The sequence below is a fragment of the Linepithema humile genome, chromosome 1 (genome assembly GCF_040581485.1).
Source record: "Linepithema humile isolate Giens D197 chromosome 1, Lhum_UNIL_v1.0, whole genome shotgun sequence".
Classification (NCBI taxonomy): Eukaryota; Metazoa; Arthropoda; class Insecta; order Hymenoptera; family Formicidae; genus Linepithema; species Linepithema humile.
The window spans coordinates 2867798-2936426 of NC_090128.1; the positions used below are offsets into that span (position 1 = coordinate 2867798).

General features: G+C 35.8%; 10 protein-coding genes and 1 pseudogene across 22 annotated transcripts in view; 4 read left to right on the plus strand and 7 right to left on the minus strand.

Annotated features, from left to right (window-relative positions):
• LOC105674481 (RCC1 and BTB domain-containing protein 1) overlaps positions 1-6485 on the minus strand; it is an 8184-nt gene extending 1699 nt beyond the window's left edge. For 2 of the 3 annotated variants that reach the window (XM_067347138.1, XM_067347139.1), the window contains exons 1-12: positions 6330-6485; positions 5056-5579; positions 4737-4903; positions 4464-4654; positions 3673-3828; positions 3339-3609; positions 2388-2518; positions 2019-2306; positions 1052-1167; positions 858-955; positions 649-779; positions 47-200 (exon numbers count right to left, since the gene is read on the minus strand). In XM_067347138.1, coding sequence (XP_067203239.1) covers positions 60-200; positions 649-779; positions 858-955; positions 1052-1167; positions 2019-2306; positions 2388-2518; positions 3339-3609; positions 3673-3828; positions 4464-4654; positions 4737-4903; positions 5056-5552 — 2187 coding nt within the window. In that variant the 5' untranslated portion in view covers positions 5553-5579; positions 6330-6485 and the 3' untranslated portion in view covers positions 47-59. Of the gene's footprint in view, positions 201-648; positions 780-857; positions 956-1051; positions 1168-2018; positions 2307-2387; positions 2519-3338; positions 3610-3672; positions 3829-4463; positions 4655-4736; positions 4904-5055; positions 5580-6329 lie in introns of all 3 variants that reach the window. The other variant, XM_012370814.2, reaches the window with a different exon arrangement.
• A 2987-nt stretch (positions 6486-9472) lies between these two features.
• LOC105674485 (probable G-protein coupled receptor Mth-like 3) lies at positions 9473-23790 on the minus strand. 3 transcript variants are annotated; one of them, XM_067347143.1, is made up of 6 exons: positions 21004-21018; positions 14192-15318; positions 13699-13777; positions 11265-11449; positions 10962-11127; positions 9473-10187 (listed from the first exon to the last, which is right to left on the minus strand). In XM_067347143.1, the coding sequence occupies exons 2-6, from the start codon at positions 15306-15308 to the stop codon at positions 9821-9823; spliced, it is 1914 nt and encodes a 637-aa protein (XP_067203244.1). In that variant the 5' UTR covers positions 15309-15318; positions 21004-21018; the 3' UTR covers positions 9473-9820. The 3 variants fall into 3 exon arrangements, with proteins under 3 accessions (XP_067203244.1, XP_067203243.1, XP_067203245.1); XM_067347142.1 differs by lacking the exon at positions 21004-21018 and adding an exon at positions 20127-20627; XM_067347144.1 differs by lacking the exons at positions 14192-15318; positions 21004-21018 and adding an exon at positions 22727-23790.
• On the minus strand, positions 15295-18647 carry LOC105674487 (G-protein coupled receptor Mth2-like). The gene is made up of 4 exons (XM_067347153.1): positions 18510-18647; positions 17237-17861; positions 15535-15595; positions 15295-15458 (listed from the first exon to the last, which is right to left on the minus strand). The coding sequence occupies exons 1-4, from the start codon at positions 18645-18647 to the stop codon at positions 15440-15442; spliced, it is 843 nt and encodes a 280-aa protein (XP_067203254.1). The 3' UTR covers positions 15295-15439.
• Positions 23791-25243: 1453 nt separating the features above from the next.
• LOC105674558 (inositol polyphosphate-4-phosphatase type I A) lies at positions 25244-35640 on the plus strand. 5 transcript variants are annotated; one of them, XM_012370963.2, is made up of 19 exons: positions 25244-25557; positions 25621-25680; positions 26000-26178; positions 27219-27311; positions 28255-28410; positions 28571-28771; positions 28875-29029; positions 29105-29277; positions 29387-29540; positions 29657-29772; positions 29849-29935; positions 30017-30177; positions 30263-30446; positions 30522-31606; positions 31695-31999; positions 32081-32298; positions 32396-32715; positions 32870-33137; positions 33420-35640. In XM_012370963.2, exons 3-19 carry the CDS (start codon positions 26061-26063, stop codon positions 33550-33552), a joined length of 3927 nt encoding a protein of 1308 aa, XP_012226386.1. In that variant the 5' UTR covers positions 25244-25557; positions 25621-25680; positions 26000-26060; the 3' UTR covers positions 33553-35640. The 5 variants fall into 5 exon arrangements, with proteins under 5 accessions (XP_012226386.1, XP_012226390.1, XP_012226389.1 ...); XM_012370967.2 differs by having other exon boundaries at positions 31734-31999; XM_012370966.2 differs by having other exon boundaries at positions 29387-29504.
• A 981-nt stretch (positions 35641-36621) lies between these two features.
• LOC105674559 (protein scabrous-like) lies at positions 36622-41963 on the plus strand. The gene is made up of 3 exons (XM_012370970.2): positions 36622-36848; positions 37392-37731; positions 39376-41963. The coding sequence occupies exons 1-3, from the start codon at positions 36622-36624 to the stop codon at positions 40675-40677; spliced, it is 1869 nt and encodes a 622-aa protein (XP_012226393.1). The 3' UTR covers positions 40678-41963.
• On the minus strand, positions 41373-42350 carry LOC105674560 (transcription factor Ouib-like). Its single transcript, XM_067347154.1, has 4 exons — positions 42192-42350; positions 41969-42106; positions 41610-41862; positions 41373-41512 (listed from the first exon to the last, which is right to left on the minus strand). Exons 1-4 carry the CDS (start codon positions 42348-42350, stop codon positions 41472-41474), a joined length of 591 nt encoding a protein of 196 aa, XP_067203255.1. The 3' UTR covers positions 41373-41471.
• An 803-nt stretch (positions 42351-43153) lies between these two features.
• LOC105674633 (uncharacterized) lies at positions 43154-45983 on the minus strand (annotated as a pseudogene).
• On the minus strand, positions 45864-47085 carry LOC136997027 (uncharacterized). Of its 3 annotated transcripts, none has more exons than XM_067347155.1 (5): positions 46868-47085; positions 46692-46788; positions 46533-46617; positions 46126-46276; positions 45864-46003 (listed from the first exon to the last, which is right to left on the minus strand). In XM_067347155.1, the coding sequence occupies exons 1-4, from the start codon at positions 47079-47081 to the stop codon at positions 46166-46168; spliced, it is 507 nt and encodes a 168-aa protein (XP_067203256.1). In that variant the 5' UTR covers positions 47082-47085; the 3' UTR covers positions 45864-46003; positions 46126-46165. The 3 variants fall into 3 exon arrangements, with proteins under 3 accessions (XP_067203256.1, XP_067203259.1, XP_067203257.1); XM_067347158.1 differs by having other exon boundaries at positions 45871-46003; positions 46122-46276; XM_067347156.1 differs by having other exon boundaries at positions 45923-46049.
• Positions 47086-47130: 45 nt separating this feature from the next.
• Positions 47131-48914, minus strand: LOC105674635 (uncharacterized). Of its 2 annotated transcripts, XM_012371111.2 has the most exons (4): positions 48773-48914; positions 48543-48600; positions 47987-48383; positions 47131-47749 (listed from the first exon to the last, which is right to left on the minus strand). In XM_012371111.2, the coding sequence occupies exons 3-4, from the start codon at positions 48214-48216 to the stop codon at positions 47482-47484; spliced, it is 498 nt and encodes a 165-aa protein (XP_012226534.1). In that variant the 5' UTR covers positions 48217-48383; positions 48543-48600; positions 48773-48914; the 3' UTR covers positions 47131-47481. The 2 variants fall into 2 exon arrangements, with proteins under 2 accessions (XP_012226534.1, XP_067203260.1); XM_067347159.1 differs by lacking the exons at positions 48543-48600; positions 48773-48914 and having other exon boundaries at positions 47987-48516.
• Positions 48854-50916, plus strand: LOC105674634 (protein crossbronx homolog). The gene is made up of 7 exons (XM_012371110.2): positions 48854-48995; positions 49143-49324; positions 49396-49460; positions 49831-49931; positions 49996-50183; positions 50277-50445; positions 50527-50916. Exons 1-7 carry the CDS (start codon positions 48981-48983, stop codon positions 50608-50610), a joined length of 804 nt encoding a protein of 267 aa, XP_012226533.1. The 5' UTR covers positions 48854-48980; the 3' UTR covers positions 50611-50916.
• A 153-nt stretch (positions 50917-51069) lies between these two features.
• On the plus strand, positions 51070-54092 carry LOC105674663 (cdc42 homolog). Of its 2 annotated transcripts, none has more exons than XM_012371165.2 (5): positions 51070-51366; positions 51875-52072; positions 52163-52272; positions 52345-52542; positions 52639-54092. In XM_012371165.2, exons 2-5 carry the CDS (start codon positions 51895-51897, stop codon positions 52726-52728), a joined length of 576 nt encoding a protein of 191 aa, XP_012226588.1. In that variant the 5' UTR covers positions 51070-51366; positions 51875-51894; the 3' UTR covers positions 52729-54092. The 2 variants fall into 2 exon arrangements, with proteins under 2 accessions (XP_012226588.1, XP_012226587.1); XM_012371164.2 differs by having other exon boundaries at positions 51080-51352.
• Positions 54093-68629: the final 14537 nt, after the last annotated feature.

Here is a 68629-nt window from a genome sequence, read left to right on the forward strand (position 1 = left end):
TTATTAGACTGCTATTAGTATACGTTAATAAATGACCAATAAATACCTAAGCAGACAAATTAATATTTAAAAGCGTTCTCATTGGCTGCTTCAATCATAAAATCATACCGCATCTTTTCTGATAAGTTAGCATAACCATTTGTCTTTACCACAGCCGTCAGATTATTTATGGCATACGCCAAGCAGAACTCCTCTATTTCCTGCAAATTTACGCGACATTTAACGAGCATATAAATAAACATGTATGAGTAAATTGCAATTAACAATAGCGTTAATCCTTATAAATCAACAGTGAAGCATGTACCCGACATTATATTTTATTCTAGCAGTTCAAATATCAAATTATACTTAAATAAATAATCAAACTAAAAATATAAAATGTTGCAACATCTAGAAATATGTGTTTTATACTTCATTAAATTGTAATGTTTTATATTTTATTAAATTGTGATCTTTTATACTTTATTAAATTGTAAAATATAAAAATGTTACTAAAACTTGAAGATATTTTTATGCATCATAATAAAAGACAATGTTTTCTTTATTTTTCAAAATCGAAAATTTTGTATTTAATTATCGAATCGATAAAGAGAATGTTGAATTAATCATAGAATGCGAAGGTTTAAAAGTAATATTGAAAAAAAGTACCTTTATTTGCAGTGATATCGCCTCGACATAATAATAAAGGACATTTAATACGTTGATCCTTTGCTTTAACATCCGAATGCAAGTTTTCAGAAAGATATTATCGCCGTAAGAAGAAGCTAATACGTAGATCTCTGTAACGAAATGTTACTTTAGTCATAATTTATAAGTAATTACGGTACAATCAGACAATACACTTTACTCGAGCTTACCTAATGAATTCTCGTGAGGTAGGACAATTACACCAGTGTATAAATATTTTAAGAAGGATTTATATGAAGCAGCAGAGAAATCATTTCGTATGATGACACTATTGAGAACACGGTGACATACAACGTGAAATAAGTTTAAATTCTTAATAAGAATTCTTAATAAGAACAATATTGTTTCTGTGGTGAATACTTACCTGTCTGAGTTATGCATAAAAAATTTTTTATACATTTCCGGACACTTAATCATAATGACATTTCTGTGAATATATATAGATTTGTTATACGCTATTAACTCAACATCGGCTGACATCTATATTAATAAAAAATGAGAATTATTACAGACAAAAAAACGAAATATATATCATGCAGACTAGAAACAATATTTCTTACAAGTTTTTTTTTAAATTCTTTAGCAAATTTTAAAGTAATAATTTTACTTAAATCAGATTTTATCGAAAAAATATAATAAATCTAACACACACACATATTAATTAATTATGTACATACAGTAGTTCCGAATTACAAAATTACCGTTCAAAATCAATCAATATGCTATAAAAAGGATGCGATTTTTTATCCTTTAGTAATTATCGCATGAATTTTATCAGCAGCAAGTTTCAGCAGAATTTGAATAAGCTAAATTTGATAAGACTAGCTTCTCTCTTGCCGAGTACGAGCACTAGAAATGAATTTTTATCTTTCAAATAAAAAAAAAAGTAATTTTATGTTCGACTACTGTATATACATATATTCATTTATACGGATACGAATAATTATGTTTATGTTTACTAATTATGTAATATAATTTTAACTACGGAAGAATATTATTAGGTCTATTTAGATTTTAGCTATATTTTCTGTCTCTTGTCTCTAACGCTTCTGCAATAGTAAAGAAAAGTATTTGCACACACTCTATCTCTCTCTCTCTTTTGTAATAGTTGGCAACAAAAAAAAGATATTACTGAGAGCTATTTCCATCCAAGTGTACATTGTTTTAATTAATGTATCACAAAGGATGCACTTTAAATATAATTTTTTTTTGTTCAAAATTGCTCTAGAAAAACGAGGTATGCAAATCTTTTTCATCACCGTCTCTCTATTTTACTTTATACTTTAAAATATAAAAAAAATAAAAAATACGAAATAAAGAAAACTACATACGCAATTGTCGAATACAGTTCCCAAATATGTTGCAGACAAAACATTTGATAATTTGTCGCGTTTGCTTAGGCTTCTACAGGGATTGTGTACTTTTTTGAAGCTTCTAAGATCTTGAAACGCATTATATATATTGTTAAGATTAATATCATGTGGACTCAAATAACATGTGGGTGCATGAACAGATGAACCCCATACGTAAATACGGTTGTCTTCATTAACTACTACACTTCTCGTGCAATCATATCGAGTGACGATATCCATTATCTTCCCGATTTTCCTTGTGCTTATCTGTCGATCATCAAACGCTTCAATTATTGTATACACCTCTCGTCTCTATTATTATTTACAACGATTATATAATGCGATTACCGTAACGGGAGTAACAATATAGTCCACGCAGCTCCCGATGCCCAATTGTCCATCGTTGTTTCTACCCCAGACATAGACCAACCCTTCCTGAGTAAGCGCCAACGTATGTTGAGATCCGCATTCCACTTTTGCTGAAAACGCCACGTTTGCTCAGTGAAATAACTTGCATCGGCAAGTCTTAGATAAATTAAATGTCACAGTAGCCGGACATTCAAATCATTATTAAAAATATTATTTTTTCTATCAAAGTAATATTTTCTCATCTGTTTTGTATGACAAAGATAAAAGTTTACGTAACAGAAATAAAATCACAATTAAGATTATTAATTAATAGTTAATTACGTATTAAAAATATCAGTATCCTGGCATAATGTAGAATACATGTGCGAGATACTTTTGAAATAAGAAATTCAGAATTTGGTTTTAATATTGATCGGAAATATATTTTTTTAGCTATTAAATATTATTACTTACTCTTAATAAAATCACTTAATAAGAATCAATCTAAATTGCTTTACATAACTTCATATCTCATAAATCATTGTACTACACGGAGAAAATTTTATATCAAAAATTACTATGTACGGTAGTAACCGTGGACCATGAAGGAATTATAAAAATTTTTATTATGTTTTTTACATATGAAACATAGTAATAATTTTCGGTCCGCGACTTCATGGTCCGCGGTTAATGCCGTACATAGTAATTTTTGATATAAAATTTTCGTCGTGTAATTATTATATAATTAAGTATTACAAAACAATTTCTAATTTATTTTATATGCAAAACTTAAATTGTTAAAGCTCTCTTTTAAATATCATTTTTAGATTTTTTCACATTTATAAGTATTGAATAGTAATTGTTTTGTTAATAAGTGGTCTAATATTAGGACATTGAGATATTTACTTCATCACTTGTTTGCAACAACTAGCTTTCAAGCAAATAAATTACCTATTGCGACATTTATCGGGATTTTTATCGGTTTCCGATATATCTTTTCGATATTATTTTCAAGTCCAAGTTGACCAAATGTATTTCCGCCCCAACCATAAAGTTGACCGTCGCAAGTAACAACCATGTTGAAATTAGAGCCGCAAGAAATGCCTTTAATGTCCTTTTTTTTACCGAATTTATCCATAATTATGACTTCCATAGGTTTTCGAACCACATCATCATTAGTATTACCAACTTGCCCGGAAAAGTTTTCTCCCCAACTGTACATCTAAATTAAAAAATTGTGTAACTCACAACGATCATAATTATCATTGTTATATCTCAACTTTACCTTTCTATCGTCGGTGAGCACGAGAACATGAGTATCACCACATCTAATGTCCGCTATTCGTTTGTCTACAAAATCTAACATTTCAAGAGGGAAGGGTATTACATAATCCACTCCATGTCCACACATGCTGAATGCATTGAGGCCCCAGGAATATATCTAAAATAGAGAATAGATTGTCAGAGATTTTGATTATTTCACTTCTTTTATACACGAGATATTACAAAAATCAAGTATAAAAATGGAAAAGTTTGGAGAGTTCGGCTTGCATTACTCAGCTGGCAGAATGCTATTTAATTTTGTAAGCTTGTAGAAATTGTAATTTTAAGCTTTTTACAAATTTTATAAAATAATTTATGGTGACTTTTCATATCGATAAATATAAAAAAAAAATGTAAAGATTTTTTTATGTATTTATCTTAGCAAAGTATTCGATATGCAAAAAAAAAAAATTAAAATTACATATGTAAATAGTATTGTGAAAATAAATATACAAAACATGCATATTAGTTATCTCGATCTTTATCAAATTATCAGAGTATGAAAAAGAATGTATCACAATACATATATCTTAACTTTGAAGCTTCGTGTTTAATTTCTACTCAACCAAAGAACAAAATCTGCAATCGTTTTACGATGTTGTGCTCTTAATTCCTTTTAATGCTTAAATTTTCTAATTTAAATGTCATAAGAAGAAACTATTTATCTTCAATAAATAAAATCAATATTTTTACAAAAACATTAATATATGTGCACGCTTTACTATATTATATATCGATAACTTTTCAATATACCTTTCCTTCCTCAGTCAGTACGAATGAACAGTCATTGGTATGTATCATGGTTATGATATCTTTTTGACACAGAGTTTCTACTTTTTGAATTTGTACAGTATTTATTACAGGGTTTTTTATTAATTCTTTATTGTCCAAACTGTAATAGTTCTTATCTTTTGTTACAATTAAAACCGTTTGCCAATTCACAACTGTTTTAAAAAATATGAAATTTAAGTAACATATATCGTCAAAATAAAAATAGCAAAGAGAAAAAAATAGAAATCAAATTACGTTCGTCTTTCTTTCCATACCACATGATGGTTTCAATCTCTAACAGAAACTCTTCACGTAAGATGCTTAGTAGCGGCCAGAACTTCAAATCTTGGCTTTGTAAATATTCCTGGGATTGCAAATATTCGTCATTCTTCAGATCTCTTTCTCTTTCGCGATTTGTTGTCCTGATAAATATTGTCAAATTTATTTTACATAATTTTTTATTCAGATTCTGTGCGTTAACTGACACCTGCGATTATTCTAATATCGCAGTTGCACTTGATGGCAACATATTTCTGCTGATTAAAAGATAAAAAGAAAAAAATAGGCAACTTACTGTTTGCTGCTTGATATTGTTAGTGCCTTTTTCAATGTAACATTTATTGGTGACAGTCCCGATGACTCTCTCAATGTTTCTCCCGATGACTCTCTCGATGTTCTTCTCGATGACTCTCTCGATGTTTCTCTCGGTGACTCTCTCGGTATTAATCTCGGTGTTACTCTTGGTGATTCTCTCGGTGTTACTCTTAGTGATTCTCTCGGTGTTACTCTTGGTGTTACTCTTGGTGATTCTCTCCATGTTCTTCTTAATGATTCTCTCGTTGTTTCTCTTGGTGACTTTATCAGTACTTCTCTCGGTGACTCTCTCGGTAACAGTCTCGGTGACTCACTCGGTAACTGTCTCTGGTACTCTCTCGGTGACTCTCTCGGTGACTCTCCCGGTAACTCTCTCGGTGACTCTCTCGGTGTTAATGGGAATAGTTTTTTTGGTGAAAACTTTTGCAGCAATGACTTTGTCGAAAAACTAATCGATGGCTTAAAATTTTCTGCCATGTTGTCTTCAATGTCGAATCTTAAACTCTTTAACAAGTTTTGAACGAGATCTTGTATAGTGCCAATAATATTTCACACATACAATGCTGTACACAACAGAACACTGACTATTTAAACCAAATAACGTTTTTATTTTCAATCTTTACTTTAGCCACTGTTTATAGCAGAGAAGCAATGATAAAAAACTTTATTTTACGGGAATTCAGACAATATTATTATTTTATGAATATTTTTACAATATGAGAATTTACAGTACGGAAAATCGATTGTGTTGCAGCAAAAAATTATATAACTCTTTCTCTTGTATGAAAGAATAAATTTATTCGAATTCTTTATTCGTGAAAGTAAGATAAATGCAAGATCTTAGATGAAATATCTTTTCAACCGCATTATACTTAGAACCGTTCGTCTTACTATTTGTATTTACGCGAATTCTAGCATAATCATAAGAATAAGATTTGCTGAGATAAGAGTAAATCTGCAAAAAATATTCGTAATAAGACATCATTATTTGCGTGCGTAAGTTATTACATTATGTATGTATACCGCATAAAAAAAAAGTGACTTTACGTACATTGTAATAAATAATTGCTCACGGTAAATTGTAATAAAATCAAATTTTCTAGTTATTCGACACAAAAGAAAAATTGTTGCATCACAATATAATAATACAATTATTAGAGCACTTGTACGAGCATGTATGTTGCATTATATTGAATTATTTTTATAATGAATTATTATAACGAAAGAATAAAAGTAGAAAATAGTGTAGCTTACCAACAGGTATACGGCCAAATACTGACTGATTTCTTAATCTTCTTTCACAGAAGGTACGTCGAACGCGCGGATCATCTTATTGAACGTAAACAAATAAAGAGAGAGAGAGAGAGAAAGAAAGAGAGAAAAATAAACTTATCTCTTCGAAATAAAGCATCATAATATCTGAGAAATTTGAATGTATCAATGTTCTTACGAAAAGTCTTAACGAATTTAATGACAATTAGAATTATTATTAATTTGATTAACAGTATTAATCTTTTAATCCTTCTAAAAATTGTGTGAATCTTATAATAATTATAAAACAAAATTTAAACTTGCAAAAATTTAGAAAAATATAAAAATTTATTTTTAAATATGCATTAAATTTGAAGATTTACAAAATGTCTTGATGGGCGACAGGCTGTTTTTGATAGGATTACTGACAATACATTATTGAACACTCATTGATATGTAATAATAAAAAGTGCGTATCTGCAACGCAAATATGTTTAATTACTGCAAAATTAATAATGATATCAAGCAATAGCATAGAATAATGCATCTAGAAACAACTGTAATAACAGCCAACTTTAATGAGAGACAACTGTGATAGAAGTCGCAAGAGGAAATTCGTTTCTCTCGAAAGTTTAATTTTAAAAACAAGTCGTCTAACTTTGAGTGATGCGAACAAGACTGTTGAAGGAATAAGAAAATAAGTAAATAAATAAGTTAAATCTTTTGCATGAATTTAACATGTAAAAATATTGTTAATTACGTATGTCACCGGTGCATTAGTAAAAGCGACCAAATAATAAAAATTGTTAAAATACAGTTAAAATAATCAAAAACTTCAAGATATGCATCTGTTTGAAATCTTCTGAAGAGAAAAATCACTTAAATAATATGTAATTTAACAATAACATTGCAATTACGTTGCAACGAGTGTGCTGTATGCGAAAGTCCTCTCTCTGCAAGGATAAATTTATATTTAAATGTTTCATTAGAATTAAATTATATAATATCATCAAGTGTTTGCATAACGTGTAATCGCGCGTTTCTGTTTCTGCGTTTTCGGAAAAGGCAAACGGAATTATCGAGTCGAGGCGAATAGACACTGTTAAGGCATACTGGTCGTGTCAAAGCGCGACGGATACACATTCTATTTATTTTCGTATCGGATTGAAGTCTTCGGCATGAAAGACGCATTCCGCGGCCGAGCCGCAATCGCAATTACTTCGTTTATTAGTTGTTCAAAGGACCAGAAGCTCCAATAAGTATCCTTCTTAAACGCACGCGTTTCATTTCTTAAACGAAAAGAGCATGTCGTAGCGTGTGAGATGCGATATTACAATTTACACCAAGCTGACATGTTCCCGAACAAATAATAATGATTAATACGTTTTCAGGGATCTCGCGTCCTGGGATCCGTGAGATGCGATATGATTTATATCTTCAAAAATTTAAATTAAAAAAAATTTTATTAAAACAACATGAATGATATCAAATATAAAAAGATGAATCGCAGCTATCATGCGTTACGATAACAAAATAATGTAAATAAATCTGTTTGTGCGTGATACAGATTGTCAAATTACAAATTTGCATTTGTTTCTCAATCTATTTTGCGATAATCACATATAATTCCATACTACATACATGTGCAATTTGCTGCACATACGCATTTTCACATCACCGAAAACTATTGTATATAATTTTGCTCGAATATTATGTTAGAGTAATCCTTGATTGGCATGCATATTAAATTTTGTAGAAATACATGAATCCGTTAAAATTAAAACTACTTTTAGTAAAATAATAATTCAGCGGTTTTAAAAATGCTCAATTTTGTGCGTCTAAGAAGTCTGTTTCCTATTTTTTGTGGAGTAGTATATGTATATTTGCATAAAACATAATTCCAAAAATCTTTATAGACAAATATATTTTGTAATAAACAAAATTTTAGTTAAATATAAATATTTCATAAAATACTTGATATAAAGTATTTGTTCCAGTATAAGGATTTTCGATATATGATAATAATATCGCATGTATAATAAAATAATACATTTGATTTGTGCCATATAGATCAATATTTGTGTCACATCGTTTAATAATAAATGTTGCAATCAAATATCATTTTATAAATTGTTTTATCCATCTATATAAATATATATTTAAAATTATATATATGTGTATTATATATTTATTATATATTTTTATATATATCTTTTTCATTATATATTTTTCGTATTCTTGAATTTAATATATAACACTAAACATGCGATAATAGCGTAGATCATACGATAAAAATAAATATAAAAAAAGACGAGAAGGTAAATAAGACAGATATACACGAACTGTGTGTTACCTAAAATTAAAGTTAAAATTAATAAAATTTTTATCAACATACATACAATGTTCTAAATATTAAAGTAAGATTTGTAGAAATTTATAGTTTATAGCCGTTCAAAAACCAAATTGACTATCTATATCAAACAAAACTACATCAATTTATTTTATTTATGGAAAGTTAAGCATTAATCATATATTTTGACACTAAAATTGGAAAAATTGCAAAAGTGGAGTTAATCAATTTGGTTTCTGAACGGCTTATGCAGCAGTTGATTTACGACATTTGTAAGATTATTTGGTCAAAGACAAATATAAATATAAAATAATTTTAAAATATTGTTGCATTTGAGTCAAATAAATCTATCGATAGTTTTTATCTATGAAAAAATTTCTATATAAAATATTAAGTTGCATGAGAATAGCGCGCTTGAATATGCGCTTTCAATGAATATAATGTTATATGATAATTGATGTCATTGTGCATACACATGGTAAATTCTTTATAAGAGTAAAATCCATCAATATCAAATACTATACATGAATCATTCAAAAATTTCGTGAACGTAAAAATAAAAAGAATAAAATTGAATAATATGATAGTCCTTCAGTAACAGATAATTGCATAAAAATTACAGATAAGGTGTTCCGCTTATGGAATTTCTATTACAATCTGTATTACAACAAGAGGTAATAGTTTATATTTATATAATATAACATAATGGTTTATGATAATTCCGTACAAATCTTGTGAAATCTTTAAAAGATGCCATTTAATAAATTTAATAAAAATTTATTACAATGCAAGGCAATGCTGATAAAATATTATATTATAAAAAAATAAAAAATTATATACATATATAATATTTTTTTAAAGTACATTAAAAATACTCCTAAGTATATTTAAAAAAATAATAATAAGAGAAAATAGAAAGAGAACAAGAGAGAGAGAGAGAGAGAGAGAGAGAAAAAAGGAAAAAAAAAGAGAGACAAGCTTTTTTTATGTGAAGATCTGAGGTACTATCATTTCGACATTCTAAATAAAGAGATCAACGCATAATAACGTAAAATTAAGTTTTGATTGGAGAATTATGGCATCACAATTAGTAGCAGATTAATTGTCGACCCTTGATTCACCGATAAAACTTTCCCTTTCAACGTTAGGGATCAGCCTCATCGGATGAACTCTTTGTGCGACAATTTGCCTGTACGTAGGGACTGATTTTCACTTGCAAGGGCATCACTCCTGTTGAGGTGGTGCCAGTACGCGAGACTGTGCTGTGAAGTCCACTGCGCGTCGAATTTCTGGAGAAGAATTCGCGATCCTGGCAGCCGAAGCGCTTTAGCAACAGCCGCTTGATCTTTTCTTTCCACACAAATATGATGAAAATGATGAGTCCCTGCAGAGTGTTTGTCAGATCGGTAAGATACCAGACGTATTGCGGCGCGCTCTTGATCAGCCACGACACTATCTCCATGGACCAGTTTATGCCCATTACAATAAACAGCTTCAAGTATAGACTGAACCTGCAATGAATATATATTAAATAAGTTATAAAATATTGAGCACGAAAATTTATCTTATTTGCAATGATAATTGAGTGAATTTTTTTTAACGCAAAAGAGATTTGTACAATGCACGAAAAAGAGTTTCGTATACAGAAACAACTACTGTTTTAGCCTGCTCGAACGCAGTGTGCATTTTGCTTTTGAGCGTTCCGCAGTCAAATGGTTCAAATAATAGTTCTCGGACTGCTAAAACGAATTCGAGCGGAAAACTTTGTCCTGCACAAGAATGTTTGACGTAGCCGATATTTTTGGGAAAGTAAATACTTTTAAAAAATTGCAATTATCATTTCTAATATTCCTAAATATGAGAAAAAGTGAAAAAGTGAAAAATGTTAAAGTTAAGCTTAAAAAATAATATGTTGAATTTTGAATATATAATTGTGCAAAATTTTCAAGGAATTTTTAAGAAATATTATTTTAGTCTTTATGAAATAAGAGCGTCCACTTTCATTTTATTCGATCGCACGATTGTTTATCGTTCTTTCGAGAGAATCGCAGACGTTCTCGAGGAATCTCGCGCGCGTGGTCGAAACGGTGGCAACGTGTTTGTTTCTTCAAAAGATTTCGTAATTATGAAAGCAAACCGCCGCATGGGAAAGTCGCCGTCTAAAAATAATCATTTTGTTGAGAACCGATCGATATTATGCAAAGCCGTTTGCAAGCGGATATATCGGCGTCTCATTAACAAGGTACATAGATTGTTGCATATCGATGCCAAAATATTCATATGACCATTGCTTATTGTCATCGTGACGCCTGCTCTCGGAGCCTCTCAGATGATGGGCTGTGTCCTTTTTGTGGCGGATGATCTTCAACGCCGTGGAGATGAATAAACAAATGTTGCAGACAATAGTGATACCCATCGGTCCGTAAAAATACAATGCCTTTGCCGCATCCGCTGAAAATCAATTTTTTACATCGTTTTTCCAAGCGCACGTATAAAAAATATTTTCTCAGATTTAAGAAAAACGTCTCGAAAATTCTCAATATATGATTTTAATAAAATATACCAGCTTTAATGGCGACGTCACTTACTAGTAAACCAGCAACTGTCAGTGCCGAATTCCGGTCGAATCAAATGCTCCGGCACGCTGGGAACGAAATCCATAATCGCACAGACGATAGTGAGGATGGAAGCGCTGCCCCACGCATAGATCGAATATATGATGAACTTTTTTCTCTCTCGTTGCTTCATGCTTCCTTGTAACGAGCGAAATCCTCTGCGAAATACATTTTACATTTAGTCAGCAATAAGTAGGACAAGTCGAAATGTAAATGCACATTAAAATAATTATCGCTTTTGGTCGAGGCTCTCTTTGGAACTACGACTTGCCGATGTAAAACTGTTAGATTTGCCGACGCCAAGCCAAAAGAATCATCTATTGATAATTTATCGAATGATAGGTTATCAAATGAATGATTTACGACGCCGGAAGAAATTGATGTTCAATTATGTTTCAATTAATTACGACATCTCTATTAATCGCAATTTATTGCATGATTCTCCGGACAATTAAATTTAAATGCTATTTTTCCTCTAATTTCTGATGTTAATGTTTTATCATATAAAATTGTACTGTGCATATCGCAACAGTTGCAATAAATAATACATTGTGCTAGGTTCAGATACAGAATTAAGAGGAAATACACTGAAGATAAGAAGTAGATGTAGGTGACACATAATAGAGATAAATCAATCTATCGCTGTTAATCAACTTCAAAGTAACGTTGTCTTATTGTATTTAAACTTTGCGCTTTTGTTACATTAATTTATGTTTCTTTTAATCTTTTTCTTTTCCAATGGCTCTTAAAAATAAAACACAAAGGACATAATTTTCTTAAGTATAAAGTTTTGCGTCTAATTATAGCCTCTGACATAATGTATGCTTCCCACTTCCGGGCCGCGCATTTTGTAACAAAAATTGATTTAAAATAATGTAAACACATGTGTTAAATCATGTTGACCGAGGGATGTGTGATTCATGCATTTACGAGGCCAGGCGTGTTTACACGGGTGCAGAAAGACGACACACATGATGTCACAATATGATGAGTGCACGTAATAAAGAAGGAAATTAATCTGATTCCGAGTACGACCCCTCGCTCGCGCGCGCAACACACTCTGTAATTGATTACCAGAGAACGCACAATGTGCGCAACGTAGACAATCGTCACACCCTCGTAACAGCGTGAAACGGGCTTGGCGACAGTAGGTCAGTCCATGCTCACACATGTGGGAACAACAAACACGCGGCATCGTCACGTCATGGAATTTCATTGACACGCGAGACATAAAAAAATTGCTTTTTAGGATTCCGCGAATGCGCGTGATCAAAAAGCGTAATCAAAAAGAGAGGAAATAAAAAATGCATGCGTTGCGTGCTTTACGCACGATTAAAAGCGCACGAATTATATGCTATTTTGTACATATAAATAGATATAAATAGCTCACACCAATGCGAATGGCATTGTGTATAACTTAATTTTATTTCAATAATATGTGTGTTCTTCGAGCAAACATTAGATTATGTAGAGTTAACAAGTGGGTGTATTCCTCAGCAGTGCTCACGTTCACTGCTCGTTTACGCGCTGGTATTTGGGAATACACTGACATTTTCCGCGCACCGAATATTGCCTGTCCGAATGGCTTCTTGGACCGACGTCCGACCGCGAAGGAGATCAAAATTAACTCGGCTGTGTTTGCGCCACATACGCTCGTCGGTCACGTACCGGATATTAATTCGCGTCCTGTCGCTATCAATTTCCCCCCGATGTTTGTCAATTATCAAATTTCTCTACCACAAACGTCGGATCGAGTGGCGCTTGTGAAAATATTTGGCGAATCAATTAACTCGCTTTGACCTAGAACTCGATCCGAAACGCTTTATTCTCGATGAATCGTAATTAATATTTTGATCATAATTAAGTAAATATATATATATAAATATATATATATATATATATATATATATATATATAAATATATATATATATATATATATATATAAATAATATATATATATATATATAAATATATATATATAAATAAAATATTTGTTATTTGAACACCAAATTTTGACAGTAATTTTATGAACAAAAAAATTAAACGTAAATTAATCTTTTTTTATTTACAAATACAAAACAGTTGATTGTACATAAATTAGAATATTTTAAAGATATTATTTTCATTATATAAACAATTATATATATATATATATATATATATATATATATATATATAATTGTTTATATAATGAAAATAATATCTTTAAAATATTCTAATTTATGTACAATCAACTGTTTTGTATTTGTAAATAAAAAAAGATTAATTTACGTTTAATTTTTTTGTTCATAAAATTACTGTCAAAATTTGGTGTTCAAATAACAAATATTTTATTTAAGAAATATTAAGAAAATTATTTTTAACTTCTTTGTTTATAAATAAAATGAGATATTTATAGCAACTTACCCGAATGTCCACCAAATGTCGAAACACATAACATTTAGCCAGAAGAAACTCGCCAAAAATGAAAAATGGATGACGAAAGCTGAAACAGTTGAATAAAACAATGTCAATAGTCACATTAAAATTCCGACGAAATCAGAATTATTGCTATAACTGTTCATGGAAAAAAAACAAGTTTATTTCAACTTTCTGCATTGGGAAATTTTAGCAAAAAGCGGGTAAATTTAATAAATATATGACAGTGTTAAATCAAATAATATCTTCCCGAGACTTAAAAGCGTAATCTTCACAAAGTTTCAAGAAAAACAGACATTTATCAAAATAGATCAAAATGCACCTAGAAATCGAATTGTATCAACTATTACTTTCGTTGTGCGACAACTTAAAGATTTCGATCATTTCTACGTTTAAATTGGCAGAAAGGAAATAATTGATATGCGCGAGTGTACAATCGTTGACGTTCACGCTGCATTTTTATAATTCGGGTGTGCTGTACCCATTGCGATGCAGAGGGATTCTGGTAATATCGCCTGGTTGATCAGCTGCACCACCGCAAGAACGGTGTACGCGACGAACAGCGAGCCGACGTATCCGCGCAGCGTATAACCGTGCATGTTTCGCAGCTCCGGCAGTATGGAATATACCACGAATGTCGCCAGTAGAAATGGCAGGGATATTATGAGACCCGCAACAGGTATATCGCTGTGCTGATCCGGCAAAGTCGCATTCTTGGTCTCGTTCGAGAAGCAAATAACCACCTCGTACTGGTTGCCATTCACAACGGCGAGGCAATAAGACGTCAATTCGATAAACTCGTCGTAACGCGGTTGGTACAGCGAACCGTTGGCGAGTACCGTGTATTCGTCCTCCGGATAATCGTCGGGATTGAGCACGTAACGTCCATATTCGCACGGATCGTTGATGATTAATTGAAATACCTCATCCAGCTTCCTTTCTTTGTTCTGCGATGAATCGCTCGTGTATACCGGGAAAGAATAATTACCCTTCTCACTCACGCACTTCTCATTAATCAAACGATCGCCGAGAGGACAACAGAGCTGGATGCAGGTGTTGTTGTTGCACACTTCATACGTAGAGATGTTGCTCTCATTGCCATCTTTACTGAAATTTCCGTGGAACTCGTGCAATGTAAAGTTGTTTACGTTTTGCGCGAAGTATTCGTGTGATTTGTGCGACGCGGAATTATTCTTGTCTTCTTGCAGTTTCATCAATTTTTTATGCGATTCGTGTGAGATGGAATCGTTTTTGATATTAGCCTTCGCGCGGAGCTCCGTCGGCATCTGATTGTCTCCCTGATGGGCCTTCGTAGAATACAGATGAAATTCGTATTCCGTCGTGTCGTAATTTTCGCGATTGTTTCCCACGGAATTAACGCGAAACTCGCGTCGCGTCTCGTTGTCCTTGGTGGAATTTTCACGCGAATAATACGTTATTAGTTTCGCTTCATCACTGCGGTCTTTCATCAAATTTGCGTCAGGTTCATGTTGCACCATCGAATTTTCCTCGTCATCGTTCGTGGAATTCTTCTGAGACTGAGAGGACGAAACGAGCAAAAACGCGAAGCACCAAAACGCGAGGTCTTGCCGGCACATTGTCAATCTACTAATGATTGAATTTACTCAACAGACTTGGTTTTTTCTTATGAAAGCTTTGTGAGATGTCCAGTAACCGCAGCGATATCGCAAAGTACGGAAACGAGGATACGCGTGATATCATCAGCCTATCACGATTTATCCGCAACACTTTTGTTTTAACAGAGAGCGGATTTTCGTGTGTATATTGCATATCAGGAAAAAAACGATGCCGATAAAAAGGTACCTCGATAAGGCAGGTTCTTGATCGGCGGGGATGATGACAAGGCGACAGGAGACGCTAATCCCTTTAAATTGAGATTCATAGTCTGGCTTTTGAAGCGTGTGGTTTAGAGAATACGTGACGTTCGCAGATGAATGTGAACATTTACGTCAATTTATTCGATTTTTAAGTGGCTTTAGTGCTTTTTCGTTCTACATGTGCGCGCATGTTTCTGACTTGTTTTATAGCAACGATAAGCAGGATGAATGATTCTGACACAGTTTGGAAAACTCAGAAGATTTAAGAAGAATTTAAAATAATTAAATAATCGAGTCAATTATCATCATATCGTATGCGTTTTTAATTTTGAATGCGTGAAAAATTTTAGTATATTAGTGCATGCTCAGCTTTCTATGTTAAAAAAAATTAATGAAAAAAAAGCGGACAGAGTTATGTTAAGTGTGAGTGCAAGTATATGAACCATGAATGAAAAGCAAAATTAAAGCAAGATAAAAAAACCTATTTACATACTGCTAAAAAATGCCTATTTACATACTACTAAAATGCCTATTTACATACTATTAAATATGCTTACATTCAATATATCATTCATTGAGTAATATGAGAATCGCGATTTACATACATATGTCACATTAAAGTAATTGTTGTATATTAAGAAACGCGTAAATTTTTCAAGATTTTATTACTTTAGCTTCAATCATTTTAATTTATTATTTACAAAATCTGTGAAAGAGAAAGTATAAATGTCAATTAATCACTTTAAAAAGTTGAACAATCTCTCGATAATCTGCAAGATTTCTAAAATCTGATGCGATTTTTTTCACTATTTTAATATGTATACGAAATAAATAAATTATATATATATACAGGGTGATTCAAAATAACCTGATGTCCTTGCAATGCCATATTCTTGAGCGAATTCTGAGACGATTTTTCCTTTTACAAAATTTTGTCCGAAGCTTAGTTTTCGAGTTATAATTGAAAATAGTTTGCTACTTACGAGTCCAATACAACGGACAGACAGGGACGGTGTAATGTGTCATGAGACGATAGTAAACACTTGACAGTCTCATTATACGTTGCGCGTCCCTGCCTGCCCGTTGTACCGAACTCGTAAGTTGCTATCTATTTTCAATTATAACTCGAAAACTAAGCTTCGGACAAAATTTTGTAAAAGGAAAAATCGTCTCAGAATTCGTTCAAGAATATGGCATTGCAAGGACATCAGGTTATTTTGAATCACCCTGTATATATATATATATATATATATATATATATATATGTGTGTATATATATGTGTATATATATATATATATATATATATATGTATATACATATATGAGCTGTTTTTTTTTTAAGTGGTATAAGTTGCCTCAAGTTGCGACTAAGAAAAGTAATATTTTACTTAGGAAAAACTTATAAAAACGTCACATAATAAAATTGCACATGTCTAGAAATCTTAAAAACAAAAAAGTAGCTTATTAAATAGCATAAAGCGCAAAACATTAAATATCTCGTAAGAAAAATAAAGTGAATTAATATCAATTTAAAAAAAAAGAACAATACTCATATAATTGCACACGGCGGCAATGATGTATCGTGTCAGTCAAAAATGAATATCGCCGCTGTGATTTTATTCCATACGCAGCGCAATCCGTTCATAATCGAGTTAAAAAGAGAAATGGCATCATTTTTATGGATATACCGAGTGCCAAGCAGATGTTGTTTGATATTTTTTCCTGCGGTGTTAGTTGCAGGACTCCCAATATGCTGTACGCTATCGCCAAGCAGCCGACGTATCCGCACAGCGTCAGACCGTGCAGGTTCCTCAGCTCGGGCAGCAGCCAGTAAACAGCGTACGTAGCGACCAGAAATGGAACAGATGCCAACATCCCGAAGGAGTACACGACTTCACTAACATCTTCGACTGCATCCTCGCAAAAGAACACCAGGTAATCCGTGTAGTAACTTTTTACTCGACCCAAACAGTATTGATCATAGTTCAGTATACGATCTTCCACTTCGTCAGTCAACGGTCGTATTATAGAACCGTTCGACAACAGGTACCATTTCTCGTCCTCGTAGACGTCCGGATGTAAAGGATATCGCTTCTTACCAGAGCATGGATTCCAGACCACAAAACGGAAATACTCGTTGCTCGCGGTAACATTTGTCGGTGTAAGATTGGTCTCGTAGATTGCCGGCAGCTGCACGGTTTCCGTTCCGTTCTCCGTGTTGTTGACGCAATTATTTTTGAAGAGGAGATTGCCGATATGACAGCATAGGGACACTTTGGGCCTTTCGGTGTTGTTATTGCTGTCGACGTCGATCTAAGAGCGGAGCCGGAGGGAGCGGGAAGAAATAACGTTAACTCGTAATTCTGATGCAGTTATGCAGAAAAGAATTAAATGCCAACTTATCGATTTAAAGATTTCAATTGCGAAATATTATCAAAAATATGCGGTATATTATATGCATAATAAAATCAATTGTTGGAAATCGACCATCATATTTAATTAAAAACAAATTGGTCTTAAAGCAACACTGCATTTTATTGTAAATATTGATTTCCTTTCCGCATAACTATTGATCCAATTACAGTTTTTGTAAAGAAAATAGATTCCAAGTTATATCGTAAATTGAATCGATCACAGACAAGCAAATTGAAATAAAAATTGAGTGAAGTTGAATGAAGAATCGAACTGCTTAAAAGTTTGTTAGAATATTAATATTACTTAATTTTTTATTTACAGAATTTAATCACAATTGACACGAACACCCTTAAGCTTTTTAGAGTGTAAGTTTTCCTCACAGAGATCACAAATAGTTAATCATTTCTAATATTATCACCACATTCACACAAATGTAACTAATTGGAAACTTGTGATTTATCGCGTAACCGCAGATATTAAAATTCATTACGTTGAACGCATATGTATTAAGCAAAGCGGCATGAATGAGCTTGAAATTATCTCTACCTCCGAGTGTATATGAAGGGTGATAAAACTTTCTTTTCCCAATCCCTCTGGCTCTTTGTCCTTTTGATCGAGAGGGACGGCCGCGATCAGGATCGCGAGAGACGCAAGGAACAACACCATTCCTGGACGCCGTTCCATTTTGTACTAATTAGTGAGGCTGGTTAGTCTGAATAATTATCGTCTCCGCCTCTCAATGTGATCGCCGCACGGAAGTTTACTCATGAAAGTGCCACAAAGAATGACGAAAGAGAGAAGGAGATAAAGAATGTTCGATGACTCTCTGGAGAATGTGGCAAGCCTCTTTCTATGCTCCATAAAATAATAATTATATTGTGCAGGCATGGCCGACCTTGGGGGGGTGGAAGGGAGAAAATGTTATAGCCCTCGCGCAGAGGGCGCATCATCGATGCCATAATAAACAAAAACAAAATAGAAAAAGGTAATCTCATTAACGAACACGTAAGAAAGAGGCGCCCACGTTAAAAGACACCTCCTTCTGATACACAAAGGTGCCAATCCCTCTTTTGCATACGAGTGAATAAAATAACTTTTCTTTTTTTTTTTAGTTCAACTATTGCATAGATAAGGAACGCTTATGTAAAGATTACACAAGAAACGCTATAAAACCTAGAACCGGCCCCACGTGCAACCTTATTGCGTCCCGTTGCTGTTAGTGCGTGAACCGTTGAACCGAACTCAACCGAGCCGAGCGATAAAAGATAAGGTAAATTTAATCAGTGAAAGATAGATATAATAGCATTTTTGGTGGATGGATATATGTAGTTATTTACAAAGCAAAGTATCCAGCTAATAAGAAAATTTATAGCACGTTGAATGAATGACAAATGGCGTATGTAGATACGTTTATAACGGTAAATGTTTTATTAAGCATTATTCTATGTAATCTATATAATAATATTTAACTTTTTTAATTACCACTTGATTTTAAGTAAAGAAAACTAATAAGTCTAGTATAAAAGCTTTTTACAAAGTTTAAAAATTGTGTTATTGAAGAAATTAAATTGATTACTAGCAATTTGGTTGCAACGCAGTTGTGACATGATTCATCAAATATAATCGGACGAAGTAAATAAATCCCTCTTCGCTTTCATCGCGCGTGCATCCAATCTCAAATTATCAAAGAATTACTGTTTGATACAGACCCATACGCGCGTCACAGCCGTTCTATAGCGTGACACAAGCAAAATGTAACAGAAAACTACAGTTAAATAATATATTTCTACAGTTTATATAATAGAAATTTTCTAGATAATATAAACTGACTGTGTATTTCCAGAAAACATGATTTTACAAAATTACAATGGTATGTCACTTAATAACTTTGCGTTATGCAGAAAACTCAACAGACATTTAAATTCAGCATGTAAAAGGATTACAATTACATTTACGTAACGCAATAATAGAAAATAAATTGCAAGTTTATGGGTGTGATCAGAAGTATCTACATACAAATATTTGTGTATGGCGAAATATTTTGTACTGTTAATTACTTGGCAACATTAAAGCTGATGTATATAATGTGAACACATTCCGATGTCACCTTAATCGTTTCCTTGAAAAAGCAAATTTATTTGTGCGTAAGAAAAGTATTGTTACCTGTTGTATAATGTTGCAATATTTACAAATATTTTATTATTTTATAATACTTATAGCAAGCGCTATTCTAATAATCTCCAATAAAAAAAAATAACTGAGTTGATTGTATAAGAAAGGGGCGTGTATCTTAAGATCAGAACATAGAACAACAGATTTACGTCAGTAGTGAACTTTTTGACGCACGCGATATAATTATCGGGGAAGAAACGGGATAAATGTGAGAGAAAGTAAAATGCGCGTTTCTTTTTCCCGACAAATTCTCGAAACACGACGTACGTTCATCCGGATAAAATATCAGCACTATCGCTAACGATTAGTTAACTTCTAGTTATCTATCACTGTACGATAAAGCCGGCATTGAATCCGATTTCGATGCGACTTCACTTCCGAGCACGAGGAGCGCGCGAGAAACGCGCGTAGGTACTCGCGTGAGCAACGAAGCAAGACTACCGGACAACGAGTTGTCGACTGTGTTGAATAACCGGCCTACCTGCTGCGATCTCATATATACAGGGCGCTCTGAAAAAAAAGCGAGAAACCTCTAGCAGTGATAACTTGACCAATCCAGCGGCAATGTAAATTTAGACTGTTTAGGTATTTAACGCTTTGCTAGAGAGCCATCATGTCTTTGAGAGAGCTACGAAAGCTGAAAATAGATTTATGAAGCGGCTAGATAAACGAGTGAACAATGAAAGTTTTAAGTTGCACGATACGTTATTTTGTGCATATGAAAAATTTATTTCAGAAAAGATATCAATCGACAGAGTGGGCGCAGGAAAATTTCTCACTCGATCTCGTGCGAAGCCAGTCGCGTGCGTGATGGAGAAACATATGTTTGCGATCGAAAATCGAAATTATATTGAATATATCATTTTACCGCTATTTGCGAACACTTTTGTCCCACTCTATAGGCGATGATGCCTCGCCATGGCGAGGCAGACAACGGAATACACACTACGAGGAAACCGGTTTGCACTCGCCGCCCGTATCTCACATCGCACTCATCAGGGGAATCATTGACATTTGTTTTGCGGGAAATCGAAGATAGTGATGGTTCAAGTGGCGCCGACGCGTTTTCCGTTCACGTCCGATCCCGACTTTCCTCATAGAAAGGAGCTCGCGTCGATCGTATTAGATTCCATGAAATAACGCGGAACGAATACGAAAAAATAAGCCGTAAGTCAGGAAACGTAGTTTTGCATCATTGCTAATCGCAGAGATATTGGAATGTGTGTAGAAAACCGTTTACAAATGATTCATGCAGCGTATCTATATATTGGTGTTCTACATTAGTGAGTGGAATAAATGCGATAACTCTTATTTTACATGATAACATGCGTACATGTGTGTGTGTGTGTTTTTTATGACATTTATGACATTTATTAAAATGGAAAATCAATCCGTGTGTTCTTACGAAGTAATTTGCTAAGATACTATCTGAATCTAATCTTATTTCTACGAATTTTTCAGAGAAATATTTAATATGGAAAAATTCCTCTTTTATCACAGATTGAAACAGTTTGTTTGGAATTTTTCTCTCTCTTTCGTGTCTTTTAATCCAAAGCACTTATAATTTTTATTTATTTAATAATGACGTATTTTTATAATGATGTATTTTTTTATGTTTTGACAGTTTTTAAAACAAACTATACCTGCGTTCATTAATTAAAGAGTAAAAATACAACAGTGCTAACGTCACGATACCTAGTAGTACGATACGTGACGTAGTATCGTAGTAATTATACTTATTACAATTAATTCCAGCGTTCTACATAAGATATTCTGTTAAGATAATATTCCCACGATTACATTTCAAATTAAAAAACAATCGGGAAAAATAAAATGTAAATTTGATTTTCAAAATGAAGCATTATAAATATTGTCTTCACACGAGACTTGTAAGATTACGATTATTTTCACACGATTATTTTCACACGAAAATACATGTTACATATTGTTAGCATCGCTCTCTTCTACATTGCATTTTGAAATATTTTTAAATTAATTGTTTTGCGATGTAAATTAGGGTATTGTTAAGAGCTTTAAATCTTTCAAAACTTAAACATTCTCTAATCAACGTCTAAGGGCCACTTTTTCCAACGTCGGTTAACGTTAACCGACGATTTCAATTTGTTAATAGAATTGACATGAATGAAATATGGTCATCAAAAAAGAAAAAAATTTGAAATTTTTGTCACCTTTAATGAAGATATTTTATTCTTTATGTTAGCAATTCTACACGGAGAAAATTTTATATCAAAAATTGCTATAGTAATTTTTCGTAATTTTACTAGTAATTTTACTATAGTACGGTAGTAGCCGCGGACCACAAAGGAATTATAAAAATTTTTACTATGTTTTTCACATGTGAAACATAGCAAAAATTTTCGGTCCGCGGCTTCATGGTTCGCGGTTGCTGCCGTACATAGTAATTTTTGATATAAAATTTTCTGCGTGTATTAACAAATTGAAATCGTCGATTAACGTTAACCGACGTTGGAAAAGGTGGCTCTAAATCTTGATCGAGCGAATATGCTGAATTTGCAGATTTTCGGCTCGAGCCGCAAAAGAATTGGACTAAACGCAAGGTGGCTGCTTACCCGTCATGACACATAACTCGCGTACCGACGACATGTAGATGTAGTTCGCCAAGATCAGGAAAACGTAGGCGATGATCAGGCAAATAACGTAGCACATGAGCGTCTTGCCGTAGAGGTTTCTCAACTCGGGGGTGATCGCGTACACCAGAAAGGTCGCGATCAGAAACGGAATGGATATTATGATGCCTACGTGATGAGCTGTTTCCTTCTCGGTTTCCGTGTCCGGTATCACGCAGACCACGATGCCGATTCGATCGTAAGTCACCTGCCAATCGAGGCAATAATTCCAGACCGGATAGACTTTCCCGTCGGGGTTCACCAGGCTGCCGTTCGCCCAAAGAACCACGTTATCTTCCGGAAATTCGTTGGGATTCAGGAGCATCAACACGTTGACGGAACAGACAAGCTCGTTCTCCATTAGAAGAAAGCGGTCCCGCAGTTCAGCAACGTGTCGAATTTCCTTGGCCATTCTTTCCGGCGGCAAATGCAGATCGGGCGTCCTGGCTGCCGCCGTTGCCGGCTCGGTATCGTTTTCAGGCATCTTCTGGCACATCGCTTTCTTCTGAGGATTCTCGCGGAGAACTTCATCGCTGCGACAGCACTTCCTAATGCAATTCCGCTCCCGGCAGATGCAAGCATAAGTGAAATTGCCATCGCTCCAGAGCAGATTAGCCGAATAAACGCTGCCGTCGTAGAAAAAGCTGCCGTTGGTCGTCGCGGCGCCGATTTCCACGTCGAGGATCGCGCTGAGCGACGAACAGTGCGGATCGTCCCTGAGCGGCGTCGACGGTGTCAAACTGCCAGCCGTCAACAGACCATACGCAGCAAGGAAAACCGCCGAATTGAAACTCGCGGAGCGGACGTACATCGCGACAAGGGCGCCGAAGAACGTAAACTATCAGCCGCAACCCGTGTGCCAGCGATTATCCGCGGATTGCTCCGCTCTGCGGCCGGCGCTTCTGCGTCGGCGGATGCGCGGCGCCGCGACGCTGCTCCACGCTCTCGCCTCGCCGCGAAGAACGCTCGTCACTCGCTGAAACCATACCGGAAGGAAGGAAAAACCACGCCGTCTTACCCAAATAGCAATGACTGATGATCAGATTTCATCACGTCATGATCTTCAGATATTTACCGCGGAATACTTCATTATTTTTATTTATTAATTTTATTTATTTTTAATTATTTTTATTTATCACGCGAGATAGCCGTTAGCATATATCTATCGGATCGTTACGGACGATAGCATTATACGGTTTCTTCCTCTTCCGACGATAAACGTTTATCAAGGAAGGGCATGCTTCTCGACGACAACGTTTTAAATTCAAAGTAATTACTTATTTTTTAATTATAAATATTAAAATATTTAATAAAATTAATAACATTAAATATTTTATAAAATATAAGATATAAATTATTTTTGCATATATTTTTCACATTCTGTAATTTATTTTATATTGCTGCTGTATCTAATAAAAGAAGTTGGATTATGTCTGCAAAAAGCACATTGCAATCATAAAAATTCATTTCAATGTAAAGTCTATGGACATCATAAACCCTATGGAGATGCTAAAACTCGTTTTAGGCAATATTAGCTTGAACCTCATGCATGTCCTCATATGTCATTCTTTTCTGCACTTTTATGGATATCATGACATGTCTGCGTTCTGAGCAGCATATGAGCCCGCATCTGTGTCTATTCTTGTTCTCATGTTTGTGAGATATATGAGTACAATATGGCCTCAGAATGCATACATTTTCCTATTTGAATATCTCGGCATCTAAGTAGAACATTATTCAGAATCTTTATTTCGGAACGGCAATCCCTGATTGATGATGATTCTTCTTCTTGGTCTTTATAACTTTACGGTTCGCATTAAGGCAAAAATCGAGAAAAAAACAAGTTTATTATAATTATGCATAATTAAAATATCTAGCAGTGTTTGGAGACACATTGATGAGATATATCGTTTTATAATCATTTTTTAATGTCAAACTCTATTAAGTACAATATATATTGTTAATTAGAGCTGTGCAGAACAGTATTACATTCCATAATCGTTATATGTAATCATTTTAAGTATTTCGATGTACTGATTATACGAGTTATTCCACGCACGCCAAAAAGAAATCAAATGTTTCGATATATCGATTACTCGAAACATCGATTACAATCAAATACTGTTTGTCATCGCACTAATTTAGTTCAGTCATTTATTATAGCTAGACAAATTACTGCATTTGTAATTAATTATCTGGCTCCCCTTCGAAAATGTTTAAAAACTGTTTAGCTGGATTATTAAATTTAATTATTTTATACTATTTTATATTATTCTATTCGGCATCAGTAAAATTGTGGAACGCGATGAAGCGTTCTTTGGCTTGCTGAATTATCACTAGAGTGCTTTTTATCGATTAATGGTAACACTGTATGTACATGATACCACTTATTGATACATGTTATCGTTGCAATTAATACTAAAATTGATCACTACCGCCGGATGGCGCATGCTGTTTGTCAGTCAACCATATTTGATCTAATATCAGACTCCGACCACTCCGACTTAGAGGAGTTCTCCTAACAATACATGTACTTATACTCGTACATTCTTGCGATTAGGTCGACCGATTTTCCATGTCGCACGTGTATCTTATTGACTTAAAATTGAACTGTTCCGGTAACCTAACGAGAATGAGTAATTTTTGGATAACATTATTGAAAGACTCGTCTAATTTTTGACAGAACTTTTCAGTACGTTTTTGAACATATTCTCGTGATAACGAACGAGTTATGGATTTTCGTTGCTGCTAAATATAGTGTTGACAAGCATCTCGTGAGTGCAAATACATTTGTCATCGCCGTTTTTATCTGTTAACCTGTCTTGTTAATCTTTTAGTGTGTTGCAATACTAATGGCAACGAAAAGGAGTGTGAGTGGTAACCCACCTGTAAAAATGGTATGTCTACAATCTTTTATTTTCTATAAAAATATTTCTGGCAATTAAATTTTAATATAATTAATTGAATTAAAATCACCAATGTATATCTTATCAAATCTTTATGACAATTGCACCAAAATTATATTAAGAAACATTTATGTTTGACAGTCACATTTCTGTTGTAAGTCATAAACATAAATTATCAATAATATCTTTTTATACAAGGAATAACTTTACATAATTTTACACAATTTATTATTTCCCACAATAATATACAACAATTATGTCTTAAAAGCTTTAAATAAAATAGATATACACTTTATATTTCAATTTCCAGTATATAGAAGATAAATAAACTGGGGAAATTATAAATATGTTGGCTTGGTTGCCTATACGAAATGAGATTCAATAAGCAAGAACTACTAACATTGGCCACGCAGCCTTCACAGAAATTTGAGAAGGAAGGCATCTTGTATGTTAGAGAACGGCAAGAAGGTTTCTTTCGCAGAACAGAAAGTAAGTTCTCAGAAAAATATATTTGCGAATATAATAAATATTTATTTAAATTTTAATATTAGTGTACAATATCTTAGAAGGAACTAATGCATGATTATTCTTTATGTATATTGCATATACATATCTGAGGTTTGACAATAAATTTATATGATGTACCAATCTTTTGTTTGATATTTAATGTAGAGATCCATTGTCTCAGACTGAATGTATTACAAATAAGAGAAAGACTGCATTAGATTGAAGCTTTGTGTTTTAATAAGAAGAGAAAAATGTGTGTCAATATCATTCCAAATCTTTCTGTATTTTCTGATTGCAGCTTGTTTAATATTTAGCTGTCTATTGTAATGGGTATTACATGTTTGTTAATAGATATGATAGAATGTGTGCACGAAGTAGATTTTATCAGTTCCCAATTCGCTTTATGTGAATCATCCGATATTCAGTGATAACAGCGAAGACATCAATAACTTATCTTATGTCTCTGTTTGTTTATATTGTGATATGGCTTTGCACGAAATAGTACATTTATTTTCTTGTATATTTAAATAATATTTTGATAATTTTAAATTGATATGAGGAATTCTCTAAAGATATTAAAAATAAAAGTGAATCTATTTAACTACACATATGATTTATTCAGGCGCATAAATATTAAAGTGATAATATTTGAATAACGCATACGAATTATTAACGTAAATATGAACATTTAAATAGTTTTAGTCCTAACTGGAACATAATTTCCAATGTTTTGATATGGACAATATAATGCGATAAATAATGACTAGGAAAATAAGTTGTTATTTGGACATTTGATAATTACACAATTGACGAGGGAGGTTTATATCAACGAGATGTTAATGACACACTGATAACGTGAAGTGATGGTCACACCCTTATTTAATTTTTACGTGACTAATTCGATCTGACATTACAGAAAAAATAAAATAACGACCAGTTAACGGTCGTTTTTCTTACTTTTCTTTTAATCACTTTATTGGAATGTCATTGTGATAGCTGTCAGTATCACGTGCAATTTCCAGGTACATGTAAAAAACCTGAGAACAAAAATCAGAGAGGAAGATCACATAAGACTCTGCGAGACCTCAATTGCGTTACAGCCGGCGCGAGCAAAGGTACAATATTCGAGTGTATTTTGCTATATGTATATAATACATAATTATTGAAATTCCTATCACGCTTCCATCACGATTCTTTCACAAATTAACACACTCTCTGGTTGAACGATTATCTTAACCGATTAATGTGTATGAACGTTCTTTTCGTTAACACAAATAACACTTGCAAAAACGAATCAATGCTCGCTTCAAATCTCACATTTGGGCAATTTTATTGAAAATTGGATAAAGGAAAATCAGAGAATCTATGAATGTAAGATTTTAACATGTCGGTTCTATTCTCTCGCATTTAATATTCCAGATCTAATATTTTTTTTTCTCACTAAATGACAACGAAGCAGGCAAGTTTGCATGCAACGTAGCGATACTAAGATTTTCTTAAGAGTTTAACGAAGCGTAAGCGTCACTTCGTAAGTGATGTTACAAAAAATCATCTTTAATTGCATATGAAACGGCATGTTTGTTGTATGCTTTGCATACTTGTTCGCATACTTTAATAGAAATTATCATAAAAATGATGAAAAATCATGACAGTTTAAACCTGCGAGACATAGTATTTTAAATCGCAATAAGAGCGTATGTAGATATTTTTCAAATGCATGCATTTATTCAGCGTATAACATCCGCATGTCTACGGTACAAAAAGTCTTGATTTAAACGCGATACTTGTAATTCAAGTTTACATTGATCACACTAATCTTAATAAGAGGGAAGGAATGAGGACGGATGAAGGACACCGAAGCAAATACTATAATAATGATAAGAGCAATCGGTCCGATGAGAAAATCGCCACTAATTGCCGGTCCGTAAACAGCGCGAGATATTCGTCCTCCTCTTCCTCATCTCTTCCCCTGTCGCTTGTTATCGTGTACGTGAAACTCTCTGACGAAATCTTTCAGCATACTTGCTTAAATCACGTTCTGTTGCTTCTATTGCGCAGTAAGTCTTGAACGATGGTGCAGATTGCGAGGCAACCTTTTGTTCTATTTCAAATCGCGGGAGCAGTGGTCGGAGCCGCTGGGGGTGATCATATTGGAGCAGTGCACGGTGCGCCCGGAACCGCCCAGCAATCATGTCCCTTTCGGATTCAGCATAGGCAAGTATTATCATTCGCGCGGCTTTCCTCGATACACCGCTGCAACGGTGCGTCGACGGCCCGTCCGTCGTCATCGTCGTCTGCACGCGTGCACGTCCGCCGCGCGGTTTCACGTAGCGTGCGAGACAACGCCAAAAGCACAGAAGGAAAAATGTTGCAGTTTTCGACGGAGGCTTGTTTCAACAGTTAGGCGCCAACACAACCGAGGAACGGGACAGTTGGTTGCAGGCGCTACAGCTGGCCAGTTACGAGTGCATGCGGAACCAATTATTGTCGCTGCGACAGCGCATCGAGGCGTACAGCGGACACAAACACGACACCGACATCCAGATGTTGCGACTGCAGCGCGGAACATTCACAGGTTGTACATTGAGTCTTGAGATTATAAGTTTTTTCTTTTTTTTGCTTGGGTAAATGCGTAGCTTTTCTTCGCAGTTGTACGTAATATAAAATTGTTTTCTCAGATCCGGCGGAAGTACCAATGTGCGAGATATCATTAGCCTGCGATAATTTGTTATGCGACGGACACGGCCGACCTCCTACGCCAGTTTTAGAAATAGATGTACAGTCAAAATCTTCCAAAACTTGGATTAAGTATGCGCGAACGGAAGTTGTGGAGGTGAGAAAAACTTTAAGAACAAAACTTCTTTTATGTCGCGCAATCTTGTAAGTGTTTTCTCATGGCCCATTTTAGCAAAGCAGTAATCCAAGTTTTTTAACTACGGTAAGCTTCCGAGCTAGCGATGGCTTGACGACAGAAACGAAAATTAGGATAACCGCATACGACGTCAGGGAAAGAGTCAGCCAGACCGCAACTCCGATAGGAAGCGCGATAGTGACGTTCAGTATGATACAAGACGTTCTAGGGTAATTTTTTCAACTTGCATTGAATAAAATAAGATGAAAGTAAAATGTTTTAAACTGGGATGTTAAATAACTTATTTAACTATTTAATAACTTTATTCTTTGACTTTAGATTAAGGATACCGTTAAAATCGGCGAAAACAACGACAGTCGGGTTTTTAACTATTAACGTATGGAATCTGGAAGCCGAGGATAAAGGAAATAGCACGGAGAGCACACCGTCGCGAAATGTACCAGTATATACTAGCAGTAGTAATCAACAACAAGTAATACTTTAATTTAATCAAGAAGTAGATAAATTTATGACTATATATAGCGATGTAGGTATTATTTTCAATATATAGGAATTTTTATTTATTGCAATTTGAATAATATTTTTCAGCTGCTTTCGCACAGACGCTCGCAATCCTTACCTCCGAGATTAGGTACGAAAATCAAATTTCCGCATCAGGGCCAGTTAAAACTTCTCTTTGCAAATCCATTTGTGCAGACTTACAGGCAAGTTTTTGCGTTGAAAATTCGAATCGTCTTTTTCGATGCGTTTATAGCTCATTGTTTTATTTCAATGTCGCAGATTCCACTCCGGACTAGGCGGTGATATATGCGTACACGAGATTATGGCGGAGAGCAAGCTTTGTTTCCAGTTTCCTCAACATCTACTGTAAGCGTAATTCACAAATCTTACATCAGGAAATGATAAAAGTGCGAAAGTGAAGTGAAGTCATGTAGCTGCAAATTTTAGGGGTATTTGGATACAGGAGGAGAAAGAATTGCTACAGGAGGTAGCTGGAATGGGAGAATTGAGGGAGCCTTGGCATACGAAGCAAATCGAATTGCTCGATCGTCATCTTCATTTGTTACATTTGTATTCTCAAGCCAAAGAAAACCTAGCCGCCTATAAAGGTAAGCAAGCATCAATTTTATGATAAAGAGAAAAATCAAATTTAAGGAGCTTATATTCTTATATTCGATGAATTTTGGATTTTAGGAACTTATTTCAAGCAATCGTCACGGAAGAACGACCGTACTTTAGAATTCGCGCCTCTGAATTTGCATCTTCAAAGAATGTGGGTTCACAACGATACACTAAATAAGTGCGGCTTCTACGATTTTATTAGCGTAGGAGCATTTACCGCTCATTCCCACAAAAGCAAAAACGGAGGACTCATAAGGTATAATCGCGTAGAATCGACGTATTCGTTACTTGAAGAATCTGTGAAATAAAATGCGTTTTTCATTGTGTGCAGACTGGTGCAGGCGTTGAAGGAGTCACCCATGCGCAGTAATCAGCTGTATCAAGGAACATCGAAGATTACGATGGCGCACGACGCGATTCAAGCCATCAAGCAACTACGCCGAGACGTTGTGGAGGCAATGAAGTCCTTGATGAAGCTCGCCAAGGAGAAGCAGACGAGCGGCATGCTGCCGATATGCGAGGACATGATCACGAAGACCAGGATCTTGCTTAGCCTTTGGGATCCTGGCTTAGTGGAGGAAGCGTTAACGTTTCTGGAAGAGTACAAAGTCGCCAAGGTCCAGGACGACACCACCACAACCTCGGATGAAACTCTGACGCTAGACTTTAAGGTCAATCAGTCCTTGTCGCCGTTCAAAAGAATCACGCAGCAGCTGAACTTCGATCTGAGAAGCCCTGATTTCGATGACTTCGTCTCACCCGACACTCCCGAGTGCATGCAGGACATCTGGTCGAAGAGCGGCATAAAAAATGGCGAATACGCTTCCATATCATATCACACGAGAAACGACGCGTCCAATTGCAACAATGGCGAGGGCGACGCTGCAGAGGAAAATTTCGTAATATTTCCGGACGTGGAGGACGATCCCAAGCAGGCGGTGACGGAGACCGACGAGAACGCGCAGCAAAGCCACGACAGCGAAAAGAAAGAGAGCTACGACGATGAGAAGGAAGATTTCAAAAACGACGCCGATCCGTGCAGGCGGTTCCTGGACACGCAAAAGATGTGCAACTCGCCGTCCGCGAATTATTACAAGCCAACAGACGAGCCGGAGCCGTGGGATCTCACTCAGTTGAACATCGAGGCGAGCGTCATGTGCCTCGTGTCGAAAGTGAAGTTTCTCTGCGGCAGATGCAGCAGCCCGGCCGTGCGATTGCGCAGCAAGGGTAGCATCGGCAGATCGCAGAGTATCAAGGGTTGCTTGCCGAGTAACCGACACAACGCCGAGGTCGTCACCATTCAGCCGAAGAACGGTATTAAGTGCGAGGAATCGAACAAATTGCTGGACGAATCGAACGAACGGCAGCAATCCAGTCCGGGATTGGAGAAACCGGCGTTCTCCAAAGCGAAGGAAGGTAGAGCAATCATTGCTATACATTTAAAAAACATTTTTCGTATAATGAAAAAAACTTGGTAAAAACTTGCGCCATAATGTATTGTTAGGTATAAGCGATACTTATTGTAACTCGTCTTCCAATGAAGTGTGCCAAGCAGTCGACTCGATGACGCGCGTGATCAAAAGTAATTCGGGACAGAGGAACAAGTTCACCGAGGGTCTGGACTTCGCGTCGATCGTCGACTGGACGAGCGAGCTCAGGCCGAGCATGAAGAAGCTGCGACAAGCGATGGACGGGCTGCTGAAGACTGCCAGATTGACGCACTCGGTGTTTCGCGTGCAGGAAGATTCTAAAGCAGCGCAACGCGCGTGCAACGTGCGATACAGACGGGACGTTTGCTTCAGTCAAGCGGTGAGCTCATCTTCGCATTGTTCTGTTCGCGGGGCAAGGAGATATGTGAGAAAACTCGAAAGTAATTCGAAAAAATTTCAGCTAACCGCCTTGGTGACCGGCTTAATGGCGAAACTGTGGTGCCAACGTCCGGATCCGATGTTTCTGTTAATACTTACAACTTTGGGACCATTGGTTTCCTTCGAAGGCCTTCTTAGTTATTACGGAGACGAGATAGATATGTGGGGCGATATGGCGGTAGCAGTCGAAGACACGCACACTGTCACATTTACTTTGTCGAGATGTGGCATTCAACCTAGGTAAGTAAAAAAAAGCTTTATTCAGAAGCGTCACACCATATTTCTCGACCAAGTTGCACAAAAGAATCCTTATCAAAACGTAAACTTTACTTTGCAGAGTCGAGGGAAAGTCCACCGTGTTCCAGCTTCCCGTGCCTCGAGTAGTGGGATCGCGGAGCGCGCTGACGGTGATACTTCCGGTTCCGGACGCGATTTATTCTCTCTTGCCATTAGTGCCCTCCTCCAGACAAACGTTGTCGTTCAATGTAACCCCGGTGTTCTTTAATGTCGGTATCAACGAGATGGCTTCCTTGGCCGAGAGCCTCGGCACTACAAAACCGCAGGAGAAAAGCAATCTGGACAACTTCGATAGATTAAACGAGTATTATTTGAGATTCAAAAAGCTGAATCTACCGACGGAACCTGCGTCCACGCGTTGTGAGTATAAAATTCAGTTCAACTTATAGTAAAAATAACAAAGATCCAAAAAGTATTGTAGAAAGTTCCAAATTTTTTAATTAATACGTTTAATATTTGAAATATATTTTCTTTTGCTGATAATTAATACTATATAATTTTTTTTTTATTCTAGTTGCATCAAGATCTATTCTGGGCCACACGTTGTCGGATATGATGGCCAACTTAAAGGCATGTGTGCAGGAGAAAGTCAACAAGAATGTCGAGATCTTGCAATTATCCTCACAAATATGTCGAAGAATGCGCGGTTTAAGATTCACCAGCTGCAAGAGCGCAAAAGATCGGACCGGTATGTCGATTACTCTCGAACAGGTCAATATACTATCGTCGGAGTATCATCTGGCGGAACACGAATACATGAGAGCTCTCGACTGTATGCGAAGGTAAATATAAAAAGAGAAGAATAATATTTGAAGAAACAACTTTAAAAAACACCAACAACATAACATAAAAAAAGAACTTTTAGGCTCTTTTAAGCATTTGAAGAATTAATTTTTAATGTGTGGCTGAACAGCTACTTTATTTTTCAGAAAAAATTTGTAATGAACGATTGTAATGATAGAATAATGTTTTTCAAAGAATTATAAAAAATTTTTAAATCTTCTCTTAGGTTGCTTGGAATTTCGACGAATTATTCGACGAACACGTTTCTCTTTTTATTTCAGCGAGGGCTGCCGCCGGGAGAACACGTGGAAGAACATCGGCGTACGCAAATATGCATTTAATAGTTTGCAGATTCTGACGCTGCCTAAATTCTATCGACCGCCAATCGGCACGTACGGATCAGCCCAGACTTAAGGAACCTAATTAACGTTATGCATGCATATTACACGAAATTAAACTTCACTCTCTGGCTGTGTAATCGCGGATTAACTTCCGTAGTACGCGCGTAAGTATGTAGTACTTATATTAAAAGTAACGTTGAGAGAAGGAGAGAAAACGCCAAAATGCGTTCAGTTGACGTGATTCTTTAGAGAATTTATTGGAGGCACGCGACTAACACGCGACTGGCACGCGATTGGCACCTGTTTAGCATACGAAATGCGACTAGGGACGTAGCAATAAGGTAATCGGTAATAAAAAGAAGCGATGCTTCTCTACCTATTGACCTTCTTTTTCATAAAAATTTTTTATTTCTAAAATTTAATTAAAATTGTTGCATATATAGAAATTATAAATTTTACTTTTAAACTTAAGGGGAGGTTCCAATCTAGAGAGTCTAAAGCAAGACGTTCTTTAGTAATTCTTTTAAATTAATGTAGAGTTTCAAATAACGTATTTATTAAGTTTTAAGAGTTTTAAATAATTTTTTTTTATTTAAGAAAATGAAAATTGACAACTCCGCATCAGTTTAATGTTAAGTCATCCGGCGGGACAAATTATAATTAAACGAAGGGTTTAAAACAAAAATTAAAAAAAAAATTTTTTTTAACTATTAATTTGGCTAAAAGATGAATCAAATTGCAATGCAAAAAATTAAAAATTAACAAAATAGCGGCACTTTAAATTTAGACATCAGTTTTTTTTTTTTTTTTTTTTTTTTTTTTTTTTTATCAAGAAAAAATCTTAATTTTTGGAAAATTATATATATTTGTGGTTTATCTTCCAATAAAAAGTATCTATTTTTGAAAGGAGTGAAATGAAATGCTTGAAAATGTGAAAAGTAAGTTAAAAGACATAACATAAAATCATTCATATCATTATTAAGTATTTAAACGTTCAAAATACCTATACATATATTATACTATTTTGATGTGATCGCTTAACATTAAACTAATCTAAAATTTTCATTTTTTTTTAAATAAAAGAATTGTTTAAAACTCAAAATACTAATAAATACAATGCTTAAAACGCCAGGTTGATATCTCTTTTCGTTTTTTTTTTTTTAAATCGCCTTTTAAATTCTCCAGATCAGAATCTCCTTTAATAATCGCAGCCACGTCTCTCAAACGCAGCGCGTGAGTACATTTGTGCCAGTAATTACAAAAGTTGACACATATTGTTAGCTCACTTTCATAATCACCGGTGCATTTATCGTCCATATACATAACGCGCGAGCAGACGTGAGCTGATGTCACGGAAGTATAAATAGTAAATTATTGTAATGCACATTTGCAATGGAATTGGAATTGCGGGATAAATCGGATTAAAATAGAAATCCTTTCGCTTCTATTCAATTTCTTACCCTTAGATGGTCCTTCCAGCGTCATCGAACAACAGCTACGCTTGCATTCCGTTCCTGTTCTTCTGTGATGCAACTTTTGTAATTTTAATCCGACTCATCCTTCATTCCAATTCGCGGTTGTTGGCGAGTTTTTGCAATACCGTACTTGGGAAACACACACAAACGTGTGCGTATTTAGCGTAAACATATTTCATAAAGGATGCAAGTAAATTCTGAATTATTACGATAGTTTTAGCTTCGCGAATTTGCATTTTACACGATTTTTAGTGCTTAGCATACCCAAAACATGGTACTGCAAAAGATCTCTTTACATTTAATCGAATCCATCGTGCTCGTTGAATCGATTATTCGCCTCGGGAATAAGTATTATAGTTCGGTGCCATTCTTCTGCCATATTATTACTCACGGGATATACGATAATTGTTAGCATTAGCGTCGTGAGATCGCGTAAACGTTATTCGAGAATGGATGGCATTGTATTTAACGGGAGAACGTCGCTCTCGCATCCATCTGTGCGTGCGCGAGAGTTTCCGTATTATATCCAACATTTTGTCGTACAAAGAGTCCGAACGCATAATCGTACTTCCATCACTCCAACTGAATAATCCACTAACGCGTATTCGTGCCGCATTCGTAAATATAGGCGGTAGATTCCAACAAGTTGGACATTGTTTTCAATAAATTATTAATTTTACCCGAAATTCAACAGTTTTCATTCCATCAATCTTTTCTTCCAATTAGGCAGCAAAAATCCATATCCATACATCCGTATAACATATTTCTGTGTATCCACATTCAAAAAATGATTTCGATCTTTACCCGAAACTACGAATAAAAAAAATCTTATTAACTAATTTCACAGGCAGGCCTTAATTGAGCAAAATTTCCGATTCGAGCAATCTGTTAAATTTTTAAAATTACGGAAAGAATTATAGCTTGAATTTTAGCGGAGAAAAAATTGCAATTTTGAGTGAAAAATCTCGCCCTGTCCGCCAGACGCGCTTATTATCCAGCATCCTATATCGCGCATTTATCATATTGCGATACGACGTATTTATTATGATCTCATACCAAGACATGAGCGAAACAGGGTAGGGTAGGTAGGTAGGGACCACATAGCAGGCGTGTGGGGGTAGAGACGGCCGGCGTGCGAGACAATATATACCTGACGAGGGCCTGGTGTTGCCGAACACCTGCTCCACACCGGGTCCGAGCGGACCTTTGTCCAAGGGCCGATATAAAACTTGTACACCGTTTCGGCCGCAACCAGTAGGCTTTCGAGAGGCGATCAAGCGACATTCGCCACGTTCCACATACAGACTTTGCTTATCGATTGAACGATTTCACCGCTGAGATCAATCGGATTATTTATAAATCGCATTAACAGTCTGAATAAATCGTATCGATTGTGCCAAAGCAGCAGTGATAAATTGCGGTATCGTAAAAAATAGATTCCGAAGATTTAATAATCGTCAAATTTTTGAGAATGAAACAGATCCATCAATTGCTAAATATCAAAATTTGAGGAAGAATTTATGAGTTATGAAATTTACAATACTTAAAAATTTGTAAAACAAAAATATAAAAAGGACATATAAATTGTAAAACAAAAACATTGGAAGAAGATTGAAGATTCCCGAAAGAATTGAAAAAAATCCAGGATTGTGTCGAAATTGACGGAAATGGCAAACATACTGTGGCTGTTATCAGCGATTATAGCGAGCACGTTAACTATTGGCACGTGTATGGACGAAGATCTCAGCAGTACGATCAAGTTATTAAAGGAGCAAGTGGGTGCCCTTCTGGAACATCGACAAGAAGATTATAATGCTCTGGAAGAGAGCCTGAAGCGAGCGATGGAGAAAAACACAGAACTTATGGTTCTTAAAAACGAAGTGAAGCAACTCAGGTAAAATTTTGTTTCCCTTTTTCTTGCACTCAATACCGTAACATAATACACATACATATTAGAACTCGCTACGTGGATAACTACAGTATCTGTTAACATGATGCGAGAAACCTTAGAAGTTAATCGAAGTCTAAGGACTCTGTCTAGTCTTTTTTTGCAAAGACGATTTTATTACAGTCTCTTTCTATTTAAAATTAATAAAATTTACTATTTTCATTATTCAAAATAGAAATGAAAATTCCTAGCAAATATAAAACTCTGAAATTTTTTACTCTTAACAACGTTTATGTTGCTTTATTTTATTATAATATATTTTTACAATCTATTATATTCGGAATTAATATATCTAATTATATGATAGTAAAATAACTTTTGATATAAAGCGATTTTGACAATGAAGAGTGAAAAAAATATAGATGTTCGAGTTTTATCCTTTTCAAAAAATATTCTTTTAATTTCTTTTCCACTGTCTCAATCGCATAGAAAAAAAAGGGGAAAAATATAGTCACCCTAATAATACAGCGTGTCCCCTCGCATGTACAGGAAGGAAGTAAATGCTCTTCGCGGCGGAAGCGGCAATGAAGCAAAGAACGAGCGATTGCGCGTGCGATGGCTCGGTAGCGCTGTGACGGAGCTGCAAAGCGAGGTCGCCGAGGTGCTCAGGACGCGGAACGCGAGCGAGGAGTTGGCCGAACGGTCGAGGATGCGGAGCGAGCTGGCCTTGCTGAAGGGCGACGTCGCCGAAGTCGGTAAAAGCATACGCGATCTCGGCGGAAGAATCACCATGATAGAAGCCACCCTCGGTACCATCAGGCTCGACATTGCAGCGACCAAGGAACGCACCAGCCTCATATCTCGTTCCTGCGCAGATGTCAGTAGTCAGGTAAGTTGTTCCCCTTCGCAAATATTAGAAGAAAAAAACCGACGTGAAAAGAAAGAAGACGGCAGGTGATATTCTGTCCGCAAGGTGGCTTAGTCAAATCAAGTATAAAATGACGAAAAATTCGCTTGAATGTATCTCATTTTAGAGCGACCGATTAATTAATTAATTAATTTTTCACTTCTTGATTCTTTCTTAAAAGTAAAATCGAAATACGCGGCGTAATCGATGCGTAATTATTATGTAATTATTTAAATTAATTAACTGCGCAAATCAGATTCTTCTCTGCATATATGCAAACTACAAGAATAATATATTCTGTGCAAGGACACATGATTTACATTCGATATCGCCGTCGGCGACACGGGATTCCTAGATGAGCGCGTGCCGATTCAATGGCTACGGCAGATTTTTTTCAACTTACAATCAAGATCAATTTCGTGGTGGCCACGAGCATATGCACAAGCATCGCACGCACACGCTGAAAGGTCTGCTGTATATTCGCATGCACGCAGACAATGCGCGTCCATGTAGATAACGGCTGCCGCTACCATTTAGTATTTACGGCAGGAAGAAGAAAGGGGGATGCGTGCTTGGTGCACCTGCTCCTCGCGCGGGGCGGCCAGCTGCTTCATTCCTGTTTTTCGTTTTGCCGCTTGGCAGCTGCTTCTCAACCTTCTCCTCCTTCTACCTCCCCTTTGCCTCGCCCGCACAACGGACCCTTCTTTCGGGCCGCACACATGCCCCTCAGGTCTATTCCCTTCTTCTTAAATACCGCCCTTACTTCCCGCCCTTTGCTTCTACCTTCAATTCTCAATCGTCATAAGAAGCCGGATGTTCTATAATAAAATGTCTGTTAATAGAAAACGATAAAATATGTTTCAAAAATATGAGAATTAAGTGCAAGATCACTCGACGGAATAATTGGTAAAATTTAACTTTCACGTGATAACTTTGCCACGACAAAATGCCTTAAACTTTTCAAATATATTAATTAATTAGGAAAAAAGGGAAAAGTGATTAGTGGAATATTATATAATAATCCCTATTTGTTAATTTAATTATAAAAAGTGGGAATAAAAAATATAATATGAAAAATCTTGCATTAAAATGAGTTAATATAAAATTAATTTCAAATTTTCCTCTAATACGCGACAAGGATGTTATCCGCCCACGCATCTGCGCGTGTTCTAAATTCTTTGATCTCACGCACAAGGTTCGATCGGCGATCCTTACCGTCTGCGGTATTTGACATACGTAGGCACGCTGGCAACCGCAGGCACACGAGTCGACAGCTGTGACCCTACTCTCACGCATTCCAAAAGCACGTGTGTGTTGTATACGTTTAAGCACGCATACCACATTGTGGGAAAAAATGGCTTGTAAAAAGCGGATTAAAGAGAATCGACGAAAATTCGCCTTGTAAGGCCAAAATAAATTTTATTGAAATTAGAGATTTGACAATTGCATTAGAAATAATAATTTTTCCAATTTTACTATTTTATAAAATTCATTAGAAATTGTTTGCTTCATTAAAAATTATATTCTACTATTGTATTATATTTTTGAAAATTTCAAGAAGAGAAAAATGTTGGGAGAATTACGATTTAACACACATTAATCACATACCTCCTTCCTTTGTTGCAGCTGAGCACGGTGCAGATCGAGCTGAAGTCCTTAAAATGTGAGCAAAAGCCAGAACATCGGCCGAACAAAGCTGACATCTTCCACAATGAGGTGAGGGGATCGCATGAGATTGGGTCGATCCGAAGGCACAGCTACTATTCCCACGCTCTATCCCATCGTGCACGCTTGGAGGACCGTCTACGAAATGTCGAGCGGAAAATCTCCATTGTAGCGCGAAAACGAGCGATGGTCGAGAAGCGAGTGGTATTTGAGGATCACGAACATCTCAACGAACGGATGAAGAGTCTCGAATTGGCACAAACCGAGCTCTCGAAGAAGGTGTCCAACGCTAGCCGGGACCTGGTGTCGATGAACGAGCTGGACGAGTCAATGGTGCGACTGTACGATTCGGTGCGCTTACTCGAGGAAGCCGTCTACGTCAATCGCTCGGAAGTAAAGCGAGAGCTGGCTAGACTGGAGATAAACGCAGCGCGAAAGGCAGCCGAGCTGTCGCTGACCAGGGAGGAGCTGAGCAATCTTCGACGCGCGGTACAGGCGCTGAGCGTGAGCGCGTCGCAGTTGCAGGAGAAGAGTGACGCGCAACGGAAGGGTCTGGACATCCTGAACGAAACTCTGAGCCGTCTGGATTTAACGCAAAATCTGGCCAAGGCGGTGAACGTCACGCACGAGTTGGAACAGGTGGAGGATCAGTATCGTCTTATGGTGGACTCTCTTCCGGGCAACTGCGAAAAGCGCAATGGTTTGACTCTGTTAGCGCCCGGTCCCGGGGCGCCCTTACTAGCTTCCTGCCACGACGGCTCGATCGTTGTAGCCCGCAGAATTGACGGCGCGATGGATTTCGATCGCAGCTGGAACGAGTACTCGATCGGCTTCGGCTCTCCGGTCAGCGAATTCTGGATCGGCAACGAGGCGCTGCATCGGCTCACTCGCGACAACTGCAGCAGACTGCGAGTCGATCTGACCGACACTTACGGCGTGCACTGGCGTGCCGAGTACGAGCATTTCACCGTCGACTCTGAAGAGACCGGCTACCGGCTCCATGTGTCCGGTTATTCGGGCAACGCAACCGACGCGCTCTCCTATCAGGATGGAATGGCGTTCAGCGCCAAAGACCGCGATATGGATATCAGTACCACCGACTGCGCGGCCAATTACCGCGGTGGATGGTGGTTCAGCCATTGTCAGCATGCTAATCTCAACGGCAGATACTCTTTGGGTCTGACGTGGTTCCAGTCGAATACAAATGAATGGATGGCAGTTGCGTCCTCCGAGATGTTGGTGCAACGGAAGCAAAACTGTTGACGATCCTGAAAAGTTAAATCAAACAATGAAATCATTTATGTTGAATCAATAGACAATACTTTGAAGAACTCTAAAGCAGTGTGTTCTATGTAATTTGAAGTTCAGTAGTCAATCGACGAGAACATTTATTGCAATACCAAAGAGTTAAAGACTTTAATGTAAATACAGTGTATGATTATGCACAGAATGGACACTGTAAAAATGTGAAAAAAAAAACGTAGATATAACTTATTACAAACATAGATATTACATAGTGATAGAAAAAAAAAGATCAATTTTTTGCACCGAAATAAATTACATATTAAAAAAACAAATTAATGAAAAAAAGTATAAGTATTATTAAAGCCTGCAATACTTTAATTCTTTAATATAGATAAAAAATGGCTGGATTTGCACATGCAAGATATTAAAAATAAAGATATACAATTTCAAATTAACTTTACAACGTTTAAGATGCATCGATTTTCTTACCTTGTTATTCGCAAAATCGAATAATCATATCGTTAGAACGTAATATGTACATATGATCAACTCAATGCAATTTGCATCAAATTGTTTGCATCAAACAACCGTTTTCGAAGCGTCGCTTTGTGAAAGATCTAGTACGTGTCGCAATTTGCACTTTTTCTGGTGTACAAACAGGCTGCCGCCATTGCCGTAAGCGGAACCACACAATTTGCAAACAAATGGCTTTTCTCCAGTATGTGTGAAGGTGTGTTGTTTCAGGTACTTGTATCGAGTGAAGGATTTGCCGCATGTTTCGCAATGGTATTTTGCTTCGCCTGTGTGAGTCCTTAGATGATATCTGAGTCCATTCGGGGACGCAAAGGCAGTGCTGCAAATGTGGCAGATCAAATGCTTAATGTTCATATGAATCTTCTCGTGCCTCTTCTTATAACTGAGAATAGCGAAGCTTTTATCACACTGCTCACAAGTGTACGGCTTGGAGTCATAATGTGATTTAAGATGAAACCGTAATCCAGACATGGAGGCGAAGATTTTGCTACAGACGTGACACAGATATTGTTTTCCGTTATTGTTTGGCAATTCATCACAATTAATATTTGGATTCAGTGAAACTTGTTCTTTTGAAGACGTTTCTTGGGTTTTACAACCAAGATTACTTCTGTCATTATCATCAGACTCTGGCCTCGTGACTTCTATATTATCTGTATTATCTGTATCCTGAAACAATACAGAACGTGTTTCTGATATAGAAATTTTTAAATATGTTTGTACAGATTTTTTCTAAACCCAAGTAAGTTTAATAAATAATATTTTCTTTACTTACCTGGCAATGTTTGCTGCTCTCATATTCATGCAACTTGTTATTGGATTTTTTACATAGATTTACAAACTCATAAGCATCCCGTAGCTTTATTTTACATTTGGGACATATAGACTTGGGTAAATCATCATCTTGTAATATCTAACAGAATAGTAATATAAATGTAGATATTGCATCGATATCTTTTCTAGGTTTTATTTAAAATCACATGTTAATAATTACTTACGTTGATGGAACATAAATCTGCGATCTGTAACCTTAATTGCCGACACTCTTCATTGTTGACATCATCATGGAACAAGGATGTCACATGGCATTGTTCCATTTGACATAATTTACAGAGACATAATCTGCATACTTGCTGCATGTCGAGTGTTGGACACATGTCTGAATTTGGATTTGTTGACACACAACTTTTCTATTCTTTGCAAAAATGTTGAGGTTAGATTAGGTTAAGTTCTGACAAACAAATTGTCATTCAACGTGTGTAAAATGTAAAGCAAGGATAAAATAAAATTATTATTTTGCACTAAACAATTGTATGATACATATTATATGTATTAAATGTTACGTAATACAATATTGAATTAGTTGATTAAAAGATTCATCATAACCTTCGAATATCACACGTGCTATAAACCCAAAGCGGTGTAATGGAGGAATTAAGATAAAATTAAAAGAAAAGAACGAAAATTGAAAAAATATATTTTTGCAATCCAACGAAGCATTAAGTGGTCAAAAATGTCTTTCTACAAATTACATTAAACAAAGCATTAATAGCTCATCTCCCTTATGTCATGTTAAAATTAAGAGAGCATAAGATTAAAAAATATAATCAAAAAATTGTAAAATATAGTTTTTAATTTTTTTAATAAATAGCCATGGGATATTTATACATATATAAAATTATTATACATTTGTAAAACGCTTTATCATAAATATATAATTTTATAATATATAGAAAAATATATCACACACATTATTGCACATAATATATTTATATATTAACTTATTTAAAAAAAGTAAAAACGTAAAAGAAGTTTCCAGTCGTGCTCTCACTTCTTTCTTATAACACACCGATATCTGAAAATTTGTAAAAGAATATTTAAAATACAAATAATATTGAGAATGGGAGAATATTTGTTGTAATGTGCTAAAGATTTAGGAGAATTAAATACCTTGAAATTTTCATATACCTTTTTTCATAGGTGTTTCTACAGGAAAATCTAATGATTCATAAAAGCATGTGTAATGCTATTATATGCAATATCTATTTCGCGCACAGTATCTTCTAAAATTTCCATAAAAAGTCTTTCATCTTCTATTATTGACTTATCAGCTATTAAAGATAGATGTAAGTTGTCTCCGTAGCTTAGCAAAGAAAAACCAAGAGCGGTATTATCCCTGGAAATAATTTATAATATACTCGTCTATATATATTTCTATAATGTATTAATTTTTCAATTGTGTTTACTTATTTATTAAAATGAAAGATAGTAGCGATACGTTACTTGTTTGGTATCCAGAAGATCATGTTGCTCAAAGTGTTATTCAGAATACGCACTTTTTGTGGCCCGCACATATTGCTGAATGCCATTGTGCTAAAAGAAAGACTTGAAAGAAGAGCTTTTAAAATTTTTGCCGGTAATATTGCGGATAGATATTTTATAACCCAAGAATTAAGCAAAATGTTTGGTCCTCTTCTGAGCTCATTATGTGCTCTGGTGATGTCCTGAAGACGTTTGAAAAATTGAGAATCCTTATGTGGCTCTGTAATTGTTTGTCCGTTTACGTTGGAAATACATATTTGTAGATAAGCAAGTGAGAATTTGTTATCCAATGTTATATTTTCATCAGGCATAGTCATTCTTATTGGTATGATAACTGTTAATGCATCAGGTGCTGGTTTATTGATCTGCAGAAAAAATATGTCATCTTTGCAACGAAAACTTTTAAACAAACAAAAAATTTTCCAATTTTTACAAACATGTTGAGTTCTATTTTTGAAAAGGTTTTGACATACTTACGCATAGATGATATTTGTGCACACTGGCAGAGAAAGCTGCTAATATTATATCTCCGAATCTGGCCCCTGTAATGTTTTTTATTTCACGGATTTTCATCAAAAGTTTCTGTGATTTGTTGACGTCGTCCTCTAACCAGTAGGATACCAACTTTTCACCTGTCTGGGATGAGCCATGTAAAGCACTAAAAATACATTTATTACAATAATGCACATTTAAAATTTTATTGTATTAAAAATAGATGAATTAAAAAAAAATTGATAAAAACTATAAAACACCATAAAATTCTAATATTTAAAATCAGAGACTTAATGCTGTTTTGTTCTTTTGCGTTTCTTTATTCTGTTTTACAGAAATTAATCTCTTTTATTTTAATTCATCTATCTTTGCAAAGAATAAATATTTAAATATTAAATATAATAACATACTTTTCGTCCATACTACGAATAGTCTGTTGAATTAAACATTGTGGAGCAGAAAGTAAAATCATCGTCAATCGCATGGCTTTTATAACTTTCTTACACAATTGTTTCAATAGATTTTTGAAATTTAACCACGTATAATCGATCCACATTTTCATTTGCCGCTTCAGCAAATCGATCGTTACATTCCCAGAAAATTTCAATAACGCGCAAAAATGACTTCGTAGATCTTTCAAAATTTGTGACAACGGTATGTAAATAAATGGTACAGATGCAACGAAAATATCCTTATCACAGAATCGCGCAACCTCCATCTCACCTTGGAGAATCTTTCCCAAATTACGCGACGGTGAAATAATTTCTCTAAAATCTTTTTCATTCTTGTTTATCGAGATGCTGTCATCAAACTTTATTTTTGCCATCTTTACTTCACTTTCCTCAGAAATCGCTTTAAGCAATACTTGTAGAAGAGCTACCCCATCGCCCAAAGAATGATGAACACGAAATATTACAGGAATCTTGCTGAGATCGGTGTTCAAGTGCTCCTCGGGGAGCAAACAGCCTTCTTCGACACAAGATCTGGATCTCGTGCAACGTTTTCCAACGAGACACTCCCATGCAGCCATGTTATCATCGGGCAACGGTCTATTACACACGTTTCCCAAATTTCTCCTAAAAGTTTCACTGAAGATATCTTCGCAAGACCCATCGCAATTAGCGTTCTCGCATTCTAACCATCTGATTCTATTTTTCAGGTCGATTTCCTCACTTTTCTCCCAAAAATAGTAACCGAATTTTTGGTTACGACGATAGAGCAACTTTTCAAGCGATGTGCCGACAGCCTTCGAAACAATGCGATTATTTATCAAATTCCTGAGATCCTCCAGGAAAATCACGTTCGTATTTTGCGTGTTCTCCAATATCATCAAGACATTGATAATGGACAGAGAAACGATGTCTTCGGCAGCCCAAACAGAATCTGTGCCTTTCAACAGACCGGCAAACTTTTTTTTTAACTGAATTTTTAACACAATTTCGACTAAACGACGGTAGACGTATAAAAAGATTAGAATAATAACAATGAGTGGAGCAAATGCGAAAACGCAAATAATTCCCAATAACTCACATAACTTTTGATAATCTTTGATTCTTTGCGTTATTTTATTTGAAACAACTAAGTTTAATCTTTTGGGTTGCATTTTATTGACGATTTTAAATCACCAATTAATTTTATATATAACTTCAATCAATTAACTGTTAATCAATTCTTCTATTCGTCAAAAATCTCTCTGTTATTCATAGCTGAAAAAAAATTTTTTCAATTTTTAAATGAGTATACTTAAGAGTAATGTAATGGTGTAATATAATGTATATTTTAAGATAAGTGACTTTATTTAATTGTTTTTAACTTACATAAAGAAATATGTCTTATACGCTGCTCTTTCTAGTAATATGTGCTGCAGAAACGAGTAAACATGGTATTCAAATAGGGAAGCCATATACAAATTTTCCTGTTACTTTCATGATCAGATTATTATATAATTAAATCTTTTAATCGGTTTATTTTTCTATCGATGTAACTCTGACGTAATCTGTAAATTTCTCAGTATGTTTGTCCGTCTTATTATATTATATTACCTATCGTTTGAACAATTATTTCAAGCTGTATTTTATATGTTAAAAATTTTATTTTTTAATAAGAATAGTTACCTACATCGATTATAAATTTTCAACACCTGTTTTGTGCATCTAATTTAACTTTTATTTGTTAGAATCCAGCATTTTTTACCAAATTTTTCAGTGTTTTCTTCAGGATTTATGATACTTCCTGCGACGTCGAGCAATCTCTGTTGCAAAATATCAATCTACAATATACAATATACATGCAATTTGTTAATTTTTTGTTGAAATATAGTTTACATAAAAATTTTATTGAAATAGATTATATTATAGAGAATAACGGCGAATTTTATGCTCAACTATTTATGAAAATAATAAATCATAAAATATATGCCGCAAAAATAACTCATTTGACGTAATATTGCGTAAAAAGAATTTGTTTTTATATTTTGTAATATTAAAATATAAAATACTTAATTGACAAGGAATCTTAAATATAACCTCTTTTTGTTTTTCTGTCATCGTACAATTCATAGCAATAATTTGCATTTTTAATCGTTCATTCTGCAATAACAAAGCGTCGTATCTAAAACGTAACATATAAAATATTAAAACTAATAAATCTATTATTGACATTATTGCAAATTGAGAAAAAATTACTTTTGATGCCATGTTCTTTGCACTTGTCTTTTTAAGGTTTCTGGCAATATGTCAACAGAGCCGAGTTGAATATCTGTGACATTTTGGCGAAACAAATCTAAAAAGCAAAGAATCAATTTAAGAATAGATTATAAATAAAATCTCAGTTTTTTATTCCGTACAAGTTTTTTGCTCACTTAACATCTGTTTATTTCGCGTTTTAGCTTTTTTCAAGTCATCTGTCAAAAGTTTATCGCGAGATTTTAAGACAGAATACCGCAGAAATCGAATAGCTTCCAAATCACGTGAATACTTCAAGCTTTCCTCTAGTTTTTGTATAACATTATGAATTTTATTAATTTTTGCAACATATGTTTCCTCGGAATTCCTTAAATGCATAATACATAACATTTATCAATTGTTATCTGATTAATAGTGGAAAAAATAAATTACATGAAAATTTCTTCTTGTTCGATATCGTTTTATTAGTCTCGTGGTTTTTCTGTGTGATGAATAACAAACAGTCTTAAATAATGCGAAGCTTTGTTGCTCGTGCGTTATATTTTATATAATCCTATAATATAACCCTGTAGCTTTATTTACTTGACTTTTGCTTTATAGCTAATATTATATTTCTATCACTTCTTTGGGTAGTAAGTACAGTGCGTCACAGATATAAATCACACACAATAATAAAAATATATATGCATCACAGACTTTTGTTGTGTAAATATTATAAACAAAAAAATAAGACATCTAAGGCTTTTGTTTAGACCAATTTAGACCATGTTCAGACATATGTAACGCAATTTCATTTTGGAAATGGACATGGTTCCAAAATAAATTGCTTAAAATTTTCATGTATCTTTCTTAAATAATCTTGTGATCGATCTTTGGTATCTTCTAACACACCAAGCAATGCTTCTCTTCTCTTGCTGGTCATGTTTGTCAGGGCCTTGTGGAATTGTTCCATTAGTACCATGTCCATTTGTGGCACATCCAAATCGTCAGAGATATCTCTCACCATTTTCACATCTTCAGTTAGAGAATACAATACCGGATCAGAATCCTGTGATTCCCTGTAAATTATTTTGATTGATAATAAGAAAAGATTTTAATATTTTGAAACATATTACATTTGTGAAAATATTATTTTATTTATAATATATAATAATTTTGCTAATAAAAGTATTACAAATTTACTGCATACATGCTACTCATAAATTTTAAATCCTAAATTTTATCAAAATATTTGATTGTATTCAAGTGTTAAAATTTTAGTCTTATATAAACATAAATTATGATAACAGACTTACGGTTGCTTCAATTCCTTGGCAAGAATCTCTGAACAAACTTTATACAATTCCAAACACTGTATACTACTTCGTAGATTGCGTCGCTCAAGATATCTTTCAAAAATTTCCCTACCCTTTGGGTGAGACAAAGTTTTATTTATATTGTCTGTAATGTGGTCTAATTCTTCAGCTGTCAAACCAGTTGTACATTTAATGCAACCAACTGCTTCAGATGGCAATGAAGCCTGCATAATTGATCACACTTTAAAGGGAATTTTAGAGAAATTATTCCTGTAGAGAATTATTTTATTTTCTTCTCTTAGAATCAAAACGTTGAAGCTTACAGACAAGTAATTGCCTGGAGACAAGTGAAAACTCTGCATCAGATGTCATCGAGTAAAAAACATGACAAAATATACTGTAAACAAAATAACAATCTTATATTTTATTACTATCAGTTGTGCGATTGACATTGTCTATTTTACAGTGCGTCAGCTGACGTTTGCTTATCAGCCCTTGCATAGATCGTCCTTTATTTATGTCATTTACATTAAAAATAAAACAAATATATGCTCACCTTTCAAGAAAATTATATTGCAAAACCATAGAGTATGAAGTCTGGAGACTGTAACATACTATAGTAATATTCATGAGATCATATTTAAATCAAATGGCATTTTAACTAAATTTGGATATCGAATTAGAATTAACATTAAATAAATAGGCCAAAATGTTTAACAATATCTATTTGCATATACATGCAGAATCATGAAAATTAGTCTTTATTTCATAAATCATGCTGCTTACGTCTCAAATGTGGCGAGATTGTCCCAGAGCAGTCCAAAGATTACGCATTACTTCTGTACTTTATCTATGGTTGACGCCTCTTCTATAGTGCTAAATGTCAATTTGCTCTAATTTTATCTTTGTTGACGATTATCAGGAGTTTATCTTTACGTCAAGTGCAATGTAGAGAGATATTAATACTTAAAACGTATTTTTTAACCCGCTTACCATGTCGAGGACCAAGGTAATACTTGCGATAATGGCTATCTTTAATAATAATGATAAAATATAATAGTTGTAATTGCAAGTGAAAGTGCAAAGTTATATATACTTCCGCATATTTATTCAATAATCACTTCAGAAGCACTAACAGATTTTAATATCGTTTCAGAGCGACGATATTAAAGATGATAATTTAAATAGGCAAGGCTCGTTCAGAAAGCTTGTGCCAGGAAGCAGCAATGGAGACTCTCCGTTCAGTATGTCTGTAAAAATGATAGACAGGCCGACTGTCTCACAAACCAACAAGCAACATGCTGTTTTCTTGCAAGAATACAACATTCTCTCAGAATAGTAAGTTTTGTAGAGGTTAATGTGGTATGTTACAAAATTGAAAACTAACTAATTTACATGTTTTTTTTTAGCAAGATGTTATGTTCTCAAGATTTGAAGGGAACTTACATAATACCATCTGCTTTAAATTCTTTTTGTAAGTACTAGTACTAATACTTACAAAAATACTTTGAAAATGATGCGTATTAGGTTATATTTACAATACATTTATATTTTGGTATGTGTTTTCTATTTCTAATAATTTTTGTTCAGTATTAATATTCTATGATTTACATGGAAAAAATGATTTCTTTTGTTCCCTATTTTTTTCTTTGTAATTTTTTTTTTTTTATTAAAGTATATTCTTGATAGGTGTAAACCTATTTTATAGGTCTTGCTCATCCTGATTACAACTTGTATAATGGTCCTGATGTAAATATATCCATAATTCTTTGCCTCTTTCACTTTAATATAATTAAAATGATAATTGTTACTTTAACATGTAATATTTTAATATTTTGTTATAGTATGGTTTGGTGTACACTTTGTTCGGCAAGGAATCTATAAAGGCGGAGTTTTTAGATTCACTATTACACTACCTTCAAATTTCCCGCTTGGAGATTGCCCTGTAAGAATAACGAATTACAAATGGATTTTATATGTATTTATTTCCACTCTTACATATGTTTTAGAAAGTTGTGTTTGAAACTCAAGTTTTTCATCCATTGATAAATTTGGAAAGTGGGGTGTTATGCACATCATGGGGTTTTCCCGAATGGAGAAGAAACAATAGAATTTGGCAGTTGATACAATATATCACAAAAATATTTATTAAACTAGACACAAAAATGACTGCAGTAAATCAGAAAGCGTCTGATTTGTAAGTATGATTGGTTTACTTTGTTTGCAAATATGTTTAAAAGTTTAAGAAAAGATGATCATAATTCAGATTTTGTTGTGTGCAATATTACAGACAAAATAACAATTTTGAAGTTTTTCGAGAATGTGTGAAAACGTGTGTGAAGGAGAGTGTCAATCAAGTGTTTAATTCATCTATTGATGATCCACACTATATTATGTTTAGTCCATATGTGAATGAGGTGCACGATCCCATCAAACAAGAAATTTATGAATCAACCAAGGTAAATAAATAGTCACCATTGAAAATACTTAAAATGTGATTTAAAAATCTTGTATTGAATTTTTTATTGTTTTTTATATAGAGCGAAGAAGAAAATAAACCATTAGGTTTATCATGGGTACAACCTGGTTCTCTTCAACCATTTTCAAAACCAGAAGCGAGATAATGAGAAGTTCAAAATGCACAATTGGCATTAGTGAAACAATATACGTCCTTAGAAGCTATAACCAAAAAATTATTGGCAATCAAGGCAAGAAAAAGATAGAATCATGAAACTTACCAAACTATTTTTCTATTCAAAGATATATATATATATATATATATTGCAAATATATATATATCTTAAAATTTTATATGAATTTATGAGATTTAAATAATTAGTATTAAAAGAACAAATTAGAATATATATAATATATAATACTCTTGTAATTAAATTAAGATAAAAATAGATTTTCTATACTGATACAGTGAATATTGAAACACTGCCATCCTTAAGACTGTATTATACTCAAAGTTACAGGTTTGGAGTTACGTTTATCCAATGAGAATCGATTAGCCAATCAATTGCTTTGCTTTGATTGGCTGATTTTTAACATCCCCAGTTCCGTAGTGTAATACGATCTTTAAGTCTTATTTCCTTTCATCGTCATAAAAATTCGCCTTTAGGTTGCATACTTGAAATCTCGCGACCATCACCGAAGAGAAAAATAACGTAAATTTCACGATAAGAGTTCGAAGAATTTGCATTGGAACGTTAACTGTGCAACAATCTTACAATTTTGCGGCTGCCAAACACGACTCGTGAACACCATATTTATTACCGGCACGCCCGAAGCCGCTTCCGCCGCGCTGTCCAATATTATGAGCTGCGGCGGTCTTAACCTTTAATGATAGCCCTAAGAATTCAGGTAATTGTTTCATTGTAAGTAATGCATAAGCGAAAGTTTTGCATGCTCAATTTCTGCTCGAAGTTTACATTCGTGTCACATAACAAAAGCTTTCGATGTCCTACGGCGAGAAAATCTCGATTGTCATGTACCCTTTTGTGCCGCAGGTACATGCCTACATTTAAGGTTAAGGGTGTAATACATTGGTTGCGACAAGAGCTGTCTGAACATTAATCAATATTATATTTATACGATGATTTTGATGTTTGATAGTTTTTTTCATATTTATGATACATTGATTACAGACATAATATTGTTGATTATAAAATTGTTATTTAATTTTATAGAATATGTACAGACTGCATAACTAAATGATATAAAGCATTTGACATTTAATATAAACTAAATTTGAATTTAATTCATACAATTAAGATATTTGCTTTACTTTTATATAAATGTTGGCACTTTCTAACAGGTTATTTTCTAATAGTATAGTTTTTTTACTATGTCTAATATGATTTACTATGTCTATGTCTATTTCAGATTACATAAAAAGTATTAAAATGCAAACGATAAAGTGTGTTGTGGTGGGTGATGGAGCAGTTGGTAAAACGTGTCTTCTAATTTCTTATACTACAAATAAGTTTCCTTCTGAATATGTGCCTACTGTTTTTGACAACTATGCGGTAACTGTGATGATAGGAGGTGATCCTTACACATTAGGATTATTTGATACAGCAGGTAAGATTTTTTCTGCTTTAGATTATTTTCTTTGAAAAGCATATTTGTTATAACTTTCAATAACTTGAATTTATTTTTGTTTTTCTACAGGTCAAGAAGATTATGATAGATTGCGTCCCTTAAGTTATCCTCAGACTGATGTTTTTCTTGTGTGCTTCTCAGTTGTATCGCCTTCATCCTTTGAAAATGTAAAAGAAAAGGTAATGTAAGCAAAATTTGTATGCACACAAGCGTTAGTTCACATGTTAATGTATTAATGAATTTTCTTGCAGTGGGTACCCGAAATAACGCATCATTGTCAAAGAACTCCATTTCTACTTGTCGGAACACAAATAGATTTGAGAGATGATGTTGCGACAACAGAAAAACTTGCAAAGAACAAGCAGAAACCAATATCTGGTGAACAGGGAGAGAAATTAGCCAAGGAACTCAAGGCTGTAAAATATGTGGAGTGCAGTGCTCTGACACAAGTAAAGAAAAATCAACTTTACATTCATCAGAGATATATTTCATCACATTAAATGAAAGACATTTTATTGTCTGACGTAATTCTCATGACTTTTCAGAAAGGTTTGAAGAATGTATTTGACGAAGCTATTTTAGCTGCACTGGAACCGCCTGAACCAGTGAAGAAGAGAAAATGTACGCTTCTATAAGGCAACTAAATGTTCGTCATCGAAAAGATGCGCATGCCTGATGTCATAACAACGCTACGTAGTACCAGGCGACAGTCTTCTGTGTAGTATACTTGTATTAAATAGAACTAAATTTGCCTCTACACGAGTTTGCAACTGAAGGAAGAATAAGCAATCATGCAGGCGTCAATTACAGCAACGACTGCAGACACATTCCATGAGATGTAGGACAACGACTTTGAGCTTGTAAGGTTGGAGAAAATTTTTCTATCAAATAATATTGACTGTCTTTTTGAGGAAATTTATTGCACAAAGGCTTCATTTTTCCGATACGATTTTCAAGTGGGAAGGGCATTTGAAGCGCGTTTAAAGAAATAAATCTCTAAACTGTTCTAAAATCCTTGTCTTTGACATTCACATTTAATAAGGATGGAAGTGAGGAAATGCAAAGAGAGATTGGTGCTATTATTCAACAATATTTTTTTAAGTCGAAGCGATGTAGGTATCTGAGTCGTCAATATTTGATAGTGCACTCATTTGAGTAATAGAAAGTGTCCAAATATCTTTCGCTAAAATGGCGATTGTTTATTTCGACACGTAGTAGAATGGAATTTTCTGTTCTCGACGACGTCAGTATTAAGAGCTCTGTGGTGAATGTATAAAACAATAAATATCATAGCAGTATCATTTAGGTATATCGATTGCATGTAACAAAAAGATGCTATTGTTACTAATTCTAACTAATTCAAACTAATTCAACACGTTTGCTATAAAGTATCTTTATTAATATTGAAGATCTTCGCAATACCATGTTTTGATTCTTCAAAATGTAGTATTGTTCAAGTTCTTTAATATTAATAACGAATCTTCAGGTCATGTTTTTTAAAGTATGCATGGCAACTGCTTTAATGAAGGAACTTTTAAGAAACTCGACCAATTTCTTCGTACGTTTTTGAGTACTGTTTATTATATAACAAAGTATTTTCAGCAAATTTACCATCTAATAGATTGAAGAGTCTCTAAACAATATTTACGATTCTCACATAAAATTGCATAATCGAGATTTCTTCAACTATCACGATGCTACATGCAATGAATTTTATCAATTCAATCTCGATGTATGCGACTGATAAGTTTTCTAAACTGTCGCATATTATTAGTACTGATAACACATATGAATGTTCATCATGATACATTCAATTTGTGGGCATCGAATAGGGATGTGCGAAAGAAAGCATTTCATCAAAATGGTTTAATCAACTTTTACATTACGAATCCAGTTTACAAATAACAGCATTTATTAGCACCGTATGTGTCATGATATGTAGACACAGTTACATAACAAGATATTCGCATAAATATATTTATATCATGTATACAACGCATATATTTGTTTTATCTTTCAGGTTATTCGATCCTTTCGTTAATATCCTTAATATCCTCATCATCTTGGAATTATTTTCAGATTTTAAATTAAGCGCATATAAAATTTATTTGAACTAGCACTTTGGATGCTTTGGATTTAATTATATATTAATGTACCAATCAAATTATTACGATAGAAATGTTGAATATTTTATCAAAGTACATGATAATAATTGTTTTTTTTTTTTTTTAATGATATGTTTGCTTTTGTTTTATATTTTTTATTTTCGCGCTGTGCCAGTAGCACGATATGTTTCAATTGACTCACGTAGTCACATTGTGGACATTTTCCTACACAAGTTTCGAGCACGCAGGATTAGTTTATATTTTCTATTTCTATTTTTCTCGACGAAAGTGAATTCTGCATGCGTATTAAGTATCGGAAGTACAGAATTGAGCAATGGGCATTATCATGGAATATTAATATCGTGAAATAGCAATTAATTTTTGCTCAGTCGCTATTCATAACTCACGGTATACATTCCTAACCTATTTATTTATTAAGCATTTTACTTATTTTCTGCAATTATAAATACCTTGTATTTATCTGAAATCGTATATACTCTTGATATTATTTTACATGCAATGTATAACAATCTGTATTACGTTTTATTTAAAACGTATCACGATATGTATCTATGTCTCAATTGACTCACGTAGTCATATCGCGGATATTTTCCTACGCGCAAGTTTCGCGACGATTAGTTCGCATTTTTACTTTCAGTTTTTTTCGACGAAAGCGAATTCCGCATGCGTATTAAATATCGGAAATACCGAATTCAGCAACGGACAATCGTCGTAAGATATTAATTATCGTGCAATAGCAATTAGTTTTTGTCCTGCTGCTATTCATAACTGGTATACATTTCTAACCTATTTAAGCATTCTACTTATTTTCTGCAATTATAAATACTAATTATTATTTGACTCACGTATGATCGAAATGTTTCGCTTAATTCACGTAGCCATGTTGGGAATATTGTTTTACGGAAGGACATTTTGACATTAGTTCATGCGCAATTCGCAGCAACTTGGTTACATTTCCTTCGTCGGAAACAAATCTCGCGTACAAGTTATATTGGGAATATCGAATTGAGCAACGGATAATCATTGTGACATATAAATTATCGTGATTAATTAGGTGATATTCATATCTGGTATAAGATTCTAACTTATTTATATTTCTAACCTATACATATCTGCTGTACTGCCAATCATATAAGTTCTTAATTATTTTCTAACGATTTATAATCCATATCGTATGTTTTATCCAAAAAGTATCAAATATACTACTTTGATATGGTAATCTGTAAGTTAATAATAAGAGAAGGTTGTAAGAGAGAGAAAGAGAGAGAGAGAGAGAGAGAGAGAGAGAGAGAGAGAGAGAGAGAGAACAAAATTCTTTGTATTGAAATGATTATCGCGCATACATACATACTTCAATGCTATAAAATTGAACGCACAATTATATATCTTAAATTATTTGATAATTTAATTTTTTAATTGTAAATTTATTTAAAAACACTAGAATTCGAATAAATAATACCGTATTTTACAGCGATGGTTATATATACTTGAAGTTGCAATTAATGTATTTGTAAAATTATTATGAAGTTGACTCGCTTCATTTGCTTTACAGAATCGAAAGCAGCGAATGCGTATAACAAACGCCGGGAGTGCCGTAGGAAGTAACGCGCGATCGTCACGTTCATCAAAAGCGGTGAACGCGTATATTATACGCCGGGAGTGCCGTAGAAAGTAACGCGCGATCGTCACGTTAATTAGTGCGGGTAATCGCGATCGGTAGTGCTTCTTCGATGGACTTGCATCTGTGTGAACGGGTTTCCGGACCAATGGAGCAGCGGATAGCAGCGGCGGCAAATCGACTGGTGAGTAAATTGAATTTACTCGCTCGGCTCACTATCGAAGCCACTTACGCGGAAATATATAGCCAATAATTATATTACAAACACTAATGTAATAAATGTTTTGCTTTCGAATAATTTTTCTGTAGTTTGACAAGAAAATTAAAAAATTTGTATATTTGTAATTTCCGATAAATATCCACATTAAGAATTCGTATTAAGAAATTTTTTTTCAAGATTCACTCTTTTACTCTCTACATTCTTTATGTGTATTGAAATTCGAATTTATATCTTTTATTACATTGGCGTTTAAAACACAATTTTTTTTATGATTCACGCACGCACGCATCTTCTCATCTTGATCGACGGTAATGACATTCGCGAAATACAGGAGTACTCCGGAGTGCTCCGAAGCTAAGAATCGAAACTGAGAATCCCCTCGCCGAACCGGCACGTGCGAGCGGAAATACAAGGGCTGTAGAGACGCAGAAACACAGGAGGCGGTCATTTGACGATCTGATGGGATATCGCCGACGTGGATCGCCTGCCGTCATCCACACGGCCGTTACTTTGTATTCTCTCTTTTCCTATCCTCTCATTCTCTTTACCATTTTATCAAATTTTTTTTTTCTCTCAGACGGATTCAATAAAGCTTGGGGCGAGAATTTCATACAAATTGTTTAAACTTTTGATTATTCAATTATAAGGACAATAGTCCGTGACATTTGATTCCTAAATAATAAAATATATCGCGAGCATCGTAAATATAAAATAAAAATCTAATAGTTTATCGTACGATGAAATATACCTTTTAACAATTATGGTCGCAAGCCTATCGTAAAATCTGCGTGCTTTCTCCCGCCATTGCATTCGTCTTCGTTGCTCGCACGTTCGCTCGCGCGAAGGAGCCCCCCCCACTCTCCTCTCCTCTCTCCTCACCTGGCGGTCAATTGCGATTCGCCGGTGTAACGTGGCGCGTTGCGCCCTGTGGTTACTTCAATTAGGTGGAATCATAGTTACGTAGATCGGCGGCTGTACGTCGGCGGTCGCAGCCAACGTAGCGGCCGACACAGAAGGCGCGCCTTGGTCACGGAGCCATCGCGGACGTGCCTCCCGACTCCCTTGACATTATCGCTAATCATCTCGAATCGATAGCCGCGTCTACGCGAGCGGAGCTATAGGTATGCGCCGGACGTGCGCTGTCCGGCGTAATGCAGCCAGATGCAACGCGGTGCAATCCAAGTAATTGATCTATCGGGACGAACGGGCGCCTCTGCGCTCGCGCGCTCGCGCTACAATAGCGGCGCTGACGAAAATTTCCGCGTTAATTAGCGAGCCGCGATGATTTGCCCCCTCCTCCCCCCCCCCCTTCTCTCCGGTATTTCGCGAAGTAATTTTGTAGGATAATATTTTTCAAAACTTTGAAACTGTATTTTCAATTCCTGAAAAAGTATTGTAAGATATTATGACTTTTAGCGAAACTTTTAAGCAAAGCCGCGATCTTTAATCTTTTTAATCGTTGTAATTTGCTAACTATATTATTATTCGGGCTTTTATTTTTTACGCGTCGAAATTGTCGAGGAGCGAGATACTCTGATTCTCCTTTTCTCCCTCGCAAAAATTTCCAGATTAAAATCGTTCGAGCTTCGAATTCCTCGATCCTCGCGCGTCCTAGGATCCAAGAGTTATTACACGAAAACAGACGAGCTCTCGTAACGACCTAATAAAACGAGCCGCCGGGGCCACCTGGTGGAACCGGCCGCGTCGGGGGCCTCCCGAGCACGTTGACACAACTCATTTTTACGCGGTGTCCCGCGCGCGATGGGCGGCCGCGCTCGTCCCGCGCGCGGAGGCCCGCTGTTTATGCTGCTTTATGCTGGTGCTGGTCGTACCACCGCTCGCTGGGCTGAGTAATGGCGTGAGATCTGTGCCGTAGTCGCCGAGGGGGTGCCACGACCCGGCCGAAGCGCGCGCGATACCATCGGTACTCTCGCGTAGATTTCTAGTCGCCCGTCGCGACGTCCCGCATACGTGCCATCCCGACGAAATCGTGGTGCTCCCTTCCTCAGGGCCGCACATTCTGCTGGTATCACTGGGTATCACATTGAGAAATATAAAAGAAAGGAAAACGTGTCGGCTGGATTGCAGCCCGCAGACTCGTTTGCAATATTTAACGATCATTTACATAGTGTTCATTCTTGGATCAATTTGTAGTCGACTTTCCTTTGTAAACGTAAATCATCTTTTTATTTGGAAACTTAAAAAAAAAATTAACATCTTACTCTTGATGCTGATCTTTTTTTATTCACTTGGCAATATATGATTATAATCATATCTATTGATGCAGCATAGATTTAACGCAAAGAAATTTTGCATATTCCGATATTTTTAGGTATTTTTAGGTATTTTTGCGTTTAACCGTACTTTAATTTATTAAATTAATAATTCACTTGTTGAGCATACAGATACAGATACAGATTTTATCATTCGATTTAATGACCAGATAAATAATGATGTTTACACAGTAATCATTTATTTCAAATTTCAATAGTTTATTTAATAAGGATTTTTGTTTTGCGCCAAAACTTTAATGTGTACACTGCAGTCCTATTTTTTCGCTGATCAATTTTCATTTAATGAAAAAGAAGTCGAGTAGGATATAAATAACATCTCTTTTCATAATGTAGGAAAAAGCGTTTTGGCAATTCGCAATTGTGTGTGTATTTCCTGCCGCTAGTGAATCGTGATTTATCTCCCGCATTCATCTTATTTTTCTTTTTCTTTCTTTTGTTTTCAAAGATGCTTTGTGTTCATGCGTTGCTCTCTTGCATTCGAAAGTTTGGGTTTGCCGCTCGTAAATCACGCGAAAATAGAGCAGCAGAGAAACGAACTTTCAACGAGTCCGAGTTTTTGCACGAAACTTGCGAAAATCACCGCTAAATATTCGTATTTTGCAACCAAGTTATCTCGATAAACTCCGCACGAGATCGATCATTACTGCTGATATCTGCAACATTGGCAGTAATGATCAATTTCGTGAAGGAGATGAAAACAAAATAACTAGATTGCAGAATGTGAATTACTAACATTACTGTGAAGCCTGTTTTCAAACGACTGCAATCATCACAACTATGGGAAAGGCTGCTATTTTCTCGAGTTTTTTCTCGTTTTGAACATTATTTCGAAATATAATGCAACATGGAAAACATTGAAAATCATTCGCGACGATTTTAAAACGATAAGAAGAAGCAGTTCTTCATAAAAAATTCATAAACTCGATAAAACTTATCGTAAAAGTACCGTCCTAATTTTTTTAAAAGTTTAATGTATAATTAAGATTAATGTTTTGATAACCTTCGCAAATGAAGGTACCGATATTCCTACTGTCTCCCCGCCCCTCTTCCTTTCTGTTTTTCCCCCTTTTCCCCTATGTGGCGACGGGCGCGCGCGCGCGCGCGAATACCGGTTCTATAACGGCTAATAAAGGTTTAATGAATTCACTGGGCCCTCTGTAATTCCACTCTGTCGCGCTACCTAATTAATACGGAATTCGAAGTAAGTCGACGAGGGTGTGTTCGAGAGTGAGATGCAATTATCGTGATAAAGTTGGCCATAAATTTCTTGCAAGTGATTTTATGACTTCATCGATTTGTACGCGAGAAAAATCTCATTCTTTTCGCAAGCCGACAAATAAAATGCTTCATTGCACAACATCAATATTCTACGATGGTAGTACTTATTGATTTATTATCTGCTTCGTTATTAAAAAAAAATGCATTATCGTATCTTGGAGAAGAAAGAAATACAGCCGAAAAGTTTTATTAATTATTAACTCCTAAATAAATACGGTCGTGTGTAATCAGATAACCAAGTTTTGATTTAAAAAAAGTCATTTATAAAGAATATTACGTGAAGTGTACTTTGCACTTAATTTTTTTAACTCTTCGACGAATGTATTTCGTCTCAGAAAAATTTTCGCAAACTACGAGACATAATGGACTGACAAATTTTCTCTTTTCGAACCTTTTTTTAGCTTCCCTAAACGTAAAGTATACTTTGTACTTCGCACTAATTTATTCGAAATTATGCTGTAAGACAGGAATTTGATATAGCCCTTTATTACGATATCATAAATTAAAGAATCAGATAACTATATTACGATTACATGGATTGTGGCCTTTGGACAAGTAAAACTCAGATATTACGTCGTCAAAGAAATAAGGCTTGATATACACTTTTTTCGAGGTCCACTCATTATAGGACATTTCTCTGTGAGCGCATGCAAAAATGCGTGCGTGTGCGACGGTACATCCGACCGTAATTATTCTTACGCACGCGAGCGAAGAATTGCGTGCAAATTTGTTGTGTGAACAGGGCCCCGCGCTTGCGAGAATACACATTACCGCGGAAAAGATCTTCTTAGATCTCTCTCTGCTGACTGCGCGGCTGATAACGAACCGAATCACCTTACTTTTACGCTTGCGGACGCGCTGTAACGAACGACTCGAACTGCCCGTAAATTTCACGCCCTGCACACGAGCGAGAATTATTCATACGCTTTTCATAATTCTTCCTGTGCCGCGCAAAAAGTGTAATTAATGTTCGACCGGTCTTATCTAGTAAACTATCGTTCGAACTGCGCTAGGAGGCTAGATATCGGCCGTGAAACCATTTTTTTCATGTCTGCTTTGGTAGTTACGGATGGTAAAAGTGCATTATATGTTAATAGAAATTGAAAATAGACGCAACAAGCGCAAAACGCCATAAAACAATGAATACAAGAGGAGCAAATAATCAGGGAACATTATTTAGAAAAAGTAATGATTGATTGGTTAAATACTGTGAAATATACTATAGCGAGAAATTTTTGAATTTTGAATAAAAAATAACGTGATAATTATGAATAAATAGGAAATTAAACTAAATAAAAGACATTATAAACAAGACGTTACATATCATAATGTAAAATCCATAAAAACGACGATGCAATTATGACTGTCCCACGTACGCGTCTTCCGGAAGCATCGCATTACACGCGCTGTCTATTTGCAACGTTTGCTCATTTTAAGACAAATCGTGCGGCATGAAAGACACCCGGTCTTAGAATGGACACGTGATATTACATCGGTGAGCTGCATGCATCACGAACGATGCAGAACCCTCTCTGTTTTTCGTCAAACGACTTTCCGCTGACATGCATTCTAAACATATTTTTCTCTCAAATTGAAATATTGCAAAAATAATATTATATGTATTCTGTGCAGACAAGATCAAGAAAAATTGTCTAAAATTTTTCTAAAATTTATTACAAATAGATATTAAATATTCAGATATTGGATATTGTAGTCTATTTACTAAAAAGGATAAAATAGCAAAAGTGAATATAAAAGCACAAAAGTCAATATAGAAATTCAATTTTATTACTATAAAAAATCAAAATTAAAAGCTGTTTACGAAGCATTTTTTACAATTCAAAAATATTTTGACTGCCTTAAACAGTAAGATTAATTCTTATCCAGGCAATTCCAATATTCTTATTTTAATTCTTGGAAATTTTGTTTGCATGGTCCCGCTATCGTTATTTTTCTTGTTTTAAAGATCTTTCCAAATAATTTGTTGCTACAAGGATCGTTTTCTTTTTTAAAAAGGCGGAGAAGTTGTTAAGATAAGGATCGATAACTGCTCTAAATTGGACTTTACAAATTGCGACTAAATTTAATCTTCGTTAATCCCGCGTTTGCCAACCGAGGGTCCACTCGCTGCGCTTTTATTTCTCGATCAGTCAGAACTGAGGCCTCCAAGTGGTACCGGACCCCCCGCGGTTTTCCTCCATCGAAAATCCAGATCTGGACGACGACGACGACGAGCGATTCGTTGTCAACTGCGCTCGCTCTTACGCGCGCATCTGTGTACATTGACCGGGACGCGTGTGCGTGCGATCGGCAACGGTGATCAATCACCTTCAAACCGCGGTCGTACAATGCGTGTCGTGCCACCAGAATCTGGTCGCCCGAGAGAGAGCTATTGTTGCCACCCACGTTGTCTCTCAAGCCCTATGTCGTGGCCCGACCGATGTCTCGAAATCGAAGGCAGAGCCTTTTCAGAATTATCTCGCAGTTCCGATATATGACATAGCCCTTGCGATCTAAGATAACTTTCTGTGCATTTAACGATAGACGCGTACACGCGCGTGCGCGCACGCGCGTGTGTGTGTGTGTGTCGAGATTGAACTCGAGATTGAAGTTATTTATAAAGTGCTCTATAATTATTGCACAACAGTATACTGATTGCTTCATTTATGTGATTGCAGAAAATAAAAATGGTATAAATTCGGCTCATAAAATTTCCCACATCTTTTTTATTTTCTCTGAAATTCGGTCTTAGGTTTGCGAGATTTCCGAGGTTTCAGTGACACTTGCCAGTCTCTTAGCAATTTCGCTGAAAAAATAATATCATATTGCCTCAGAAATTTCAATTTTATAAAAATCTAGATGTTAACAAAGCTGAGGTTTGCAAGAAGTTTTACAAAAAGCGAAAATCAGGAAATCGCGGCGCGTACGGGATGCACGATAATCATAAATCGCCGTGGCCAATCCAAAAATCTAAAGTTTAGATAAGAGAGTATAAATATGTGGAAAACGTTCCCACGGGAGACCCTTGCTGGATATCAGAAGGGAGGAGAACACCCTCGGCCGCCGGGGAGGGTCGGGAGACGGATTTTAAGAGCTACAGACCACTCGAGCATTAAAAGAATGGACATCATAAAAATCGAGAACGAATGCGTCCTTCTTAGATATTCCGAAATTAGCTATGATTTCCGCGAAGGACATCAGATATTGCCTTTCATTACCGGTCAGGATTTTGTCCTAATGTACACATGATCCGAATACTATAACGACTGTATATCTCCGATCGCTGAGAGCGATCTTGCCGTATTTGCTTGACATATCTGAACAGAACTGCCATCTTTGAGTCGATAAAAGACGTGGAGTATCGAAATTAATATTTAAAGGATATGTCATATAATGTAACATTTTCAGAAACTTATATATTTTGAAAATTTGAATGGAAAATGGATCTTGAAGTTTTCAAAATCTCAAACAAATAGATATCTAAATAGATTTATTCATTATAACATTAGTATAATTAGAAAAATGCTAAAGATCACTTTTCATCGAAAGTGAAAGTTTTCGACATCTTATTCTTGCCGTGTTTTAATTGAAATTTTTCTCACATTCGCATCACGCTATGAGAATCGACGCAGAATAGTATCCGAATAATTTTTTGCCATTACTTTTTTTATTGATGCGGTTCAGACGTATACGCCGGCGTATATAAACGTTACTATTTTTATACACGGTTGTCACAGTGGTGGGAAAGCGACAGAGCGCCGCGTGCACTCTAAAAATGGATTATCTCTCGGGGAAAAGTCTGGTTTACTCTCTATCTTAAACGTCGATCCCGTTAAGTACATTATTGTCTGCCGTTTTGGTGGAAGCGCCGGCGACACGTGCCACTTGTCTGCGCCGTTATCAGCCGGAACGTGGTAGCCGTTCTGTTAACAGAAGCCAGGCAGCCGACCACTCGACCGCGCCGAGACAGTTTTCGGCGGCAATCGTGCGCTCGTGTGCGCGTCGTAATCGCGGCCCAGCTCCCCATATCGACTCTTTACAACCTTCTTTAAACAGCCGACGGGTCTTTAAACAGATCAGACGGCGACTTTCCCGCCGTTGCGCGAAGGCGGCGTTATCGCTCGCGTCTGCCGTATCGCCTACAAATTTGTACTCGAGAAGTCGGGTTTCGCCGACTGACATTAATCAGATTGTTCCTGGATATGGCGCTCTAAATCTGTATTTTTTTTTACTTTATGTCAATAGTTGTCCGATATATTTTCTTGTTTATTTTTAAACAAATGGATTATTCCAATTCTTTATTAAATGTGATTATTTTATTGGATTTTTAGTATAAAAAGGAATTTTATCATGGAAATATTGAGATTTTAAAGGTTGTAATTTTGTTCCGTGTTGTGTAATGGTATCGAATCGACATGTACAGAGTATTTTACCAAAGCTATTGCGGAAAATATACAGAGTAAGGTGATAGCAGTCGAACGCGGCGGCTGCATCGATCGACTCAGGCATGCGTGAAGAAAGCTTCACGACTTGGCGCGGTTTCCGTGTAAAGCTATGTAAAGATTCGAGCACGTACGCGCTAAGTCGACATTTCTTGTACTATAGTAAACATTATTATGTACAAAACCACGGAAAATTTATTTATGATAATTATGTTAATTTAATTATTAAATATAGTAAGATATTTTTGTTTTGGAGCTTCCAAGTTATTTGAAAAGGAAAAGATGAGATGAATTAACTTTTATATTCAAGTCAATTTTTACGAAGACTTTTATTCGACAAATTGTGAATATTTCTTCACTTGAGAATGAAGAAATTATAAAGAGAAATAATAATTAAGAACTTATAGTTTCACCGGTTAAATCAATAATGAGCTTTTAATTTTTTTTATCTTATGTATATCTTATATATTCTATCTGGACTTATCGCAGTTTTCGGATCTTACCAAAATTTACATAAGTCTTTATTGGAACGTGCCGTATGTATTCAGGAACAGCGCGCGTGTACGCGATTGTGTATATATTGAGAGCTCCACCGCTTCCTCCCAATTTCTAACGAAATCGCCGGTGGCCGCGAAGCGACGCTCATTTTAATACAAATTGTTTTGGCTCGGGCTATACGACGGCACCACATGTCGCAGGGGTAACGTCGCCGCGACCCTTGTCGTCATTACCAGCCCCTCCGTGAGTGAGCTCACTCGATCGGCGTAGCGTCATATGGCGAACTCCTGAGCGTTCAGCGTGGATAGCGTGACAGGGATTGCGGTCCAGCAAAGTCGAACCTTCTTGAATCGATTACCGTCCACAATGACGATCGATTTAAACCGTACGGAACAACATTATTCTACTTCGAGTTAACAGGAAAAACGTTTTCACCTAAACGTGATTTTGTATCTTGATCATTGACACACTCGATTCGTTTAATTTCTCAAATTTTGGAATTTTGAAATTTGGAAAGCGAAACTTAAAGCTTGATTTAAAATTTTCGTCCTAATATTATCTTCGGATCAACCGCACGGACGATGGTCATTTTTCTTAAAGAAGATAGCTATATTGTAAGCCGCGTCGACAGCGTCTGAAGCATATACGAAGTGCAGGTCAGTACCGCGAGATAGAGAACAGTTTGCGGTGCCGGAAGCGTTCGCCCTAGATTTTTCCAGGAGCCCATCAGCTCGGGCGAGCGTAGAGAGGCGCGCGTATAGGTATAAAGTTTCGTCGATAAACTCCGTCCCTCCAGCCCGGCTTGCAACTCGGCATGGAGACGAGGAGATTTCGAAAGAGGGCGAGAGAAAGAAGTAAGCGGGGTAGGCGGCGAAGAGAGGGAGAGAGAAAGAGAGAGAGAGAGAGAGAGAGAGAGGGAGGAAGCGAGGGAAGGTCGGAGTGCCTCATCAGGCTGATAACCCACGAGAAGCGCGTGTCGCCCACTCACGGTGATTGCTGCCACCAGGCTTGTCCCCCATCCTCCTTTCCCGTCCGTCCATTCCACCGACGGTTCATCGGTGCCCCCACCGCACTCTTCGTGTCCCCTCTTCGGGTACGCTCTTCCCTTCCCATCGAGCCGCGGTCCTGCCTCCTACCACCGGAGCTGCTGGTAACTGCTGGACCGTGCCTCCGTATCATCTTCTGCTCCCGAGAACCCAGATCGTCCACCTACACGGATGATACTTCCCCCCCCCCCCCTTCCCCCTTTATCCCCCTTTTGCCCGCTTCTATTTCCATCTCGCCTCTTCGTTCGTCGTCCTTTCCAACTTCCTTCCTTCTTCCCTCCTTTCCGATGGCGTAGAAATACCGCGAGTGAGAGAGCAACCGGCGTCATTCCGTTCGATTAGATTACAATACGAGGAGTCGCCGCTTCTCCCAGCGTCGGCACGCCGCCGTGATCCGAGCCGCTAAATGCGACGTTGCGTACCGACACGGCCGGTGGTTTACGCCGCCCCACATCGCTGCCGGTGACACGGTGTCGTCGTTCCCTCTTGCGATTATCACGATCACCGTCCGAGATTTCTTTCAAATTAATAAACTGAGGGCGGACCAACTGTGCCATCTGTGTTATCGATATTGCAATCTTTAAGAAAAAGTTGAGCGCAATTGGTATGCAAAACAGTAGTAAATTTTTAATTTTTCAGACAAGCGAGAGGAGAAAAGCTTATTCGATTAGAAATCGATAAAATGCGAGACAGTCTAGCAATAAACAGCGATAAATTGTAATAAACAATTTAATGCGCTCGCAAGTTCATGTAAATAAGAAAACGAAAGAGATACGATAAATTGACGGCGTTACCATCGCTGTCGATTAGGATTACTTCATTGTCAGCATTGTCGCTATCAGCGTTGCCAGTGATCTTGTCTATATGTCAATCCATTAGTATCGTCGACATCATTGTCTATTCCACGTTCAGTCTCGTTAATATTATCGCTATTAGCCATCGCCGTCACTATAACTATCTCCGTGACTGTCATGCTGATGCTTTAGTCGCCGTTCCCACGAGGATCTTGGTTGATCCTAACGCAGTCGATCGTCGGTCACGGTTATATGGAGCTGTGCTACTCCGCTCGCGTATGTTACGTGAGCGCGCGCCGTACGACACAATTTATAGGAAATTACCACCCACTCCACCCTTTAATTGCTCGTCATAACGAAAATTGCTCCTGGTCTCCGCTCGGCCTGTGATTAGCTTAAAGCATGCGTGCCCGCCGCAATTTGCCACTCGAGTGTTCTTCTAGCTTTTTACCATCCGCGCTGTATTATCCAGATGACGTTCATTTGTAAATTGCGTTCTCGAATTTATATTTATATCGGCTTCCAGACGACTGCATTTAACGGCGCGTTACTGTGCAATTAACTTTCCCTCATTCCGCATATGCGTCTTTTTTTTTTGGATAGATAATTTAGAATTTTACTTGAATATATCGCCTTGTATAAAGTTTGCCGCGTGTCATTATGATATATCATTATCTTGGAACCGCAGAACGGTCCAGAATTTGCTTTCGCTGTTATAAAAAAAAAATATGTATAAAAAATTATGTGTGTGTGTGTGTGTGTGACAATAGAATGATATTTGAAAAATATTGAACATTAGATTTTTAATTTAATTTTTGTTTTTTGGATTTTTACCATATGTTTTTAATATCACAATTAATACAGTTATTGCGTTATTACAATTAGTTTTAAAATGATATACGCTTTGATATTGTTGATTTGATTTCTGTTTTTTAATATTTTCGAAAGCTGCGATATTCATAAATGCTCAAGAGATGTATCTTGGAAGGATATATAGTAAGCTGTTCGATAAGGACGACGACTTGCGATTTGGAGAAAAGTGTGAGAGGGCGAGAGCGCGAATACGGAGGGAAGAAGTGTCGTTTTTTTTTTCTCTCGGAATTGGGATTTCCCTCGTCTGCACGTTGCCGTTTGCTGCAAGGCAACTCGATATCTGCACCTCAGACCTGAAAACGTAAGGGAGTTAAAACGCGATCCAATTTCTCAGGCCATTGAGTGCGGCGACTGCCATCTGTCTAACGGTGGCGTCGTGCTTTTTACAGGCGAACCGTGAAATGCGCAAACAAAAGGCCCGTGCCTCCTTTACATTTTAATCAAATCATTTCTCTATTATGCGCATCGGCTGCTTTCTCGCCTTAAAAGATCTCGCGGGACTGAAGGGTTTAATCTTTCTCCTACGCCCTCATCGTAGTTGGTTCGCGTTGTTTTTTGCCCCGTTTTCTGTCTGTTTTAACGTCTCACGACCCGGGTTTTAATATTCTTTTCCGAGCCTCCATTGTCACGCGGAAGAGAAATGAGCCGTGACGTTTCGTGCCTGGACTGCCACTTTACTTTCTCGCCCTCTTTGTTTTTCCATGAATGTAAATCGAAATATTCAGGAAAGTTATATTTAATTTAAGAAGATTGATGCAATCTATTTCTCGACGTTTGCGATACTTGGCGGTGTTAGTGGATTCAGTGCATAAACATTCATTAAATTTTCTTATTGTCGAATCAATAGAATCTTACGCGATAAGAAAATAATTATTGTATTGAATAAATAATAACGAAAAAATTAATTTTTATTTTTGCAATCTATGAATCGTTCGCAACCCAATCGCGCAAAACGCAAAATATGAAAATCTATTTTATTGCAACATGTAAAATTATTTTGAGTCATATAAATATTTGATAAAATCTTTCTGGAATTAGAAAATTAATAAGATTTTTCAAAAGACCATCACTCGAGCTGCAATGTTTAAAATATTCGAAAGTGGGTTGAGGATGGAAGGGTTAAGCGTAGTAACGTTAAGTACACGACATAGAATAAATCATGGTTCTTCCGCTCCGCTGGGAAATGGACGGGAGCTGCGGAGCCGTGACGTTTCGTGTCAGGCCTCCATATCATCTCCCTCATGCACTGAATCAATTTAATTTTGTTGCAAATTGCCGCAACCCTTTCGTAGCTTGGTCGCGACGTAACGGGCACGTACATTTTCCAATCAGTTAATGACCGTTCGG

What these genes read in the sequence shown, in the direction of transcription:
- LOC105674485 (XM_067347143.1), bottom strand. Translation starts at nt 15,308, where the DNA reads ATGTGCCGGCAAGACCTCGCGTTTTGGTGCTTCGCGTTTTTGCTCGTT. An exon ending in GACATTTGGTGGACATTCGG is followed by an intron (nt 11,450 to 13,698) that starts GTAAGTTGCTAT and finishes TGTATTTCGCAG; the next exon opens with AGGATTTCGCTCGTTACAAG. An exon ending in TGACAGTTGCTGGTTTACTA is followed by an intron (nt 11,128 to 11,264) that starts GTAAGTGACGTC and finishes ATTGATTTTCAG; the next exon opens with CGGATGCGGCAAAGGCATTG.
- LOC136997027 (XM_067347155.1), bottom strand. Translation starts at nt 47,081, where the DNA reads ATGTTATGTATTATGCATTTAAGGAATTCCGAGGAAACATATGTTGCA. An exon ending in GCGAAATAAACAGATGTTAA is followed by an intron (nt 46,789 to 46,867) that starts GTGAGCAAAAAA and finishes TTTGCTTTTTAG; the next exon opens with ATTTGTTTCGCCAAAATGTC. An exon ending in TGACAGAAAAACAAAAAGAG is followed by an intron (nt 46,277 to 46,532) that starts GTTATATTTAAG and finishes TGTATATTGTAG; the next exon opens with ATTGATATTTTGCAACAGAG.
- LOC105674560 (XM_067347154.1), bottom strand. Translation starts at nt 42,350, where the DNA reads ATGTGTCCAACACTCGACATGCAGCAAGTATGCAGATTATGTCTCTGT. An exon ending in AGAGCAGCAAACATTGCCAG is followed by an intron (nt 41,863 to 41,968) that starts GTAAGTAAAGAA and finishes GTATTGTTTCAG; the next exon opens with GATACAGATAATACAGATAA. An exon ending in TGACTCCAAGCCGTACACTT is followed by an intron (nt 41,513 to 41,609) that starts GTGAGCAGTGTG and finishes CCACATTTGCAG; the next exon opens with CACTGCCTTTGCGTCCCCGA.
- LOC105674634 (XM_012371110.2), top strand. An exon ending in TACAACATTCTCTCAGAATA is followed by an intron (nt 49,325 to 49,395) that starts GTAAGTTTTGTA and finishes GTTTTTTTTTAG; the next exon opens with CAAGATGTTATGTTCTCAAG. An exon ending in TCCCGCTTGGAGATTGCCCT is followed by an intron (nt 49,932 to 49,995) that starts GTAAGAATAACG and finishes CATATGTTTTAG; the next exon opens with AAAGTTGTGTTTGAAACTCA.
- LOC105674559 (XM_012370970.2), top strand. Translation starts at nt 36,622, where the DNA reads ATGGCAAACATACTGTGGCTGTTATCAGCGATTATAGCGAGCACGTTA. An exon ending in AACGAAGTGAAGCAACTCAG is followed by an intron (nt 36,849 to 37,391) that starts GTAAAATTTTGT and finishes TCGCATGTACAG; the next exon opens with GAAGGAAGTAAATGCTCTTC. An exon ending in GCGCAGATGTCAGTAGTCAG is followed by an intron (nt 37,732 to 39,375) that starts GTAAGTTGTTCC and finishes CCTTTGTTGCAG; the next exon opens with CTGAGCACGGTGCAGATCGA.
- LOC105674635 (XM_012371111.2), bottom strand. Translation starts at nt 48,216, where the DNA reads ATGCAGGCTTCATTGCCATCTGAAGCAGTTGGTTGCATTAAATGTACA. An exon ending in GCCAAGGAATTGAAGCAACC is followed by an intron (nt 47,750 to 47,986) that starts GTAAGTCTGTTA and finishes AATAATTTACAG; the next exon opens with GGAATCACAGGATTCTGATC.
- LOC105674663 (XM_012371165.2), top strand. Translation starts at nt 51,895, where the DNA reads ATGCAAACGATAAAGTGTGTTGTGGTGGGTGATGGAGCAGTTGGTAAA. An exon ending in AGGATTATTTGATACAGCAG is followed by an intron (nt 52,073 to 52,162) that starts GTAAGATTTTTT and finishes GTTTTTCTACAG; the next exon opens with GTCAAGAAGATTATGATAGA. An exon ending in TTGAAAATGTAAAAGAAAAG is followed by an intron (nt 52,273 to 52,344) that starts GTAATGTAAGCA and finishes ATTTTCTTGCAG; the next exon opens with TGGGTACCCGAAATAACGCA.
- LOC105674487 (XM_067347153.1), bottom strand. Translation starts at nt 18,647, where the DNA reads ATGGAACGGCGTCCAGGAATGGTGTTGTTCCTTGCGTCTCTCGCGATC. An exon ending in CCCTTCATATACACTCGGAG is followed by an intron (nt 17,862 to 18,509) that starts GTAGAGATAATT and finishes CTCCGCTCTTAG; the next exon opens with ATCGACGTCGACAGCAATAA. An exon ending in CAACATCTGCTTGGCACTCG is followed by an intron (nt 15,596 to 17,236) that starts GTATATCCATAA and finishes CTCAATTTAAAG; the next exon opens with GGATTAGCGTCTCCTGTCGC.
- LOC105674558 (XM_012370963.2), top strand. Translation starts at nt 26,061, where the DNA reads ATGAGATTCAATAAGCAAGAACTACTAACATTGGCCACGCAGCCTTCA. An exon ending in CCCTTTCGGATTCAGCATAG is followed by an intron (nt 28,411 to 28,570) that starts GCAAGTATTATC and finishes AAAATGTTGCAG; the next exon opens with TTTTCGACGGAGGCTTGTTT. An exon ending in GCTCTCGACTGTATGCGAAG is followed by an intron (nt 33,138 to 33,419) that starts GTAAATATAAAA and finishes TTTTTATTTCAG; the next exon opens with CGAGGGCTGCCGCCGGGAGA.